This window comes from Syzygium oleosum, unplaced genomic scaffold, assembly GCF_021117445.2.
Source record: "Syzygium oleosum isolate NSW1041296 unplaced genomic scaffold, Sole_v2.1 Sole_v2.22, whole genome shotgun sequence".
NCBI lineage: Eukaryota > Viridiplantae > Streptophyta > Magnoliopsida > Myrtales > Myrtaceae > Syzygium > Syzygium oleosum.
The window spans coordinates 3,639,659-3,703,389 of record NW_026607506.1 but is presented as its reverse complement, the minus strand read 5'-3'; the positions used below and the strand labels follow the sequence as shown (position 1 = coordinate 3,703,389).

General features: G+C 39.9%; 7 protein-coding genes across 11 annotated transcripts; all 7 read left to right on the top strand.

The window, feature by feature from the left end:
* The first annotated feature begins 5,076 nt into the window (after nucleotides 1-5,076).
* Nucleotides 5,077-8,427, top strand: LOC115670103 (G2/mitotic-specific cyclin-2). Its single transcript, XM_030591305.2, has 12 exons — nucleotides 5,077-5,236; nucleotides 5,489-5,552; nucleotides 5,706-5,838; nucleotides 6,021-6,077; nucleotides 6,169-6,214; nucleotides 6,310-6,462; nucleotides 6,546-6,671; nucleotides 7,062-7,151; nucleotides 7,245-7,466; nucleotides 7,556-7,654; nucleotides 7,751-7,929; nucleotides 8,041-8,427. The coding sequence occupies exons 2-12, from the start codon at nucleotides 5,498-5,500 to the stop codon at nucleotides 8,183-8,185; spliced, it is 1,305 nt and encodes a 434-aa protein (XP_030447165.1). The 5' UTR covers nucleotides 5,077-5,236; nucleotides 5,489-5,497; the 3' UTR covers nucleotides 8,186-8,427.
* A 4,990-nt stretch (nucleotides 8,428-13,417) lies between these two features.
* Nucleotides 13,418-37,281, top strand: LOC115670102 (BTB/POZ domain-containing protein At2g30600). 3 transcript variants are annotated; one of them, XM_056321397.1, is made up of 13 exons: nucleotides 13,418-13,658; nucleotides 14,167-14,973; nucleotides 15,439-15,765; nucleotides 16,365-16,595; nucleotides 16,954-17,115; nucleotides 17,648-17,860; nucleotides 17,942-17,989; nucleotides 18,142-18,200; nucleotides 19,513-19,639; nucleotides 19,723-19,797; nucleotides 19,884-19,964; nucleotides 20,724-20,792; nucleotides 21,037-21,516. In XM_056321397.1, the coding sequence occupies exons 2-13, from the start codon at nucleotides 14,176-14,178 to the stop codon at nucleotides 21,253-21,255; spliced, it is 2,409 nt and encodes an 802-aa protein (XP_056177372.1). In that variant the 5' UTR covers nucleotides 13,418-13,658; nucleotides 14,167-14,175; the 3' UTR covers nucleotides 21,256-21,516. The 3 variants fall into 3 exon arrangements, with proteins under 3 accessions (XP_056177372.1, XP_030447163.1, XP_056177373.1); XM_030591303.2 differs by having other exon boundaries at nucleotides 14,130-14,973; XM_056321398.1 differs by lacking the exons at nucleotides 13,418-13,658; nucleotides 21,037-21,516 and adding an exon at nucleotides 37,209-37,281 and having other exon boundaries at nucleotides 13,683-14,973.
* LOC115666790 (putative N6-adenosine-methyltransferase MT-A70-like) lies at nucleotides 27,656-28,636 on the top strand. The gene is made up of 2 exons (XM_030588448.2): nucleotides 27,656-27,834; nucleotides 28,160-28,636. The coding sequence occupies exons 1-2, from the start codon at nucleotides 27,728-27,730 to the stop codon at nucleotides 28,407-28,409; spliced, it is 357 nt and encodes a 118-aa protein (XP_030444308.1). The 5' UTR covers nucleotides 27,656-27,727; the 3' UTR covers nucleotides 28,410-28,636.
* On the top strand, nucleotides 37,217-38,146 carry LOC115670104 (uncharacterized). The gene has a single exon (XM_030591307.2). The coding sequence runs from the start codon at nucleotides 37,217-37,219 to the stop codon at nucleotides 37,910-37,912; it is 696 nt and encodes a 231-aa protein (XP_030447167.1). The 3' UTR covers nucleotides 37,913-38,146.
* Nucleotides 38,147-42,315: 4,169 nt separating this feature from the next.
* LOC115669817 (1,4-alpha-glucan-branching enzyme 1, chloroplastic/amyloplastic-like) lies at nucleotides 42,316-51,961 on the top strand. 3 transcript variants are annotated; one of them, XM_056321150.1, is made up of 14 exons: nucleotides 42,316-42,634; nucleotides 43,861-43,980; nucleotides 44,224-44,434; nucleotides 44,690-44,759; nucleotides 44,849-45,118; nucleotides 45,365-46,271; nucleotides 46,404-46,520; nucleotides 46,784-46,846; nucleotides 48,465-48,572; nucleotides 48,974-49,075; nucleotides 49,401-49,468; nucleotides 49,594-49,675; nucleotides 50,916-51,032; nucleotides 51,566-51,961. In XM_056321150.1, the coding sequence occupies exons 1-14, from the start codon at nucleotides 42,557-42,559 to the stop codon at nucleotides 51,788-51,790; spliced, it is 2,538 nt and encodes an 845-aa protein (XP_056177125.1). In that variant the 5' UTR covers nucleotides 42,316-42,556; the 3' UTR covers nucleotides 51,791-51,961. The 3 variants fall into 3 exon arrangements, with proteins under 3 accessions (XP_056177125.1, XP_056177126.1, XP_030446812.1); XM_056321151.1 differs by lacking the exon at nucleotides 42,316-42,634 and adding an exon at nucleotides 43,636-43,671; XM_030590952.2 differs by lacking the exon at nucleotides 42,316-42,634 and having other exon boundaries at nucleotides 43,863-43,980; nucleotides 44,228-44,434.
* A 1,270-nt stretch (nucleotides 51,962-53,231) lies between these two features.
* On the top strand, nucleotides 53,232-56,109 carry LOC115670105 (dolichol-phosphate mannosyltransferase subunit 1). The gene is made up of 8 exons (XM_030591308.2): nucleotides 53,232-53,487; nucleotides 53,862-53,961; nucleotides 54,064-54,097; nucleotides 54,175-54,251; nucleotides 54,780-54,805; nucleotides 54,897-55,061; nucleotides 55,171-55,285; nucleotides 55,688-56,109. Exons 1-8 carry the CDS (start codon nucleotides 53,375-53,377, stop codon nucleotides 55,790-55,792), a joined length of 735 nt encoding a protein of 244 aa, XP_030447168.1. The 5' UTR covers nucleotides 53,232-53,374; the 3' UTR covers nucleotides 55,793-56,109.
* Nucleotides 56,110-57,839: 1,730 nt separating this feature from the next.
* Nucleotides 57,840-60,762, top strand: LOC115669974 (butanoate--CoA ligase AAE1). Its single transcript, XM_030591143.2, has 2 exons — nucleotides 57,840-58,164; nucleotides 59,118-60,762. Exons 1-2 carry the CDS (start codon nucleotides 57,949-57,951, stop codon nucleotides 60,588-60,590), a joined length of 1,689 nt encoding a protein of 562 aa, XP_030447003.1. The 5' UTR covers nucleotides 57,840-57,948; the 3' UTR covers nucleotides 60,591-60,762.
* The last annotated feature ends 2,969 nt before the right edge of the window (nucleotides 60,763-63,731 follow it).

Genomic DNA, 63,731 nt, shown 5'->3' with positions numbered 1-63,731 from the left:
CGGTAATTAACAATTGGAAGAATGAATGGAAAAAAAGTATCGATTTAGTACTAAACCTGTTGTACAAATGCCAATTTTCAGTTCCGAACTTTTCAATTGCCACTGTAATCTTTAACGTTCGCGTGAAATTTCAATGTAGCCATTTCGGTCAATTATTGTTGGAAATCGATGACATGGCAATTCACGTAGGACGTTGTTTCGAGTCAAGTTGTCCACATTAGTGTGCACGTAGGCTGGCAGGCAGCGATTGGACGCCACGTCATCGATTTCGAGCGGCAGTTGACTAGAAGGACTACATTGAAATTTTGCTCAAAGATTTAGGATTACACTGGCAAAATTAAAAAAGTTTAAATCGAATGGTATCCGTACAATAAATTTAAGACTGACTTAGCAATTAACCCGAGAACGAATAATTTTTCAAATAATTGACTAATTAGAAGAAGATGAAAAAAATTGGCTAATAACCTCAAAAACTATTTTAATTGACCAACACAAAAAATCTAGATGTGTAGCTTTCAAGATCCATATTGAGTCACAAGTGCGTGTGTATGTGTGTGTTTTTACACCTTTGTCAATGCAACTAAAAGGATCTTGAGAGGCAATGCCATTGACATTATGATTGTTTTAATTGAGAACATTAAGAGTGAGTATTGGGTCCGGTTCAATATGAGAAAGAAACCAAACCGGTTCAGTTTTTGGTTCCACAAACCTAGAACCGGTTCTAAAGTCGAAACCGCCAGTTCTACCCTGGGAACAATCTAAACCGGTTCAATCGGTTCGATTCTCAAGTTGAGCTGGTTTTAAAGCTTCTTTTTGGAAAAAAAAAATGCCTTTTGTAACCAACATATGTGTTTGTAGTGAAATAGTGCAAATTTTATTTTTTATTATAAAAAAAAATATTTTTGTACAAAATAAAAAAAGTGAGCCGATTCCTAGTTCCAAATTTGGAACCGGAAGTCATAGGTTCAGTTCCTGATCTAGGCTCGAGAGAGATTCACTTGAAACCGATTGCCCCTAACGAATATTAGATCAAAATAATACCCAATGGGTTGCTGAGTTTGTTTGGTTCGGATTTTTTATTCCTCCACGTTAAGTAAGATTGTGTCCAATAAAGAAATAAGCTAAATAGAATTTGAGACAAATTTGAGATAATACTTAATTAGTACTTCAAATTTGAGATTCCGTAACAGGTGCTTCAAAAGTCAAAACCTCATCGACAAAATCATATTCCTCAAGTTTTTTGTGGTATGAACTCAATTAACAATTTGAGTGTGCCGATTTATTTTGTTCTTCTTCCAATGTTTTTTTTTTAATATGACAAGCTCATCCATGAATAATCGACCGTACTTAAACATTCAAATGCAACAATTAATTAGAATACTGTCATATATGTTCCCTCAGCAGGAAAAAAATAAACAAAGAAATTGCAAAACGAGCATATGATTAATCTCCATTCTCTGTCTTGTCCCCAAAAGAAAATCTCAATTGTCAGTTTGACCATGGTCAGATCCTTGAAGACTGGACTCCTCGTTAAACTACGTATTCACGGACCGGCCTTGTAATAAAAATCTCCGGGATTTCGAGGGGAAAATATAAAAGAAGAAACGTAGACCTTCGTTCACATACCGTATGCATCACGGACATGCGTATAAATATACTTAGGGCAATGGAATTTTTCAACCAAAACTGTAGATACCTTCTTCGCCATTTGTTGTTACGCACGAGTACGTTAACGACATAGTGACCGATCAATTGAAATCTAAGGATGTTTTAGAGCCCATGAAACTACCTTTAAAGAGTGGTTGAATGCTTGACCTTTGGGTGTCTCTAAGTGAACACGATGGTGCATCGCACGAATGATCCTAGTAGACTTCGTTTGCAAATAATCTTGTTTTTCGTATACGAGATCCGCTGCAACATTTCGATCACATAAAACTTTCTCGTGTGCACAGAGAAGGAAATCCTTGCGCAAATTGGCAAGAGCTTTCATTTCTATGCTACTTGGTGATCATGTCACAATTTTCGACCCAATTTGAACATTAAAAGAATAAATAATTGATCCTCAAATGATGTTACACAATTTTTCTTATTACTGTACATAATCAAAAGTCCTTATAATGACTGATTATACACCCTATTTTTGTTGCGCACTCTGATCCAGATCCGTAAAGAGATTTTTTGAAGCGCTAATATGGATGTCCCTTAACTTTGAATTTGACCAATCTGTAAAATATTTTGGGGTAAGTCCTTTAAGAGATTTTTCTATTCATTTATGTGTATTGAAGTTAGTAGAATTATCTTAGCAATTGATTTTTCTCAATTATGGCATCTCTGGATACTATGAAAATCAATAAATTCTATGTTCTTATAAGGTTTGCAGAGTTCATAAACCAGTTGGAAAATTAGATGAGCAAGGAGAAGAAGAGTTTACGTACTAGGAGAAGAAGATACGTAACACTGTTTGATGTAATTAGAAAAATAATAAATCCGAGAAAGCGACAACAAAATAAACAGGAGGTGAGGTACGGCTAACCGAATCTCCTTAAGGTAATCAGTTCCTGCAAACGGTGCTAAGCAGCTTCACGAACTATACCTCCCAAGATATAACACCTTAAACCCGTTTAAATTAGCACTATGCAAACAGGACTCTGTCAAACACTTCTTGAAACCAGCACACTTAGAGAAAATTAAATAGAGGACATGTAGGTGTTTTTGAACATTACTTGGAATGAAGAATTTCAACTCTATTTAAAGAGTTTTAGAATTCATGTACAGAAACGATACATGAACTAAAAATTAAATAGATACATGAATTAAATAGATACGTAAATTAAGTAGATATACGAATCTAAGAAATACATGAACTCGAGAGATAAATGAATTAATGAGATACTTGAACGGAAGAGACGTATCTCGTTTTGTTCACATTCGTTGATCCATTAACCCACCATAAATACAACAAAACCTTCAAGCATTTTCATCAATTCTAACTTGTGTTGCCCTTTTTAACCCTTTAAAAGATTTAATTGCCCTCCACAATTTCACAAACTTGTTTATTATCATGGTTTCGAAAACTCGTTTTCTAGAACTTTTTCTAACTTAACGAGTTCAATGACTGAGTCGTAATTTGTTGAAGTTATCAAATATTTCCGTCAAACTATTTATCATTTTAATATCCTAAATAGTTTTAGTAAATGAAGAAATTTCAAGATGACACAGAGTAGAAGTTTGTGCACCGCACAATGTTATTTTGAGCTAATATAAGGCGTTTTGGTCGCTCTTTAACAAAAAAAAAAAAGGACATTTATTTGGCATTCTATAACATGGGTGAAATCGAGTCAGAGCCGATACAATGCTAGGCTCAAGCTGGACTTAGACTCTTAAACTAGAAACTCAAAACTCGACTTGAACTCGATCGAGTACTTCTTTTCCTACTCAAACTCGACTCGATACAAAACTTAACATACTGAAGCTCGACTCGGTTCAATATCACACTAGCACTGTTTGTTTGTATTTCAAATACTGGTAATCGTGAACACGCTACGTGGGTGCCCGGATGGGTGAGTGAAGGAAGAAAATGACTAATCATGCAAGTGAGCGGATGAAGTGAGGAAGTTAATGAGGATGTGTTCCTTATGTCTTGCTTTGTCTTTCTATATTCAATGTAAGAGTATATAAGAGACAAAATCCACTTTTGGCCTTAATATAGATTTAATGGTAAAGGCAATTACGTTGTTTAACTTTATATATAGCCAAAATAGAATATATATATATATATTTGAAATACTCGATCAGACTCACAAGTCGCTTGAGTCAAGTATCTTTAGGCTCAAACTTGGCTCGACAAGCTACTTAAGCTAAAAAAAAAAAAAATTTGAGCTGATCTCAAATAGGCGCGATTCGAGCATGAATAACTGATGAGTAGCTTCAATCGCTTGCAATATTTTAAATAGACCGGGCGAAAATGCAATATAAATTATTATTTTTTTCACATAAACCATGTGATTGTAATCTTGAATTCACACTTACCATATATGTCAAATTGCAACATTGGAAGCATTTGCTAGCAAGATAAACTTATGTTTCCATTCTTCACACGCCATTAATTTGTATATGCCATTAAGCACGTGATTTTAAGGCAATAAAAGAACAACATTTTCTAGCGTAATTTTTCCGTTCATCAAAATACAATTTATTCGTATATCTTTTCCTTTAACATCATGTCGATGGAACGAACGAACGAACAAAACCGTAATTTTTCTACCCGTGATGTCAAATTCGATTGTCAGGATGCAAGATAAAATGACACATTAGCGCTGATACATAATTACTAACCTAAGTGCAAGTTAGGCGCTTCAAAAGCAAGAGGAGCCTCAGAACCCAAAACAGCTCATGAACGCTCAATCCACACGCCCGTATCATTGCGATCGTCAACGCCCAATCGAAGACCGCCACGTACCCCTAAGAAGGCCTTGTAACTCACCAACTTTTGCTCCCGAAGATCATCAGCCAGCATCACCACCATCATTAAATGAAAGCCGCGTCCAAAAAGAAAAAAGAAAAAATAAAAATTTGTGGGACGCGCAGCATTAAAAAATGCTAAACACCCCGTATCTCATATCTCATCTCATCCTTTAATAAATTCGACCAAAAAAAATATATATCACCCTTTAATTCAACCCAAAAAAGTGAAATTGAGATAAATAAAAATAAGCAAAAAAATAAAAAATAAAAGGAAATCGTCAAGCTAATTCGTTTTTGAAAAGCACATGCGGAGAGAGGTAGCCGTTGGAAAGGGGAAGGGGGGCACAAGGGATCGGGAAGGAACGCGACCATTCCCCACCCCATCGAGATCGAATCGGACGGCTCCCGCTCACTAGCCGTTGCGTTTAAAGTTTCCTCCGTAGAGAGAAGAGGAGAGAGAGAGAGAGAGGAACAATCATGTGCGGACATATATCCGCGGTTTGCGTCTCTATTTCGCCTGCGCAGTTTCACTCCCTCACTCACTCTCTCTCCTCCTCTTCCTCCTCCTTTCCCCCAATTCAGAAGAAGACTGTCTACTGATTGAGAGAGAGAGAGACAGAGAGATAGAGGGAGAGAGGGTACTCAAAATTTGATGGAGGGTTTCGTGGATCTCTCTCGCTGCTGCTGATCTCCGGAGGCTGGGCTTTGTTCGTCTTCGGCTTCGGCTTCGGCTCGGAAGGAGTGAAACGGGGAAGATCGCGATTTTCCGAAGGTGGGTGGGTGGGTGGGGGGTGTGTGTTTCTGTGCGCTCGCGCTCTGATCTCGATTCTTTGATGCGCCTCCGTGCTCAACTGATCTTCGATTCTTTGATGCGCCCCCCGTGCGTTCTTTTTTGGGGGGAGTTCGATTTCAAATTCGCGTCCTTTTTTTTTTTACGGGTTTTCTTTCTTGGGTCTCGTCGATTGGGGGTATTGCTTGAACATTGAGTGACGGTGATCGGTGGTGGGTCTTGTTTTGTGGGTAGGCGGAAAGGATGGCCGGATCGGACGAGAACAACCCGGGCGCGGTCGGAGGTGCGCTCGTTCGAGGTACGTGATCCGACGATGGGCGATCTCCAATTTCGCGGCTTTCTTTCTTGGGTGTTCGAATTTTTTTTATTTTTATTTTTGTTGGAATTTTGGGGTAGTCTTTAGAACCCTAACGTGATTTTTTGTTGGTTTATGGGGGGATGGGATCGACAGACGGCTTGCGGGTCGGGGCGGGCAAGATTGTCGCGGGGAATGGTCAGCAGAGACGAGCTCTGGGCAACATCAACAGCAACATCATTGGGGCTCCTCCTTATCCGTGCGCAATCAACAAGAGGGTCTTGTCCGAGTAATTCTTTGGAACCCTAATTCTTGAACTGTGGCTCTGTTTTACTCTTTAGGCTTCCGGAATATAATATCGCCGCAGTAAAGATTATTAACATAGCTAAGAGTTCTTTGATGATCCATGATGCTTCTGTTATCCCACACATTCGAAGTCTTACTTGTTTTTTATTTATGTACCGCATTCAGAAAAAATGTCAATTCTGAAAACGACCTTCCCAGTGGTGCGCATCGGCCGATTACTAGGTTAGTATCTGACTTTTCGATGATTCTTTTGGTTTATAGGCTTGAGAACTTGTCATTTGATTTAAGCTTTCATAAATTGCTATTTGTTTAGGCAGTTTGCTGCTCAGATGGCTTACAAGCAGCAACTTAGACCTGAGGTATACCCTTTCTGTGGTTTGTAAAGTCTAGTCTGTTGTTGTTTTGTGTGATGATGCCTTGTTTTTAGAGAGGCTCACGATTAAAGAATTAACAGGATAACAAGAAGACGATCCAATCAGTCTCAAATCCCAGCAAATATGAAGATTGTGCCATCTTAGATGCAGATGACGACAAGATGGCTGATGACTTTCCGGTGCCGATGTTTGTGCAGCACACTGAAGCAATGTTGGAAGAAATTGATCGGATGGTATGGAGATGTTGTCATTGTCTAACAGATTAGCATTGATTTAATACTAGAAAGACCGCAACTACAACTTGTACTTGCTGCAGGAGGAGGTTGAGATGGAAGATGTAGCTGAAGAACCTGTCACGGACATTGACAGCTGTGATAAGGAGAACCAGTTGGCTGTTGCTGAGTACATTGATGACCTATACAAGTTCTATAAGAAAGCCGAGGTGATAAAATCGTTTCACTTCGCACTTAGATGTGTAGGCTTTATGATTGAGGTGGATTATCACTTTTGTTGCTCTGGTATATAATAGTTGTCTGCTTGACATATACAAACTATAAGAAAGCTGAGGTGATAAATTCCTTTTAATTCTCACTTAGATGTATAGACTTTACGATTGAGACAAATTATGAATTTTCTTTCTCTGGTATATGGTTGTTTTCTGCTTCAAATGTAGGAAACGAAAAAACGATCGAAAGAAATTGCCATTTGCATAATTGCTAGTGGATGATGCTGGGTCACTGCAGGTGTAAAGTGTAGAGTGATGCGTATAAGTTAGGACAATATCAAATATTCTGACTTTTGGCGCATCATTGTCTGGTTTCTTATCATGTAGGCTTCCAGTTGTGTTCCCCCGAACTACATGGATCAGCAGCAGGATATTAATGAGCGGATGAGAGGTATACTAATTGACTGGCTGATTGAGGTGAGTCAAAGTGCTTACATGCTCTTAAAATGGTAAGAGTTGGAGTATTAGCTGGTATGGATGAAGCAACTTACTGATAATTATAAGTAACAGGTTCATTACAAGTTTGAATTGATGGATGAGACCTTGTATCTTACGGTCAATCTCATCGATAGATTCTTAGCTGTCCAACCTGTAGTGAAGAAAAAACTCCAGCTGGTAGGGGTAACGGCCATGCTTCTGGCATGCAAATACGAAGAAGTCTCAGTTCCAGTTGTGGAGGATCTCATTCTAATTTCAGACAAAGCTTATAGCAGGAAAGAAGTTTTGGAAATGGTACATCGAATTAAATAATCTATAAAATCTATTCTGAATAACATTAAGTGGGTGACCTTAACTGATGGTGAATTTCAATTTACCTGCAGGAGAGGCTGATGGTGAATACTTTGCACTTCAACATGTCAGTGCCCACTCCTTATGTTTTCATGAGGAGGTTTCTTAAAGCTGCTCAATCTGACAAGAAGGTTTATAATGAATTCATGTTTGTTGAATTTGAGCTGCATTATCGACATCGTTCTCTTGTATAACTGATTTTAATAAGAAATTTATACTTTGCCCAGCTCGAGCTCCTGTCATTCTTCATCATCGAGCTTTCCCTGGTTGAATATGAGATGCTGAAGTTCCCACCCTCTTTATTAGCTGCTTCTGCAATCTACACTGCTCAGTGTACAATAGCCGGAACCAAACGGTGGAGTACGACATGCGAATGGCACACCAGCTACCCAGAAGCACAGCTCCTGTAAGCGACACTCTGTTCCTTCCTTCTTCCACACCTAGAGATGGCTTCCGTTTGTTCAGCTTATTATTTTAAGCAATTTGTGATAATTGGGGGGGTTCTGCATTCTTGTAGGGAATGCGCCAGATTGATGGTCACTTTCCATCAGAGGGCTGGATCGGGGAAGCTCACTGGTGTGCACCGAAAGTATAGCACATCCAAGTTTGGTCATGCCGCGAGAACTGAGCCCGCTAACTTCCTCTTAAACTTCCTTTTGTAATAGGGTTGCGTGGTCGCGTACTTTACCTAAATCAAACATCAAAAAACTGACTTTTGGGGCCAGGGTGGGGGGCTTAAAAAAGTATAGCAACATAAGTTGCCCTGGGAGTATTCCTTATATCCCTTGAACATATGTGATGCTGATCCATTTGAGCGTTTTATCTGAACCTGACAGTGTATAGCCGTTGTTTGTTGACACTGTTCCTTAGTTGCATTTATTCATCGATTTTCATTTGTTGTCAATGAATGATGGTTTTGCTAGTGGCTTAACATCCGTTGAAAATATAGCAACATAAGTTGCCTTGGGAGTGTTCCTTATATCCCTTGAACATATGTGATGCTGATCCATTTGAGCGCTTTATCTGAACCTGACAGTGTATAGCCGTTGTTTGTTGACACTGTTCCTTAGTTGGATTTATTCATCGATTTTCATTTGTTGTTAATGAATGATGGTTTTGCTAGTGGCTTAATATCCCTTGAACTTATTTTATGCTGATTCATTTCAGCATTTTAATGAATGACAGTGTATAGCCGTGTATAGCTGTTGTTTGTTGACACTGTACCTTAGTTGCATTTATTCCTCGATTTTCATTTACTGTCAATGATGATGGTTTTGCTAGTGGTTTAGCATCCCTTGAACCTATCCTATGCTGATTCATTTCAGCATTTTATCTGAACCAGTAGATAGCTGTTGTTTGTTCACACTGTTCCTTAGTTGCATTTATTCATTGACTTTCATTTGTTGTCAATGATGATGGATTTGCTAGTGGCTCAACATACCGCTGGTCTTCGTTCTTTACAATGCCACTTTGTGTTCCTTGGTTTGTTCACAAAGATGATTGGATGAATCTAGTTAAACCATTAACTAGATGATGATACTTGATATGAGCTATGAACACATGTCATGCCTGATTCCTTTCAGTGCTGAACAGTGTCAACAGACAGCAGCTGTACACTGTCCTCGTTCTTTATATACCGCTTTCTGTTCCTTGGTTTGTTCACAAAGATGTTTGGGTGAATCTAGTTAAACTGTTAACTAGACGTTGACACTTGAGCTCTTATGAGCTATGAACATATGTCATGCCTGATTCCTTTCAGTGCTGAACAGTGTGTCAACAGACAACAGCGATGATAGATTTGGACCTGCACTCTTCGATCTTTGAATACTGCTTTCTGTTTATTGGTTCTTTTCACCCCGAACTTGAGTTCCCTTGAGGCTTTTCACCAGCATACATAGATAGATATACATGCATGGTACATACATACATGTTCATAAAATGGATGCGCATGCAAGTGCCTGCTGGTACATACACGATATGGCATGGTCTATCACAGAGAAGGATCTTGTCTTACCGAGAAAAGTTCCGACTCCGAGCAGATGACGTTCTTTCATCAGGGCATTCATCACTATTAATTTGGGAAAAGGAACAACCATTGAATGCGCATGCAAGTGCCTGCTGGTACATACATTTCAAAGGCTGTTTCTTATTTCGATAAGCAACAGCTGTTCAAGAATGTTAAGACTCAGTACTGTAGAACAACAACCTGCTGCTGCATAAACGATGACTATGCTATCTCATGGTCATGACAAAATGCTGATCGTCCTGGGGAAAATTCTTGAAAAGGGCATATTATCCAGGTATATTGATGGCTGAGACTTTTTCAAAGAATTGAAGAAACCAGTTGAACAAGGACATTATGAATTTCACAAAGTCCGAACTGTCATGCTCCTAAATATGAACCTAAACCATCTCCTTCGGGGGAAAAAATGCAATGCTGAGCATAAACTACCTATGTTGTGAAAAAGGACGATGCTCTTCGATAAGAGTAAGCTGTACACATCAAAGTTCATTGGCAAGAATTTGAAAGGCCTAAAAAAAGTTAATATAAAGTTTTAGGAAGGAAGGACACTAAAAGTGCCAAAAGTTGTGTAAGATGCTCACTCTAGTGCCTCAAGTTTTTTTTTAATCACTTAAGTGCAAACTTCGATATGGGTGGGTAGAAATCCGACGTGACCATATTTTATTAATTTCTCGAACCTAGTGCCTAGTCATCATTAATGATTGTGTCATGCAAATGATTGGTTACATCAATTATTTCAAAACCCTTGGATCTAGGATGGATAATGTGACTCTCCTAATTGACTTACTCGAGATATTGTCTATTTGAGCTCATTCTATGCTGACCCTAATTAATATTTCCTTTTGACTTGAGGTCACTCATCTTCGTAGTACTTTCACATGAGTAACTTCACATTGAAGATCCAATGCTAAAGAATATTGTTAAATCAAAAAGCATATCCCTTGAGTTAATTCCAGTTTTATATATATATAACCTTAAACGATCTCTCCATGTTCAATGTGCAAATTTTCATTCCTTCCCTTTTCGGCATTCTTGAAACTTGCCAAGAACCGCTTCTTGTTTGGGTTCTCTTGCCTTGGCAATCACTTCCTACCCTTATCAAACCGCGTCGTTATAAGCCCGCTAGCTTCCATGGGGTTCGTCTCCAAATCAAGAAAATTGTCCAAAAAGTCCTAAATTTATTGTGCGGCGAACAATTCAATCCTAAACCTTCTATTTAGTCCTAAATCTTTTGTCGATTTATTAATTTAGTCTTAAACCTTTTAACGATTTGTCATAGTCATTCCGATTAATTTTGGCCTGATATAGCTAACGCTGATGGACAACCAGCGTTGACGTAGACAATTTTTGCCTTTTTTAAAATTTTCTTTCTTTTTTCCTTATCTTTTCTTTTCCTGTTCTTTTTTTATTTATTTTATTTTTCCCTTTTTCCCTCTAACATTGCCGGGTCGTCGAGCCTCGAGAGGGCCTTGACATCCTCGCCGGCCACAGCCGAGGGCGAGGGTTGCTCTTACCAGGGGCCAAGGAGGACGGACCTCGCCAGGCCAGGTGATGGGAGCCTAGTAGATGGAAAAAGTGAAAAAAGAAAAAGGAAAAAAAGAAAATTTTAGAAAATTACAAAAATTGTCCACATTAATGTCGGTCGTGCCACGTTGGACGGTTGACGTCAACTAGATCGCCACGTTAGCAATTTTCGGACAAAATTGATCGAATAACTAAATTGGTAAATTTGTTAAAAAGTTTAGGACTAAATTGGTAAATCATCAAAATGTTTAGGACTAAATTGGTACAATTGAAAGGCTTATAACTAAATTTTAAAATCGTCAAACGATCTGGGACTGAATTGGCATAATTATAAAGTTTATGACTGAATTGGCCACCGTATAGTAGATTTAGGGCTTTTTGGACAATTTTCCCTCCCTGAATCACACACTACGGAGAGGCTCTCGCTCTAATACTATATTGCGACACTCTTTAATTAACTCACTAAAGACATTTTCTTACTTTTGGCATTTTTTATATTGAGTCTCATAATTTTGTCATTTGGCACAGTAAATATTTTTCCAAAAGGACATCCATCCCGATAATGCTTTTATCCAGCACGCTTAAATTTAAATTTAGAGTTCCATTGTTAAACATGTTAAAAAAAAGTCACGTCGGACTACTGATGTGCCATGTTAGTAAGCTTGGCTGAGCGATGGTCGGAAGGACTCAGTTGCACTCTATTCAAAATGCTTTGGACTTGATTTGTGTAGGATTTGACTGACCTATATGTTTAGGACTTTTTAAATTTCTCTTTTGAAAATTAATAAACTTTTAATGGATCCATAATCTGTTAGCTGATAATATAACCCAATGTGACGTGCCACCTAGGTGGTTGACCTAGTAGTAGAGGGGTTGCATTTCTTCCACAAGATCACATGCTCGACCATATCATTAGCAAAGTGGACTGCCCATCTCGCGATATCTAGTTACAATATATCTCGTGTGGAGAGACTTCTTGACTACTTGCATCTTGGTGGGGGCTACGGTGATGCGGAGTTGTTACAGCTCTAATTGAACAATTCCTAGACAAATGCAAGACCCTTATGGTTAACCACACATTCATCTAATGATTTAGTCTTTCTGAATAAGTTTAAATTTTTTCGGGCCCCATTTGTCTTCCTAATCAAATATGTGCCCGTTTAGTATTAGACAAAAAGATCAGACTAAGCGTAATGGGGAGTGTTAAAATATTTAAATAATAAATCATACATTCATTTTATAGCTTAAACTTTTGGAACTGTTAGTAATGATCTCTTACATAGAATGTAAGTCGTCAAATCTTTTTGATCTTCATTTGTCTTTTCAATGGGATAATGACACAAACAGTCTATGAACTTTGGTTTAGTGTGCAATTTGATCCCTGCATTTTTAATTTGTTCAATATAGTCCCTAAACTTTAGCCTAATGTTCAATATAATTCATGAACTTTTAATTTATTTAATGTAGTTTCTAAATTTTTAATTTGTTCAATGTAATTCCTGAATTTTTAATACATATTCAATTTAATCTCTTAATTATATAAAAATATATAATATAATTTTTAAATTTTAATTAATAGAAAGATTACGTTAAACATTTTACCTTCCCAGATCGTGCCAATTCTCACCGTCCACATCCGTCCACGAAAGCCAGAAAAAAAGTCAGACCGGCTCATGATTACCACAAAACCTCCAAAGAAATATCTCCAACTTGCTCCCATCATTAGCTGGCATCCTAATCCCCTATCAACTACGCGCCAAAAATTTCATTATCAATCATAAAATAAAATCTAAATAAATTTTGATGATTAAATTATTGATGTCCGATCCTAAATATGGAATTTTCACTCTTTTAATTTTTCACCTTCTTTTCTACGAGTTCTTGCACATCCAACTCGACCATCATTTAATACCGGTAATTTAATAATTCCTTCAAAACATGCGAATGATAACATGCAAATTGTCCATACTCTATTCGTAATTATTCAATCTAATTTTATTCATTTTAAATCTTTCGTGAGAAATCAAAGACATAATTTTTTAGATAAGTATAATAGAAATCCTAAAACTCGTCACAAAAATATAATTGAATCCTAAAACTTATTATTAAAGTGTAATTTTACAACTTGTTATAAAAAAGCAATCGAATTCAAAAATTTTCAAAATATACAATCAATGAAAAGGCTTGATTGGACAAATTTGATAAATTTTAAAATTTGATCACACATTTTAAAAATTTTAAGACTCAATTATATTTTCACGATAAATTTTAAGATCTAATTACACATTCGTGATAAGTTTTTGTACTTCTAATATAATTATCACCTAATTTTTGGCGCAATTGCTACGAGGCTCACTGAATTGCAGTGTAGCCAAGCCTTTTTCAGTTTATTTTGCTGTGACCAATCGCGTCAATTCGAAACCCCCCCCGATGCGATTTTCCATTTCTTCTCCTCCGCGATCATCTCCTCCCTCGATCGATTCCGATCGCCGCCGCTCCGCCGTCCGCCGCCGCAGTTGACCCCGATCGGAGCATCCGTGCCACCGGCGAAACGTGCGGTCATATTCGAGCGGGCGGGAGCCAGCCAGGTGAGGCAAACCTGTGCCGCGAGTTTTTGTAGCGATGGTGGTGGAGTTTCCAAGCGGACGATGATTTGATGCGCGTGATGGTTTCGATTGCGCGTGTTTTTTTGTCCGTTTGTTTTGTTTTGCGAGTTTTGTCGTCTTTGTCGAGGATTTTTTTCGGTCCGGATGGGGTTGTTGGACGAGGATGTGGTGGTGGAGGAGGACGACTTGGTACCAAGCATCCCTGTTGCGTTTGACGGTTCCGCTCCTGGATTTGGATCTTTTTCTAGTGTCGAGTGGAGTGGCATCTAGTGGCTTCCGGACCACACCCGACAGCGATGTTGTGAACTGAAATATCTTGTGGGAGTTTGTGGTGAATGAATGGATGATCAATTAATGCTAGCATTGTCCTGTTATAAATCATAGTTTCTTGGGTTTTCTTAGTTGCTCGGGAGTTATATACGTGTTTTGTTTTTCGGGTTTTGTTCGAGGAAGGGTGGAGTTTGTGAAGAGTTAAAAGGTGCTCTTTCAGGGAGGAGAGATGGCGGAGAAGGAGAAGAAGTTCCTCAGAGTCGCGCCCTTCGAGTGTGCTTGGAGCGAGGATTTGATGTTCCGGGAAGCCGGGAGGGGTTGTGTTGCTTTCGAAGCTTTCGCCCGCAACGATGTGACCGTGGTGTTCCGGGAGAACGTCGGCAGCCAGCACTACCATTACAAGAGAGATAACTGTCCTCACTATACCGTGATTCTTGGCAGTCACCGGAACCGCCGTTTCAAAATCGAGGTGGATGGGAAAACCGCGGTCGATGAGGCGGGTGTTGCCCTTTGCAGCTCTTCGGCATTTCAGAGCTACTGGATCAGCATATATGACGGGTTGATCAGCGTTGGCCAGGGTCGATACCCTTTTCAGAATCTGGTTTTCCAGTGGTTGGACACCAACCCGAATTGCAGTGTTCGGTATGTTGGGCTGAGCAGCTGGGACAAGCATGTTGGATATAGGAATGTCAGTGTCTTGCCGTTAACACAGAATCCTATTTCAATCTGGAAGCAGATGGATTGGAGTGAGCACAAAGGGGAGGAGGGGAAAGATGATGTGGAAATGGGAGAAGAATGTTCAGATTATGAGAATTGGGGACTAGAAAATTTTCTGGAGAGCTGGGAACTGTCTGATGTGTATTTCATCGTTGGAGAGGATAAAAGGCCTGTCCCTGCTCACCGGGTCATCTTGGGTATCTGTGGTAACTTCAATTTTTGTTCGTCGAGTGATGTTATTCGTCTCCAAGATGTTGAATATCCTGTCCTACATTCTCTTCTTCAGTATGTGTACTCCGGACATACGCAGGTATAATTGCTACCAAATCCACCTAAACGCATTAACTTCCAATATTACGTCTCGCGTTCTCCGGTAAATATGATCTGGCATGATGTCCAGCGAGTAAAGAAGTTTGACTTGGCATGTTAAAATCATTGTGGTCGATAATTAATGAAACAGGATGTAGTGGTGCATCCCCTTCAGGCAGAGAGTGTTCCTAAGCAGGACGGACTTCGCTAGTCACTAGGGTTACTATCATGTGTCAGGGAACTCTTTTGAGATTGCACGGTTTTAGTTTAAAAAACTCCTGTCCAGTTGGGCATCTTCATATTGGAATATTTTTGCCTTGTGGATGTGAATCCTTGGAATTATTTCTCTTTTTTTTTTCTCATTTTTGCATGATTAGTAGGGCCAATAGAGCTTTCAAATTAGACATATTTATGGAATTTTTAGCTTTACCAGATAACTAAAATTAATTCTTGCGGATGGATTCAGGCTGCAGAGTCTGAGCTTGGTTCTCTGATGGCATTAGCCTTACAATTTGAGGTGATGCCCTTGGTTAAGCAGTGTCAGGAAATGATCGGTCGTTTTAAGTTGAATAAAAATTTGTTTCACTCTGGTAAGAACGTGGAGTTATCGTATCCAAGCTCAAGGCCCCATTCTACGGTTTTCCCCTTTGGGCTCCCAGTCAACATACAGAAGCTCAAACAGTTGCCTATAACTGGTGAACATAGCGATGTTAAAATCTACATCGACTGTAATGGTCTAGCTGCTCAGGCACATAAAGTTATTCTTAGTTTGTGGAGCATCCCATTTGCAAAGGTGAGAAAAACTCTTATGCCTTTCTTCCTCTTTAATTTCTTTCTTCTTTTGTCAGTCTTACTTAAGTTCTAAAATCCATTGAGTTCTATGATGAGAACAAGCTTTATCTTTTCATATGAAGGAAAGTTATTCTGTATCATTTATTGGGAGAAGAATGTGTTATTAGATAAAAGTTCTCCTGTTGACTACAACAGTTGTCAAGTTGATATGTCTGTCTTAGATTTCTTTATAACTGCCTACAGTGTTCGCTTAATTGAATGCTTCTACAGTTTGGTCACCATTGAAATGTGTCATGTCGGTCGACTATGAGGGTGGGTACGAATATCGAAATGAAGAAAAGCGAGCTCATGTGAGTTAGAGTGGTTAAGTTGTCATAGGAAAAAGAGCTGCTGTGCAGAAATGTGTATAGTAATGCTGGCAACTCATTGTATCATGAATGGATGAAAAAGAATGTTTAACGTACTCCTTTGTCTGAAGTGAAGGAAAATGTTGATTGTTTAATAAATACCCTTTAGTTTTGAGTCTAGTTTAATGTTAGGGATGAGTCGAAATTTTATCCTGCGCTTCAATAAGATGTAACAGAGATTTGCTGTTGACAGATGTTCACCAATGGAATGGCTGAGAGCATTTCCTCAGAGATTTGCTTGAAGGATGTATCATCAGAAGCATTCAGTCATATGGTCAGCTTCATGTATAGTGGCGAAATTAATATGGAAGATGGTCCAAATTCTGGGAACTTATTACTCCAACTGCTTTTACTGGCTGATCAGTTTGGAGTCACCCTACTTCATCAGGAGTGCTGCAAATTACTTTTAGAATGCCTCTCTGAGGTAGCTTGTCAATCTTTATCTAGTCGTATAGTTCTGTTGGTCTGTTTGTTAAATTAATTATTTCGTTTGTCACAGTTATTGCATGCTACGTATTGATTTGAATTTGAAAGAACGGGGAAGTGACTTGCGGGTATCAGGCTCTGTAAAGAAAAGAAGAGATCCCTATGTTGATTGAATTATAAGATATTAATACCTCTCATGTACATATTATCTGCAGGGATGGAGTTCTCCTATTGGAAGATGGTCATACATCAAGAGTTTTACTATTATGCACAAGTTTAATGGACGAGGAAGCAGACAATTTTGGCTCTGTAATAGGGCTGTAGCTATTTAATCTAACTATTGAACTTTGTTGCAGGACTCAATATGTCCCATCCTCCAAGCTGTTTCAATGATTCCATCTTGTAAGCTTATTGAAGAAACAAGCAAGAGAAATTTCGCAACACACTTCGATTATTTTACAACAGCGAGCATGGACTTTATCTTGTTAGACGACACAACGTTTAGCCATATTATTCAGGTCAGTGCAGCTTTCTGGATGGTTGTCCCCATCAATGTGCAACTCCTCCGCTTGTTTAACATCTGATAAACAAAGAAAGTAGACATTTTAGGCAAATAGTACTTCATGAGGTGATAGAGATCAACATGAAGAGAAATGCGTGGAAGATATGTGATAACAATGTGGATTGTATAGTCTGTGCTTAACTACCTAACTACCTACCGAGAAACAAGGTTACGAGTCAGTTCTTTTTGGTAATTCATGAGTAGTCTGGTGGAAGGTAACTTCAACACTTTCTTTGTCACCCACTGCCCTCATGATACTAGAGTTAATAGTTCAGCAGCGGTCATCAATGTAATACATTTACTTGACATAATAAAGTTTTAGTGGTCATCAATGATGGATATAGGTGACAAATTGCTTCTTCTTGTGGATTTAGATTGGACAAGTAGCCAATTTTCTCTGAGAAGCTTTGGGGCCATAAAATATCCTCTTTTGCTTGTGTTTGTCTGATAAAGTTGAATGTCTCTAACTAAGGGAATGCATCTTGCAGCATCCAGACTTGACTGTGACATCTGAAGAGAGGGTTCTCAATGCAATATTAATGTGGTGCATGAAGGCAAAGAACTTACTTGGTTGGGAAGCGGTGGACGAGCTTATGAACCCTTTAACACCTGAAGTCATTTTTGCTGACAGGCTTCACTTACTTAATGATTTGTTGCCCTTTGTGCGATTTGCCTTGTTACCACATGCATTGCTTAAGAAGGTAGACTTGGAGATTTAGTCGCTGTCCACTCTCAATGTGAGAACCTCATTTTGACACAATGCTTTCATGATTGTATTGCAGTTGAAGATGAGCAACCTCAGCAAACACATTCCTGTTCTTGACATTCTTGTAAGTGATTCATTCAATTTGTTAGTGTTTTTTTTGGGGAAGAAAGCATGACCTTCATGCTATGAAATGGACGTGCCATTGTCTCTACCACTTAATGAATTTCCTTTCATATAATTCCTTCTCTCTTTTTCTAAATGCTCTTAATGATGTAGGTCACGGAGGTCCTCAGCCATACAGAAATGGGGTTGACAAATATAGGGACTGACAAAAGGTAATAGTCATCAAATTGCTGTACCATTGGTTTAGATCACTTTTTGCAAGAAAGTATCAGAAGAGTTCAAATGTGAAGGCGCTTCAGCTTATTGCTGAGAAGGATAGGAAAAAAATGGAAACTTCATGTCAACTAATGTTTTTGTAATGACCATGTGTCCAATTTACTGAAGTCAGTAAGGTGCTTGTCTTAGGATGAGAAACTCTGGTTAGCTATATCCGTTTGCTCAAGTTGTGGCATCTTGCGAGCGCTTTCGTCCTTGGGAGGAAAGTGTCTCTTATGTTCATATTCTGGGTAGAATTGCTTTGTTAATTCTATAAGCCAACATACCAAGGAATTCACTTCTAGATTGGTGCAATACTACTTGGTGTTTGTGCTTCCCGTCATTTGAGGATTGCGTTGATATCTTGCAAAAGGTTCCTTAGAGTGGTGTTGGCATGGTTTCACCTTTGTCATCTCCATTCATTGTCGGAGCACTTGATGGACAAAACCCATTTCATGCTTGTTAAATCTAATTCGGAGATGTGATGTAGGCATGGTTTTCACCCTGGTCATCTCCATTCAATGTTGGAGCACTTGATGGACAAAGCACATATTTATCTCTGTTAAAGCTATGCACTTGCTTGATTCTGTATAAATAAAATGTTCCTCATTTACTACATGCCGTCCAACAACAGAATATCACTAGTGTAAAACCCGTGCTATGCACGGCTAGATTTTTGCATTCCTAATTTGTTTTTCTTTAAACCTGGGTTTTTTTTTAGTTTGATGATGTAAAACCTTCTAAATCTTCTAATGATTTTTTGTTCTAAAGAAAATTGCTCCAATTTTTTTTTTCTCTGAAATGGGTGCATGTGCACGAAGCATTACACACATGCCGACAGGCACATGTCTATTTGCATTTTTAAGTAGAAACAAAATTGATTTAGTTGAATTTAGTTAATTAGATGGGTTGTGCAAATGATTGGTGCTATACATGATTTAGAATGTTTTTTTCTTTATAAGCAATTTTTTACCGTCTCCCACCTTAAATAAATATTTTTAAGCTTTCTATAAGACCTTAAATATATGCTTCTTTTAGTTTTCTTTTATTTGGTATGGTTTGTAATTTTTTTAAATCTTTTAAAGGAGCCCTTACATAAAATAAAAACAACAAAAGACATATCAAAATTTACCTAACCATCGAATGTGTGGACTATGAACACTTGTGAGTTATGATACTCTCCCTCTCCACGAGTCAATCCGTTGGTCAATGTATACATTTTCATGTATTAAGATTTCCCACTAAAATAGAATTCTTCTAATTTGTCAGATTCCAACATAGGCGATCGAGTTTTAAGGAGCTCCAATACATATGTGATGGTGACAGCAATGGGGTTATGTACTTTGCGGGCACGTCATATGGGGAACATCAGTGGGTTAATCCTGTCATTGCAAAGGTGAATTGCCTAATGCCTCAGTTTTCTCTCCACCAGATAGATCACTTTCTAAAAATTGCTTATGTTCGTGTCAAATATTGCAGAGGATTTCTATTACCGCTAGTAGCCCCTTTTCGAGATATACGGATCCAAAAGTTTTGATCTCAAGAACTTTTCAGGTTCTTTTTTTTCTTATTGGTCAGTTTGTCTGAAACTTCAATAATATTAGTTTATTTAAATATCTAAAATTAGCTTTGTTCTGTAGGGTACATCTTTTACTGGGCCTCGGATAGAAGATGGTCATAACTGCTCATGGTGGATGGTAGACATTGGCGAAGATCATCAGGTTATACTAGTATCTTTTATCTTGTATAGATTTTATACTTTAAGCATGTTGCCAGGGTCTGGTTCTTATATAAGCTTTAGATATTAGAGCAAGAGGACTCTAGCTTGATGGTTGACAGAAAAGAGTGATTCATTTTGAGGCTCAATATGTAGTAGCAACTAATTGTATGAATAATCAAGTTGGAGTTGATTCCCGTTCGAGAACGTGTTTTTAGGACAGGGTGGGCGCATGGAGATTTCATTGATTAGTTGCATCACTGTGTAATTTGAGCTCAAAGAAAATGAATCTATGGTTCCTAATGGAATAGGTAATAAAGCAACTTTGCCACCTACTAATTGGTGTAATTGTTCAAAATTCTGAGCAATGGAACTTGCAGTCTATGTCAATCACGGACACCAGTTCTACTATCGGAGACCTTTTCTTGATTGTTTTTTGTGCTTCTAAACTATAGTAAAATTGGCACACACTGATGTATTTGCCAGAGAAAGAAAGGGGAGAGAGAGAGAAGTGGTAATTGAAAGTGAGGAAGTGGGGAAGAAGTTAATAACTAAGTGCTTGTTGCATAATTATCTCAATATCCTTTGAATTAAGGTGTGAGTACCATGATAAGCGAAATCAGTGAATGGTCATTTGATCCATTTATTTTAGCAAAATTTATCATCAAAAAACGCCTCCAATACTAATAGCTAAGAAAATAATCAGGGAATTCTTTGACAGTTTGTGGTATTAATCCTAAATTTGATTATTTTCCTGACGCAGCTAATGTGCAACTACTACACCCTCAGACAGGATGGCTCAAGGGCTTACATGAGGTTCTGGAAGCTTCAGGTAAGGATTATAACTCCCAATTATATCAGGCATCGTGCATGCATATAGCAGGAATGACATACTGGTTGCATCTTGTCTGGGCCTTATGCTGTAGTTGAAGTCAAGGCTCCTTACTTTTGCTTCTGATCTTGATATTGGCATCCTCGAACCATCCATCCATTTATGTTGAAACAAATTGCCACCTGTTGCATTAAGATGAGAAATTAGTAAAACAGAACAAAAATCATTTTATGACAAATTCCAGGGCTCTGCGGATGGGAACTTGTGGACAGACTTGAGAGTACATGATAACGATCAGACCATCTGCAAGCCTGGGCAGTTTGCATCGTGGCCCATAACTGGCCCAAATGCTCTCCTTCCTTTTAGATACTTTAGGTTTGTTTTGACTGGTCCCACGACCGATGCATCGAACCCCTGGAACTTCTGCATTTGCTTCTTGGAGCTCTATGGCTATTTTCGCTGAAGCAGCAGGGACGATGTGTCTGCAGGCGTCTTTCTTGTAGATGTTGTACAGAGTTTTAGATAATGAATAAACCCATGGGCAAGGTTCCGGGCTTGTATAATCTGTCCACCGGGGCATAGCCTCATCTCACACGAAATTGAGTTGTTTCATCATGTCATTCTCGCTATATGTTTGTACAAATTTTAATCAAGAGAGAGGGAGACATCTTGAACATCAGTAAAGTAAAACAGATGGACAGCTTTTACCTTGTGTTCCCATCAAGAGGTTGTGATTGCCAGTCCATGTCATTTTTGTTTTGTTTCTTTTGGCGTGCACTCCATTGGTTTCAACAAGTTTAAAAGTGAGAACTATCAGACAAGTGATCAATATAGTTGGAGCTCATTACTGGTTGCCGTGGCATCAGAATTCACCTCCCTGAGAACGTGTCTGCCCAATGAATTATAAAAATTGCATGCTCAGGGAAATATTATATTGGAAATGATTCATTGAGCTCTCCAATACTTGTTTTCGTACCTTTAGGCCAACCTAACAAGCAGCAAAAATGGTCGCCATTGTCACCATAGTTGATCTCCTTGCAACAAAATTGAAATGACTCTTGTTTGTTATCACGTACGATTTTTCCTTCTTTTGTCTTATTTAAGACCATCTGAATTTGATTAGCGAGGAAATTCAGAGAGAAATCAAGAGTAAACTGGACTTCGTTGCTTGGGATGAAATCGAAAAGAGCAAAGAGAAAGGTAGCCTGGGTCTTGTCAAAGCTCAACCTACAAATGAGGCTCTGCTCGTTAGGCTGCTATGGAGACTTTAGAAATGGTTGTGCTAGTAACATCATAGGAAAGGGTTTAAGGAAATTCCTTTTGTCTACATATGCGTTTCTTGCCAAGAACTTCCTTGATTGTGGAGTTCTGCTTGTGAAAATCTTCTCTTATATCCATATATGTTGTCTCTTACCATTAACTTCTTCGAGGAGAATAGCTACCCGGTTCTTATCACTAGCATCTGTCTGCAAGAAACGTTTGCTCTTAGAGGTGTATCCGCAATGGTGGCAAATGCTGCAGCTTCCGTTGTATGGTCCTACTTTGTTCCTTTGCCCATAGAGGCAAATTGTTCTTTGGAAGCTTTTGTAATGGATGCATGAGCTTAGAGAAATCTTCGGAGCAAAACCCCTTAGGTTGTTGACAATATCAAGGAGTTGCTGCATTTACTTATAAGAAAGGTTCTCATCAGAAAATGGTTATAATTCCTTAGCAATGTGTTCACCGGGGCGGTATGATCCATTTTTCTAGTGCATGCCCGGAAAAATCAACTTCATTTTGAGACTTTTTTTTAACTGGGAAAACATGATTTCATACTATAGCACGAGATTTGCAAATTGGTTTCGGTATTATGCAGTAAGATTCTTTGTGTGGGCCGAATGGTAGGACATCGGCTGTGTAGAAAAAGCATTGGTCGTGATGGGTTGGAAAATTTTTGCACATGGCTTTTTGAAATAACGACGGGCAGTCTTGAGACCGCAAGGGAGAACAGTCCATTAAAAATGTCAGTTCGGGATGCAGATGCCTGTTTTCAATCTTTCCTCTGGATGGACTCCAAGTTGACAAAATCCTGCCTCCGATCCAATTTGTTGTACACCTTCGCGCGGGAAAGACTTGGAAATAAGGCCTTTCAGTTGGCAGAAGAAACTTGCCAACTTGTAGAAACTGAAAGTGGCTGATAATTATTGACAAGCCTCATCTTTCTTCTAGTCTCAGCTTTTTCGTTGACGTAGAAAGCTGAACATGCCCGCGGGGACCTTGATGGTTCGATTACTCCTTGTTGGACTAATTGACCGCACTTTTTGAGCAACCTGTGCATGCTATGGATTCATCCCAGAATGACTCGCTTTTGTGAGATTGATGACTTCATTCTTCTTGAAAGGAAAAAGAATGAAGAATTCAGAGTTTTTCCACAATGGATTGGGCCATTCCTAGAGGAATTCAGTATGGGACTCAAGCACAAACACCCGTTAGAGTTTGAGCATTTGGGTCGAGCTCGCGTAGCTGGACGAGATAAGATGTTCGGACATGACTGTTTTCAATTGTCCTTTATAACGAATTCCACTGGACAATATCACGAGCTTAGGTACTTTGGTTCAGCGACCCCAACTAATAACAATATCTCGATCAGGTGATGGAGAACCGAAGTTTTTGGTAGTGAAGGAGCACCGGGAGAAATGCTGAATTTTAATGGGTTTCCTCCTTAGGCGATATCGATGAAGTATTTGGTGAATGGTTCCCGGGAATGATCCTGGAAGAATATTTGGATCAAGGATAAAATCACTGGCTCCAGAGATTGGGTTGTCATATTTTGGACAGGAAAATTTGTACTGGAACATGGGGGGCTAACTGGATACTTTGGATTTTTGGGATATGGACTTCTGGAGAGAAGCAAAATATACCCCCATCAGGATCATCACTGGTCTGGGGCAGGGTTTGGATGGCACGTATGGTTTTTGAGGTTGGCTCGTCTTCTAGGAAGAAGATAGACTGAAGATCATCTTCGACACCTGACTTCTTCTCGATTGTCTGAACCATACGCATGCCTCTTTACTGGGCATGCGAGCAGTTCTTGGCAAAGTGTCGCTTCCGGCACTAATGGTTCACTTATCAGATTTTTGCTTTCCTGGGCGTTTCTTCTTTCGAGGGACTTTCCATCTGCTGCTTCTTCTGGGAGTTTGGTACCGGAACTTCCTGTAATGCTTCTTTTTCTTGCTGCAAAAGTCGCAAGAGGATTCTTTGTGAGAGCACTTACTCGGGAAAATTACCAAAAAAGTCCTAAACCTTTTGCAATTGTGCCAATTCAGTCCTAAACCTTTTTTTTTTGCCATTTCAGTCTTAAACCTTTTACAATTGTGCCAATTCAGTCCATTCGGCTACTTTTGGCCGGCCGGCGCTGTCGTGGATGTCGGCCGGCGCTAGATCTGGGCGAGGCCTCGCCGTCGTCCATGGCTGGCGAGCTCGGCCTCGCCGGCGAGCCTCCCGGCCAGGGGAAAGAAGGAAAAAAAAAAAATATATATATATATATATATATATATTAAAATAATGCCACGTCAGCCGCCCGGCGTCCATGTCAGCGCCAGCCAGCCAAAAGTGGCCGGATGGACTGAATTGGCACAATTGTAAAAGGTTTAGGACTGAAATGGCCAAAAAAAAAAGTTTAGGACTGAATTGGTACAATTTCAAAAAGTTTAGGACTTTTTTGGTAATTTTCCCGCACTTGCTCTGTAGGGCTTGGTTGACTCCATCTAGTTATCTGTTGCCATGAAGTTAGTCCTTAGCTATCATTCCGCGATAGCAAATCTCTTCAATGGCAATATGAATCTCTTGCTGGATCTCGACACAGGTGTCATCCACGACCTCTCTGGTTTTGGCGTAGAAGGATCTTCCCGATTGTCGTCTGTTGCGGGGATGGAGGATAGAAATGCAGGCTCTAAACTCCAGTCGGCTCCATCTAAATGCTTAAAAACATCTGCTTGAAATGGCGATCAAGATCCTCCCTCGAGAAAGTTCTCTTCTTTTGATCTCCTTCAAGTCTCTGGGGGTTGCCGATGACGATGGAGGATTCCGTGGTTAAACTCCTGCCGAACAATGAAAGACATTCAGGTTCCGTTTCTTTTGCGAAAAAATGAATGAATTGAAAAATATTTCCTTAAAAATAACCGTTTGTGTTGTTTGAAATAATTAGCTAATAAGAAATGTTGTTATTATTGATCACAATTTATGTCTAAATATTTTCGTTGATAATGAAAATATTTTTCGTTCATTCATTTTTGTAAGTGATTCAGGTGATCATTTTTTGGAAAATGTTTTCCACATTATTCATTTTTCCCGAAACAAACGCGCCTTCGGTCTTGTTTAGAAATGGATTCCCACCAAATCTCGAAGGCTTTCGGTGAGTCTGCTGAAATATTAGGAAATAAAACGATTATCTTCCAAGTCTTGTTTGCCTATATCTATCAATGATTTGAAAAAAAAATAATTAGGAAGAAAAGAAATAATGTGAATAATTATTCAAACAATCCTAGTTGACTGATGATTTTGCTCATCATGTCTATTTTTAATAGCTAAACGTACAACTTACTCTAACGATAGTTACAATGTTCTTTTGTAATTCTAATATTTTAAAAAGCCCACGCCTTTCCCTGATTTTATCATGTTACACATTGTCGAATTAGTAGAAATACTTCTTACGCCCTGCTTGCATATATCTAACTATAATTTGAGTAAATAATTTGAAAGAAGAAATGAAACAACTTGAGTAAAAGAATATGAACAATTAATTTATCTTAGCGAAAAAATGTGCAATTACTTAAGGGAAAATTTCAAAAAAGGACCCAAAGTGGGGTCATTTTCCTAAAAGAGGGTCCAAAGTGGACGTAGTGCCAAATAAGGACCTGAAGTGCCCAATCAGTCTCAAATTGGGGCCCGAAGTTCCCAATCAGTCTCAAGTTGGGGCCTGGCTTCGCCAGCCGGTCAAATGCTCACCGGCCGGCGAGCAAGTTACTGTTCCGGCGAGGGCAGTTTTGTCCAAATAAAATCTGAATCAAAGGAAAAGGCAATTTTATAAAAGCAAAACTTGCGTTTTTCTTTTTCCAACCCCAACCCACTTCTGATAAAAAGAAAACCCTCAATCCACTCTGATGAACGAAAGGGATGACCTGAAAGACTGAGGCGGTGGGTGACCGGCGGTGCGTGACCGGTCGGCGGCGTGCGATCGGCGGCGGGGGCAGCGACGTGTGACCGGGCGATCGTGTCTTTCCTTCACCCATCTTCTACAGCTACAAGAATTGATCCTCCGTTCGTGCTCGCATTCGAAGGGTTGACGGTGAAGTTCCCCGCCTCCGCGACATTCTCTGCGATTTTGCGCTTACCAAATTTGCTCTGGGTTCCTCTTTCGGCTCATGAATGTTTCGATTCGGACAAAATCCGTAAGCGTCGAACGTGCGTACGAAGATTCCTGATCTCGTCTCCATCCCGGAGATGCTATTTTGCGGCGTGTTCCTAAGTTCGCTGGACATGTCGAAATGGTAAAGTGCGCGCATATTCATTGTTAATCTCTGGCGTCCAAGAACAACGATTCAGTCTGCAATGCGGACTGGCTTTTGTTTTGGAGCGATCTGCTGAATCGGTGTGTTAGGTCGGAGGTGGAAGATGTGTTCTGTCGCTTTACTGATGTTGTGGGAACAGATGAAATTGGAGAATTGAAGCAAATCTACCTGTATCTGAATAAATGTCGTTGTTTTCTCTCTTTGAAGTTGGAAGAAGGCTCTCTGGCACAAACAATCTCTTGAACATGGATTACCTCTTTGGGGTGGCATGAAAATAGGGATTAGAGGATGCACCTCAGCGGAGAACCTCTCCTACGATTCACACAAAGCGTTCGTGTCTTTCGTTGGGTGAATCCGTCGAGGTTAGTTTTCCAAATTGGAGCTCTGATTTGAAATCCTAATTTTTCTAATCTTCAAATTTCGTTTGTTTCTCAGTTCCTAAATTGGTTCAACTTGTCTTTCCTCCGTCCAAAAGAAGGCGATTGCAATATTTGAAGTAACATGTTGACAAGGCGTGGGCATGTCGTGGAATACTACGTAATGTGAGCGACGACGGTGAGTTGATTATTTATAGTGCATTTTCTGATTGTAAAGGAATAAGCCGTGGTCTCTTCACGTCCTCCGTGGTCCATACTTTTCAATTTTTTTACTGTTTTCATGAACCCACTATCTCATGTTTTATCGTTTATTGCATGAACCCCATTCTTAAATTGTGGAAGTAGACTACAATTTCTCTATGCTAGATTTCACGCAAAGCCCATTCTTAAATTTTGCGAGAAAAGGTGGGTCGCAATTGAAGGAATACTGTTTATCACTCGCTAAAGAAGATTGCAGACGCCAATCTGAGTCCTTTATATCGTGTGAAAAGGTACTCAACAGATTGTGTGTGGCGGTTGTTTGTTAAGTAATTGTATTGCAAATACTCTGGTTGCTGGATTCATTCTCTGTGGCTAGGCTGTGTGCAGTGGACTTTTGTAATTTTGTCAGTTTTTTAAGGAGCTGATGGTGTCATTTGGCTTCTAAGTGTTTCTTATGTGGGAGTGCAGCACATTCACACTTTGATATTTTTACTTCCCTTTTTGCCGGTAGTAATTCCACAATGGAAGTCTTAAACAAGCAAACAGCTTCTAAGTAATAACTAGAAGGTACCAAACCCCCAGGCGAGGCGAGGTTAGTGAATAACACACACTAATTCTTGTAACTCGATCCAAACTGCGTGAAATCTGTTTTTTTTGTCTTCGGGTTTGGAGCACTTTTATGATCTTAAAATGGTGAATGTCTTTATATATACCTGAAGATGCTGGTGCAACCTAACTTGTGCACCGCAGAAGCCACATCTCTCGAGTTTTTCAAATATTATAGAACGTAGATTGTCCGTTGTAATTTATGCTAACGAAAGCACTGTTTTTGCAGATGTTTCGAATGCTGGAGAGGATTAGTCCGAGGACAAGAAAATTAGAGTTGTTTGCTCGCATGCACAACACTCATGCAGGGTATTGTTATTCAATTTACTGTCCTTTATTTTTGAAAATAAGAATAAGCTGCCGAAGAAAAGTGAAACTTGCATATTCCTCTTATGGACAATGGACGGTAGAAGAGTCTAGGCATTTTGGACCACTGTATATATCTGATGAACAAACAATTTCATAATGATTAATAAGTGGGTAATGCATGTGTTTTGCCCATAACCTTAGGATTGTCACTCTTCCAAGGTGAAGGCCCTCTTGTCATGTATATTGATTAATTTTTACCAAAAGAATCTCATCCTGGTATTATCGTTGCCTTGAGGTCTCTTTTGATGGTTCGTGTCATTTTCAGGTGGTTGTCACTTGGTAATCAGTTGAGCGGCGCACGATTAGTAGAAGAAGGGCTGCAAGCAAGATTTAAGCAGGCTTACCCTGATGTCGAGGTGCAACCGGCGTCTCCTCCAAGGGCTTCGGTGATGGAAGTTGACTCGGCTGCTGCTCATATTATGAGTCTGTTTGCAGCAGCGGACCCCAAGTCTGCTTCCGCGCAGTTTTCAGAACCTGCAGTTTCTGGAGCTATGGAGGTCGATATAGTGAGCTAGAATGGCGCCATCCGGTGGAGTGATGAAGTAATTAAACATCAGTTTGACTATTTGCAATGTTACTGCCTTTTGGGTGTTGGCCATTTGTTCCTTGTAATTGTCGATTGGATTCAACAATTTCGGCCGCAGATGTCCTTGGATTATTCTGTACAATGATGTCAAAGCGAGACAATAAGATCGATGGGGAATTCCCGCCAGATGTTGTCACTGATGCATCCTGATGTGCTGGTTTTTGGCTGACTGGTTTTTGTTGGTATATCTATAGTTAAAGCCTTGATGTAATTTGTCAGAGTAAGATTATGATATATTATTAGCGTCATGTGTAAACTGTACTGCTTTAATATTCTTTTATAAAGTGTAGGATGTCAATTTTAACTGTTTTCTGCATTGAATTCATATGGACTTGAAGAATATCATTTGCTTTCGAGGATTAATTTCTTGGACAGCAAGAAGCTGGCTAGACAGGGTAATGCTTGAGTAGGATTTAAGATGAACTTACACTGAGTTTTTTGGCGTTCTGCTTCCATGTGAAAAGAGGATGAAATCACGCATAGCTCACTATTTTAGTCAAGAACTATATTTACAGTGCATTGTGACCCTCAAGGCCTCTTCATTTAGCATTCTTACTCGAAAGCTTTTGGAACTTTTGATTTTTTGATGTGGGTGCAAATTCAGTTTTGCTTGTCTTGTAGTCCATTTACTTGCAACCGCACATTCAGAAGATTTATATCACTAGATTCAAAAAATTGTACACCAAGGTCTGTCATGTTAGCGGAGCAATGAGTTGGCAAAGAAAAGTCAGCGTCTTGCACTAATCCTAAGTTCAACATTGGAACTTGCTATCCACTAAGGAACACTCCTGAAAGAGGATCAAAGTAAAGGGACATGAAAGTTCTGTTTTTCACATTCATAGCAAGCAAAAGAAAATATGGTGAAGAGTAGTGGTGGATTGCATGACATTGAAAGAATCATGGAGGAGCGAGCAAGTTGTGGTGGATATTCGAAAAATGTGCCTTCATTCCACACAAAAATGTGCCTTCATGTAAGAGATTATAACCACTCATTGCAGGATCATGCCAATGCGACACACATTACTAAACTATGAGATATAAGTAACCAACTGCTTTAATAAGGAGGCAAGACCCAGTTGCTTACAAGTAATGTGGAAATTTCCAAACTGGATCGACTGAATATACCTTATAATAAAACAGTTGGCCAATGACTCATGAAGAAAGAGACCAGAAGAAAAAAGGAGACTTTAAAGGTTCAACTTCATGAGTAATCTTCCTTTCATTGATGTCGAAGTCAATATGTCTTATACAATAGCAAAAGTACGTGTATACGCGTACATCTAGCAAGCATTCCTCCTCCACTGAGTGAGCATTCCTCCTCCACTGAGTGACTCAGTGGTAAACCTTCAAGTCCGTTCCCTTGCTCCAGAAAGACGAAAGTGAGAAACACAATCCTGGTGCTGTAAAATTTCAAATGGTATAGAAGTAAGTTACGCGAAAAAAATATCGTTACGCAACAGGAAAACTGACCTTCATGTAGCAAATCACTTGCACTAAAGTTACCACCTGCAAGAATGATCCTGCAAAAAACCTGTAAATAAGCATCATATCTTTAGTGTCTTGTGGGCTGTGTAAATGTTTATTTCACCAGATAATCATATATGTATAGTCATACAAAGTGCTGTTCCAACTTTCCAAGCCATCAGGACATACTTTTTCTCCGTTATGCAAGCCATATGCACAGATAAGTTCCTGCAACTACTTTAAGATAGTATTGGCTTTGAAAAGTTCCTGCAATACAGACAGTATTGCAACTACTTTAATATAGTATTGGCAATATAATTCAAATGCATAACAAAGAATCATTCATAACAAAGCTACTCACCTCCCCTACAAAAACCAGCAACCCCAATTGTAAATGCACATTTACCTTTCACAGCTTCAACTATTCGCTTTGAACCTTCATATCCTTTATCATGCCAAAAAAGAGAAACATCCCAATTTTCTAAACACAGTAGACCTATACATTGAGATGCTTCCAAAATGGACTCATTCAGACCCATCCATGTCAACTACTAGTAAAAGAAAAAAGAATTTGTGTTGTTGGTCTTGCATATCTCAAAAAATTGCTCGTCTTCACATCCTCCTTTTTACCTACAGTTGAATAAAAAATAAATAATTAGTCAAAACAAAGTCGAGCACAAGTAAGAACACTTTTATGACAAAGTCAAGCATAGATGAATACTTGCATCTTCTCTCTTCCGATAGATGATGTTGAGCTTGAAATGTTGTTAAAAAATGACGCAAGCAGTTCAACTGTCTCACTTTGTGATGTTGGGGCTGAGGGAGTGCTTTCTACCACATATTGTGAGCATGAGGCGGATGTAGAAGTTGTTAGGGCTGATGATGTTGCTGCTATTGTCGTTGTTGATGCTATTAATTGATTCTTGCAATGATACCTGTTATGGCCTAACCCACCACATTTTCCACAAGTGATTGTGGTGTTCTGTCTCTTCAACTTTATTCCCACAGGCTCTCGCACAACTTTCTTCTTCCTTGTCTTTAAATTGCTATCAGCAACTTCATTCACCGACTTTGTTCTTTGTTTCTTCTTTCTACCAACTTGCTTGGGCACATCTGGTGGGAGTAAATGCTCTCTAGCAGGCCATGTATCCTTGGAATCTACAGCATGCACAACATGGCTATAAGTTTGCCTAAATTTTTCCATACTGAAACACGTGTGAACCCATTTTTCAGGTTGTTCCCTCAGGTATACAAGAGCTGCCACAGCATGACAACAAGGGATTCCACTAATGTCCCATCTTCTACAGCTACAAGTTTTGTGTCTGATGTTAACAACTCTTTTGTCTCCATATGGCCCACTCAATTCAAACTCATCCTCCCCATTCCATGCAGGAATCCATGATGCTGAATACTTTTTTTGAAGATCCAATATCTCTTGGATCTTAGGACAAATCACACTAGAGTACTTAGCCAATCCATCCCTTTGCTTATGAATCCTCTCCATGAGTTGCATTCTTATAGCTTCAAGCAATGTGATTATAGGCTTGTCTCTGGCGTCAATGATGCTCTTGTTGAAACTTTCACACCAGTTATTCAAGGAAGCGTCGCATTTTGATCCTGTCCTGAAGTGGGACTTGATCCATTGCACCGGTGGTCTCTGGGACAACCAATCATAAGCTTTTCCATCAACTGCCTTAAGCTCTTCCATTGCCAAGTCAAAATCACATACCCTAGTGGCCATGGCAGCCTTCCAAACCAAAATTTTAAGTTCTAGTCCTTTGTGATGCAGCCTGAAGTTCTCGTAAAGATGCCTCAAGCAAAATCTATTTTCTGCTTCAGGCATTACATTTGCTAGTGCTTGCACCAATCCCTTTTGCTTGTCACACAAAAAGGTCCAGTACTTTGAATTTGCAGGGTCTGTAATTCCCAAATCTTCGGCAATCATACTAATAAACCAGTGCCATGTCTTGTATGTTTCTTGTCCAACGACTGCCCATGCAAATGGATACATCTGATCATTTCCATCTATGCCAACAGCCGCTAGAAGTATGCCCTTGTAGCCAGATGACAAGTGGCAACCATCAAACCCTACAAAGTGCCTACATCCTTCTAGAAAACCCCTCCTCAATGCATCCAGACATATGTAGACTCCTCTAAACTTGAATTGGTCCTGACATTGCTCACTCTTGATTACACAGGTGGATCCTGGGTTGGAATCAAGAAGTGCTTGGCAATAACTTCTAATCATCCGAAATTGCTCATCTTCATTCCCTGTAATCATACTCATTGCTATAGCCGTAGCTTTGTAGACCATTGTCTTGGACAGCTTCAAAACATTCTCTGACTCCATTGCTTTCTTCAGTGAAGCACCCGGCCATGTTGGATTATTCCTCAACCTATCACAATACTTGTTTGCCAACCATTTAGAGCTTACTTGAGGAACATATAGTGCTCTATTACATGTATGCACGGGGTTAAAGGTTTTAACTTGTAAAGTATGCTCCCTCTGCACTTTGGAAGCATATATGAGCCAATCACAACCGTCGGAACACACTACTCTTAACTTCTTAGGTGTATTCTTAGTGAACCTCACCCGTCTCCCATTTTTTATGGCATGATTCCTAACTGCTTCTCTAAACTCTTTAGCATTGTTAAAGTACATCCCCAACTTGAAGACAAGATTCTCCATATCAACCTCAGCATTGTACTCAGGATGTGTATACTCAACTTGACTACTCATATTCAGGAAATCTACATTATCAGATAATGTATCTACATGCAAACTAGTCTCTCCAACCTCCATACCCCTCCCCATTGAACCTTCACCCCCAATACATCGTACATTTCTTCTGTATAATTCATCAAGATCAATAATGTCAAATCCATCTTCTTCAATGCCATCAACACACCTACTATCAGACATGGTATAGTTCACTTCTTCACACCCCTCGCCTGGTGCAAAATGGAAGCAAAAACAATCAATACGTTTCCAAATCCGTATATAAATTAAACAGAATCACACCAAGTTAAATCTATACACAAAGGAAACACAATTTGCAATCACAACATATTCAAAAGAACCCGTCCGTAACGTATAAGTAGGGAAAAAAAAGCCTTATATAAAGCAGTGTAAGGAAGAAAATTGTTATCATTTGCAACATTTGGAAACGACTTTGATGGAAAACTTTAAATCCGATAATGAAACCGGTCCATAAATTGAAAATTTTATTTAAGACTGGTCCATAAATTAGACCACGATTACAAATTGCTCCGAGTGGAATACTCGCAGCTAGCATTCCAAATAGAGCATGTCTACTCCGCATGAAGCAAACCCAATACATCTTTTCACATAATTTATGAGAAGCCACACATATTATCAAGACAAATTAAATCGTGGTTTAATAAAAAAATGGACCAATTTAGGAAACTGACATCCATGGAAACAAATTTAGGAAGGGACAAAACAAACTCTCACAAAATTTTCTTTAGCGAGTGATAAACAGTATTCCTTCAATTGCGACCCACCTTTTCTCGCAAAATTTAAGAATGGGCTTTGCGTGAAATCTAGCATAGAGAAATTGTAGTCTACTTCCACAATTTAAGAATGGGGTTCATGCAATAAACGATAAAACATGAGATAGTGGGTTCATGAAAACAGTAAAAAAATTGAAAAGTATGGACCACGGAGGACGTGAAGGGACCACGGCTTATTCCTTTACAATCAGAAAATGCACTATAAATAATCAACTCACTGTCGTCGCTACTGTTACTGTAGTATTCCACGACATGCCCACGCCTTGTCAACATGTTACTTCAAATATTGCAATCGCCTTCTTTTGGACGGAGGAAAGACAAGTTGAACCAATTTAGGAACTGAGAAACAAAAGAAATTTGAAGATTAGAAAAATTAGGATTTCAAATCAGAGCTCCAATTTGGAAAACTAACCTCGACGGATTCACCCAACGAAAGACACGAACGCTTTGTGTGAATCGTAGGAGAGGTTCTCCGCTGAGGTGCATCCTCTAATCCCTATTTTCATGCCACCCCAAAGAGGTAATCCATGTTCAAGAGATTGTTTGTGCCAGAGAGCCTTCTTCCAACTTCAAAGAGAGAAAACAACGACATTTATTCAGATACAGGTAAATTTGCTTCAATTCTCCAATTTCATCTGTTCCCACAACATCAGTAAAGCGACAGAACACATCTTCCACCTCCGACCTAACACACCGATTCAGCAGATCGCTCCAAAACAAAAGCCAGTCCGCATTGCAGACTGAATCGTTGTTCTTGGACGGCAGAGATTAACAATGAATATGCGCGCACTTTACCATTTCGACATGTCCAGCGAACTTAGGAGCACGCCGCAAAATAGCATCTCCGGGATGGAGACGAGATCAGGAATCTTCGTACGCACGTTCGACACTTACGGATTTTGTCCGAATTGAAACATTCATGAGCCGAAAGAGGAACCCAGAGCAAATTTGGTAAGTGCAAAATCGCAGAGAATGTCGTGGAGGCGGGGAACTTCACCGTCAACCCTTCGAATGCGAGCACGAACGGAGGATCAATTCTTGTAGCTGTAGAAGATGGGTGAAGGAAAGACACGATCGCCCGGTCACACGTCGCTGCCCCCGCCGCCGATCGCACGCCGCCGACCGGTCACGCACCGCCGGTCACCCACCGCCTCAGTCTTTCAGGTCATCCCTTTCGTTCATTAGAGTGGATTGAGGATTTTCTTTTTATCAGAAGTGGGTTGGGGTTGGAAAAAGAAAAACGCAAGTTTTGTTTTTATAAAATTGCCTTTTCCTTTGATTCAGATTTTATTTGGACAAAACTGCCCTCGCCGGAACAGTAACTTGCTCGCCGGCCGGTGAGCATTTGACCGGCCGGCAAAGCCAGGCCCCAACTTGAGACTGATTGGGAACTTCGGGTCCCAATTTGAGACTGATTAGGCACTTCAGGCCCTTATTTGGCACTACGTCCACTTTGGACCATCTTTTGGGAAAATGACCCCACTTTGGGTCCTTTTTTGAAATTTTCCCATTACTTAATGACCACCTCTTTCTGTAATCAGCTTATGTTTTTCAAAAGTGAATGGTAAGAGTAGCTATTAAACTAGACTCGACGAGCAAAGATCATTGAGTCAAGTTGACTACTAACGAGTAACGATCGCTACAATGTTCTTTTGTAATTTAATATCTGCAAAAACCTACATTTATCCCGTCATTATGGTACGTTTAGTTAACACTGTCAAATTAATGGAGACACTTCACGAGTCTCGTTCACATAGAGTTAATTCGAAAAATCAATTAGGATAACAATATAAAAAAAAATATAAGATGGTGTGGATAATTACTTCAAAAAAATCTTAATATAACTATAACCTTAATAAATCTATTTTATGAGCCTTGTTTGTATATATATCTGTCTATCATTTGAAAATATTAATTTGGAGGAGCAAATCAAGCAATTTTAGCAGAGAAAATTGTACAGTTAATTGGTAATTAATTAATCATCTGTCTTCACTAGGCAACTTAAATATGAAATAACATTGTTGTTAAGGGTTAATACCGTGAAAAATACCCAACTGGTACGCCTATGATAAATTTATCTCAAACTAATTTTTGACCACAAAATTTGAAACTGGTGACAAATTTACCACAAATCAATTTTTGACCATAAAAAATCAAATCAGTACACTTGCGACAAATTTACCCCCGTTATATTGGATTAATATCACAAAAAATCGTAAATTGATTAATCAGTGACAAGCAGAAGGTATAACCGTAAACCAGTACACTCGTCAACTATCACATGTCATCCAATTTAGTAATTTAACGGTAAAATTTAAGATAAATTAATGGAGGGTAAATTTGTTATAGGTATATCGGTTCGAAGTTTTTTATGGTGAAAAAATTAATTTAAAGTAAATTTATCGTGTTATTTTTTGTAGTATTAACCCTTTTACTCAGACCAGCCTCCACTCCAGCCTCTTCAAAACCAGACCATCGCTCTCTACCAGACTTGCTCCGCAGCGCGCGCCGCCGCCGCCGCCACCTCGCAGCGACGCCACGCCACTCCCGGACCTCGCGCAGACCCCTGCCGTCGTCGTTTGACCTCAGGTGCCCTTGCCTTTGTGCTGTGAAACTTGGCGAATTGTGTCAGAACAGGGATAATTCTAGAAAAAGAATTGATCGAAGAATTGTTCCCGAAATCTTGCCTCCGATGGGGCGGCCGCCGTCGCCCCGCGCAAGGGCCCCGCCGCCCAGCCCGGGGCGGCGGCGGAGTAATCTCCGCCGCTGGGGGGGGGCGGGGGACTTGTTCACCGTCCCCGTGCCGATCCATAATCCCATGTTGCTTGAATACTCGGTGATAATATACCTTACTAGGGCCGTGTAGAATTCCCAGACACCCGAAACGCCCGACGAAAACCCTAGTCATTGATCTTCGCCATTGCCTTCATCTCTGCTGTGGCTAGTCATTGGCAGTTGAACCTCTCTGCTGAGGACTGATGATTTGCTGCTGCTCGGATTAAGTTTTGAGCAAGGACATTGATAAGCAAGGCTTTGAGGCTTGAGAATTATGTCGAAAGCTGGATGTAGTTTGAGCTAATTCTGAATTCCTTATGCCACGCTTTGTCGATGTGTTCTTTCGGCTATGTTTTGGCGGTTTGTTTCGTTTACTGAATCGATGATTGAAAACAATGTCACATGGTCAGTTTAGGTCGTAGATTTCATCACTTTGTAATGGATTGATGAAGGGTTTTCTTGCCAGGATCTTTGTTGAACAGTAACTCATGTCTGCACTTTCTCTAATTAGCTTTTCTATCACAGGGTTTCGGTCTAACGTTGCACTTTTTCCCACCTCCGGGCAGTGGCCAATGCATTGACATCTGTGATTTTTAATTTCTCCGTTATTTTTCGTTCTATTTGGTCTCCTCTATCTCATCGCCTTTGCTTCAATTTTCAGTGCTCTTATTCAAGTAGCCGTGCTTTTGTGGCTAATGGCCAATGGCGCTTTTGAGCTTGAGATTAATGTCCTCTGTCTTTTTCCCCCTTTGCTGTTCCATTTTTTGATCGAAGCTATAAGCAACTCTTTTCACGGTCACTGACATACGCGTTGCGATGGGAGGAAGCTATTTTCTTGTCTGGTTAAGACTTAACAATTTCGATAATGTATTGAACTTATACGTGTTCTCTCTCTCTCTCTCTCTCTCTCTCTCTCTCTCTCTCTCTCTCTCTCTCTCTCTCTCTCTCTCTTCAGTGACAGCTATGAGCAAAAGGAAGCGACCAGACTCGAAAGTTCCTGCTCTGTCCATGACCGAACAAGAGAAGATCCTCTACAATCTAATCCTGAGCAAGCAAGACTTGGGCATCTGGTCGAGGGACATAAAGCGGGAGACTAGCCTCCCCGGCAACGTCGTTGACAAGTCTCTCAAGTCCCTCCGCAGCAAAGGCCTGATCAAGGAGGTTGCCACTGTCCAGTCCAAGGGGCGAAAGCACTTCCTTGCCTCCGAGTTTGAGCCCTCCTCAGAGATCACTGGTGGGAAGTGGTACAATGAGGGGAGCCTCGATACCGAGTTCATCAACTTCCTCAAGGACCAGTGCCTGAAGCACATCCGGAATCTAAAGATTGCGACAGTGGACACAGTCACGGACGCCGTTCGGAGGTCTAGGGTCCTGAAGGTAGACTACTCTAGTCAGGATATTGGGGACATCGTCAGGGCATTGGTTTTGGACAATGACGTGATCGAAATGAGGAGCAATGGACTGGGGGAGTTTGCTTCCATCCCGACTGGTAGGATGTGTTATAAGTGTAGGAGGTCACCTGATGCCACGAAGAAATTGAGAGTTGGGGCGATGGCTTCGATACCTTGCGGGGTGTGCCCACAGATAGCCCATTGTATGCCCGGAGGCATCATTTCTCCGATGACTTGCGAGTACTATAGTAAGTGGTTGGATTTTTGAGCGATGACCTTCTCTGGATGTGTTGGTTGGCATAAGATATATCAGTGTTCTTCTATTCGAAAGTCTTTGTCACTTGTAGATAATTTATTTGTGTGGCTTGTTAGCAAACCTTTGCATTGCAGCCCTGTAAATACCTGCTAGTTTCTGATATAGATGTAGAAATATTATTACTTTCTTATGTCATCTAAATACTACTTGTTATTTTGACTGACTTGTAAGTGCTTTTTTCTTTAATTGTAAACTCCATATATATAAACACACACACACACACACACAGAAAAGATGTGGAAGTGTGTCAATTGGAAGAAAAGAAAACCGTCGATCATCTGTCAAAGAAGTTGAACTTGCTCTCTGTTCAATCATAATTACGAGTACAAGGTAATTGTTCATAATTACAAGTACAAGTTAGTTGTTTCAAAGGAATAGAATTGCTATGACCATTAGATTGTCTTTTGATACTGCTTGATGTTTATGCGGTTGTTTTATCTTGAAGATTGGCCTGGTTTTTTTAGTGTTGATCAAGGTACCTGATGTGTGAGATGAAACGTAAACGCAATTATCGTCGTCCAAATGTGATACAAGAGCTTACGATTGTCTTTTTTCAGTGAAGAGAGTCCTAGGATGTTAGTACCCAACCGATGATGATAATGGTCCTGTTTTTGGCACTCCGTCCATAAGATAAAGAAATTAAAGAAGCCAAAGCTAAGACTCTGCGATTGTATAGAGATATGACTTTGATGATGAACAATCTAATGGTTAACTGTCAAAGGTCTTTCATATCCATCTCCATGTGGTCATGTTCTGGGACCTCTCATTAGTTGGCAATTGACAAGCTTGGTTCTTTTGGAGTTTCATCTTGGAGCATTGGTAGCACATTACTTTTATTTACTTTGTCGGAGGTCCGATGAACTCATAGTCGGATTTTATTCTTTCTTTTCTTTTTGGCCGGATAATTTCACTCATAGACTTACCATTAGATGAAGAAGAATATGCTGTAAAGAGAATGCTGAGATACTGTTGGCTTGAGATTGGCTAGGACTGAAAGGAGAATCGGTACACTCTGTAAGCTAATAGTTTGAGTTCATTGACAAACGAGCAGGAGAGAGCTTTTGAAACCTGAGCTGTTCTGAAATTTGATACCGTTGATATTGTCCTAAAAAAACAGGATACTCCCATCCAATGTCAACTACCCGGCCCAAATAAGCAAGCCTCTATCGTATCACGTTTGGACGACAATATACCGCATTTCCGTTTTCATTTCACACGTTGAGCTATCTCGATCGACACTGAAAACCGGGCATTCTTCAAGATGAAACATCCACACAAATATTAATCAGTATCAAATACCATGGCCATAGCGGTTCTTTTCCTTTGAACAACTCAATTGTATCAGCAATTATGAAATGCTACCTTGTATGAGTAACTATGAACGAACGGACAGCAAGTTCAACTTTTTTCCCTGACCAACGGTATTCTTTTCTTTCGATTGACACACTTGCACATCTTAGTAGCTTACAATTGAAGAAAAGCACCTTCACAAAGCAGTCAAAATAACCAGCGGCATTTGGCTGTATGAGCTGTAAAGATTAAGTATCTTAGCCTGTATTTTTGCAGTGGTTTGCTAACAGGCCATTTGAATAAATAATCTTCAAGAGATAAAAGCCTTGTCAGATTGAAGAATATTGATTTGGCCTATGCCAAACAACACATTTTGTCCAATGAAGAAGGACATCACTCAAAAACCCAACCGTTTACTTTAATACTTGCACTTGGAATAACGATGCCGCTAGGTGTACAATTGGCTATTCCCAGGCACACCCCACTAGGTATATAATCCATCGCCCCACTCGCGTTTCCTTTGCGACATCGGGCGAACCCCTAAACTTATAACACATCCTAATGGTAGGAACGAAAGCAAACTCCGTAAGTCCATTGCTCCTCATTATCAAATAACTGTCCAAACCAATGCCCTCAGTATATCCCCAGTCTGCCGGCTCGAGTAGTCATCCTTCAAGATTGGGACAATGTCCGCGACCGTGTACATCCTCGTAATCTTTATATTTCAAATGAGCTTTAGGCACTGGTGAACTCGGTGTCGAGGCTCCCCTGTTCATACAACTTCTCGCCGGTGGTCTTCAGGGAGGTCTCGAACTCGGGTGCACGGAAGTGCTTCCGCCCCTTGAACTAGACATTGACCATTTACTCGATCAGGCCTTCGATGAGGAGGAAATTTGGACGGAGCGGTTCGCGCAAGTGAGAGAGGAGAGGGGTAGAGAGAATCGATGACAATTGCGCAACCTCAAATGGAGATCGGGCTCAGCTATGCGACTGGAACCTTGTGATGTCGAAGGCAACGCCCGGAGCATGCGACAAGTCGATTTGGAGAGAAATAAATTCTAAGCGATCACAATTGAACAATTGAAATCTTTTTATTGAAGGATTATATAAGTGTTTAAGTCAATTTCCTTCACACTCTCAACGCGTTTGTTGCTCTACACGGGTAGGGTGTTTCCGTTAAGGGAAAATGACACAAATAGTCCATGAACTTTGACCCAATGTGCAATTTGGTCCCTGAACTTTTAATTTATTCAATGTAGTCCCTGAACTTTAGCCTGATATTCAATTTGGTCCCTGAACTTTTAATTTATTCAATGTGGTCCCTGAACTTTTAGTATGTGTTCAATTTAGTCCCTGAACTATTTGAAAATGTTCAATGTAGTCCTTCTATTAATTCAAGTGCAAGGACTACATTGAACATTTTCATATAGTTCAGGGACTAAATTGAACATGTGCTAAAAGTTCAGGGACCACATTGAACGGATTAAAAGTTCAAGGACCAAATTGAATATTAGGCTAAAGTTCAGGGACTACATTGAACAAATTAAAAGTTCAGGGACCAAATTGCACATTGGGTCAAAGTTCAGGGGTTGTTTGTGTCATTATCCCTAAAAAAAACAAACAAAACCATGAATGACCCACCAGAGAAATGACATATTAATCTTTTCATTTGTATCATTTGAATTATTTTCCTGTGATGCATTATCCTTTAATAATATACATCATCTCGTTTTTATTTTTTTTTTAAATTTTATTTATCAATCATATTTTTTGAATCGATCAACAATTTAGAAGTACATAATGAGTAGTCATTTTTTGTTACTTGATCTTTTTATATTGAAATTCCCTTTTTTACTGAGCCTTTCCTTCTTCTTCTCAAGGTAATCTTATTTAGTGCTTTTAGAGTGACTATATTTATGAAATTTGAAGAAACTATCAGTACTTAATCTTATTATGTAGATTCATATTTTATTTTATCTTGTTATTACTCTATAAGTCAATTTAGTTTCCCCTCTTTTCATAGCGATTGAGGTTAAAAAGAGAGATTCTTTTAAATAAAATAATACTTACAATTCTCTTTTAACTTTTAAAAGTCATGTTCGTCGTACTTGCTAAAGGAAAAAATAACAGTGGGTTAGCGATAGTAACAAAATGAGTTCGTCAGGGTTTTGTGCCACGGTTGGCAGTTTCACGACAAACGTGTGCTCGCTCCAAAGTTCAAGGAGTCTTGTGTAATTATCCTAAACATTGAGTCAAAACTTTCACTCAGAAAAAAAAAAAATCTCATTTTTGGACACCAAACATGCATTTAGAAACTCAAAAAGAAAAAAGACAAGCCGAAAACTATTTTCAAAATAAAAACGCTTTCAAAGCCCTTGAATTGAATGTATTATCCCCAGTTCAATCATCTTATTTTGGACAGCTGCCTTATCTTTATATTTAAATTCATTTATTTAAAGGAAAATGAATAATTAAAATGTATTTTTTTAAAAATAATCACTTATATTACTTGCAATAATTAGATAATAAAAAAATATTCTTATTTTCGATAAAAAATTATATCAAAATAATTTCGTGGAAGATGAAATTTTTTTTCGTTCTTTCATTTTGTAAATGATATAAGTAATTATTTCTAGATAGTTCAGTTTTTGTAAAACAAACTGGCCGAAGTCCGATCGATGTTTTGAAAATTGACTTATAATCTGTATTGGGGAATGCTTTACGAGTACTCTCCGCACGGCACAAGTAAGGCGATGCTTCAAATAATTCAAGTTTGAGATATTCGACCAACCCAAAAAAACAAAAAAAAAGGTTTGAGATTACAATAATTTAATTTTTATACGCCGGCACACGTGGCAGGGCCAGCCACCGGTGATGTACAATCGCACCACCAGCGTCCCCCTGTCCAATCAGGCGCCGCCGCGTGCGGCGATCAGCAGGCGAATTCCGCAAGATCGCACGGCCCAGCCACGTGCGAGGCGTCGATACGGCGGGGGGGGGTGCTTTGCTTCCTCCCTCGGTTTATTCATTCAAGAGATTCACGCGGGGGGGGAAAGGAATAAGAGCCGACGGCTACGGATCGGTGATGTGGACGGTGGGGGCCCGCCAATCACAAGCGTGGGTCCCGCCCCCGTGGGTCCCCGCTACGTGTCTCTCGTTGGGGGTGTCCTGTCCTTTGACGGGACTTCGCGAGCTGACAGCTCTCGCTCTCGGACAGAGAGCATAAAGCCAGGAAGATATCGGAGCAATGACTAGAGAGAGAGAAAGAGAGAGAGAGAGAGAGAGAGAGAGAGAGAGAGAAGAGAAATGTACGGTTCTTGCGGCTTTGCTTCGGTTCCCGCTGTCGGCTCTTCGCCGGCTTCCTCGAGGACGCAGTGCGCGCAGGTGATGCTCTTCTGTTCAGGCTGAAGTGCTGTGCTGTTTAACTTGACTTAACTCCTGCAGTCGGGATGGGATTTGTCGCAGGCGATGGCTTCAATCTGTGCCTTTTCTCTATTCTTTTTTCTTCTTCCTTTGTGGGGTTGGCGTGGTAGAGGTGTGCGATCGTGACCTTTCTTTATGGAGTCGTGTGTGTGTATGTGTGGACTGGGGGTATTTCCATCTGGGTCGATCTATGTGCTGCCTGACTCGAGCTGGGAGCTCGACTTACTAAAGCCTTGTTCCAGAGATTGGGGTCTGACTCTGAGAGGCTTGTTCTAAGGAAGAAGCAGTTGTTTTTGCCAGTTTTTTTTTTGAGGTGGCCACACCTTACATGTGTTCGGATTGTGCTGGCTGGACTCTATTAATAGGTTCGAGCGTTTTTGGTTGTTTCGGTGTTCCTTTGATGATCGTATTGGCCGGTGGGATTGTCCGTCCTTAAGCATTTGAAAAAAGGATGCCATGTCAATGGGGTTGGATGGAAAGATCACGTGGACAAAGTGCTTGAGGCATCGAATCGGCATCTTGCTTGTTCTGCGGAACTGAAACTGTCGGAGAAACCCCATTCGTTATCGTCATATGCACTAATTCTCGTGGCGCTTATACTAACAAGTCGGGAACTTTTTGGAGGGAGGGAGTCGTCGTAACACAATAATGGTACCTCATGTGGAGCCTGCAATCAATCCATCCAAATGCACTTTATGATTAAAATATGGACCTTTTAAACGAGGGTTGTCAAGTTGGTTAAGATCCAATATTAGACTTCGCCTTTAGGAAGGGTCGTCATGAATTCGGGTCCCGGTGATGAAAATTACCTTTGGAGTCGGATTTTAAAAAGTCGAAGGGATTGTTGAGTCGGTGAAGACGTAGTACCAGACTGTGTCTTAGGTGACGTGGTCATTAAGCTCTGTCCCAGCGAAAACAATTTCCCTAGGAGGCACCCTCAGGGCCTGCTGACTCAGTAATTATACGGTCCCAGTCGGATGGGTGGTACTCATGATCCGGTGAGATAGTTGAGTGCTTTAAGAGGTCCAAACATCTAACGTCACATAACAAATTGATACTAATGTCTCTTCTTAAGTATTTTGTGTTTTGAAGGTTGTATTTTTCATGATTCCATTTGTTATTTGGCAGTGTCTTATCAATCTGATATTTGTAATGTAAGCTCACATTTATTTTTGGATCTGTGACAGACCTCCAGAAATAGCAGGACAATTGCCAACCAGCAATTTGTCGGAGTTGTCAGCCAGTCTTCTCAATTAGTTAGGTGCCACAAGCTCCATTTTTCATCACGAGTCCAGAGACATGGAAGGGTATGCATGTTTGAAAGAGGAAGCACAGTTTTGCCTTTTGAATGTTCTATGGACTATAACAAACACGTAAATCAACTATTTATTTCCATGAAAAGATGACTCTAAGAAGCTTTTTCTAGAGCATGGGACTCCAGGGATTGGTGAGGACGCGATGTTTAATGCCCTGGTCACGTAGCACATTTGCTTTCATGTTTCTTGCAGTCCTGATGAGTAGTGACATAATGCAATTTCTTTCTCATTCAGGCAGACCATAATCCCAAAATTTCAGCTTTACTAACAGATGACAGCTCAACAATGACTCCAATAGAGGATGACATTGAAAGGATTGGCATCCTAAATGTTGATCCAGGCTTGGAACCATTCAGAGATCACTTTAAATATAGGATGAAAAGATATGTGGATCAAAAAAAGCTCTTTGAAAAGCATGAGGGTGGTCTCGAAGAATTTGCAAAAGGTGATGTGCGCAGTTGATGATTGTACTTGTACCTCGTCAAGTGTCCTATTCTTACTATGGCAAAAACAATAACCAGTTTTTGGTAATTCGACTTCTGACTGCTACTGTGTGGATTATCCTGGAAATGCTTGAACAAACTAAACCAATGCCAAATATGCTTTGTCAAACGGCATTAAACAAATGTAATGTGTCATTGAACTTATGACTGCCTTCCCTCATGTTCGAAAGCTTTTGTCCTCGCCTTATTCATCATAGGTTATTTAAGTTTTGGATTCAATCGCGAAGATGGTGATATAGTGTACCACGAGTGGGCACCTGCTGCTCAGTAAGTCTTAATGTTTTTGCTAGTTTCTCGAGGATAATGTGTTCTATCAATAGATTTCTCTGGAATGAAGTTATTTTCGTCTGATGTAGGGAAGCGCAACTGATAGGAGATTTCAATGGATGGGATGGCTCTGATCACAACATGGAAAAGAATCAATTTGGTGTGTGGACTATCAGAGTTCCTGATAAAAACGGAGTACCAGCAATCCCTCACAAATCAAGGGTCAAATTTCGTTTCAAGCATGGTAATGGAGTTTGGGTGGATCGGATACCTGCTTGGATTAAATATGCGATTGTGGACCCTTCCAGATTTGCAGCACCATATGACGGCGTTTATTGGGACCCGCCACCCTCGGAAAGGTGACAATGTGGCATACATTCGTGCTTTTCCTAGAGATCAAAAAATAATATTAAGCTAGCTCAGATTCCTTGCATTTTTAAGGCTTTTCAATATGGCATAGCTTGTTTGACCAAAATATATATATAGGCATAGCTTCCACCATCTTTTTCTGAGATTCCTGAAGAAAGTGTGCATTGTGATTTGTATTCTTGGACATAATGCTGCAGACATGATAAGTTGTCGACTAGGCTTCTTTTACTTTTCAGGTATCAATTCAAGTACCCCCGTCCTCCAAAACCAGATGCCCCACGAATATATGAGGCTCATGTTGGAATGAGTAGCTCCGAGCCTCGTGTTAATTCATACAGAGAATTTGCTGATGATGTTTTACCTCGAATTCAGGCTAACAACTACAATACCGTCCAGTTGATGGCTGTAATGGAGCATTCATACTATGCATCATTTGGCTATCACGTCACCAATTTTTTTGCCGTAAGCAGTAGATCTGGAACACCCGAAGACCTAAAATATCTTATCGATAAAGCTCATAGCTTAGGCTTGCGGGTGTTGATGGATGTTGTTCACAGCCATGCAAGTAATAATGTCACTGATGGACTCAATGGATTTGACGTTGGCCAAAGCTCACAAGAGTCATACTTCCATACAGGAGATCGTGGCTATCATAAGTCGTGGGATAGCAGACTATTTAACTATGCCAACTGGGAAGTTCTTCGGTTCCTGCTATCCAACTTGAGGTGGTGGCTTGAAGAGTATCAATTTGATGGATTTCGGTTTGATGGAGTGACTTCAATGTTGTATCATCACCATGGGATCGATGTGGCATTTGCTGGAAATTATGGCGAATACTTCAGTGAGGCAACAGATGTTGATGCTGTTGTCTACCTAATGCTAGCCAATTGCCTGATCCATACTATTTTGCCTGATGCAAATGTTATTGCTGAAGATGTATCTGGTATGCCTGGACTTGGCCGACCTGTCTCTGAAGGCGGAGTAGGTTTCGACTACCGCTTGGCAATGGCCATCCCTGACAGGTGGATTGATTACTTGAAGAACAAGAAAGATGAAGAATGGTCTATGAAAGAAATATCAGGGAGTTTGACGAATAGAAGATATAGTGAAAAGTGCATATCATATGCTGAGAGTCATGACCAGGCATGAGTGCTCCTTTTCTTGATCTGTTCCTCAATAGCAATTTGCTTTGCCATCTGCTTTGAATCTAATCCGTAATTGGTAGGACTTTCTTCATTGCATATGAAATACTCTTCTACCTCTTGAATTTTTCAGGCCATAGTTGGTGACAAGACAATTGCATTTCTCTTGATGGATAAAGAGATGTACTCTGGTATGTCTTGTTTAACGGATGCATCTCCTTCTATTGAGCGGGGGCTTGCGCTTCACAAGGTCTGTCTAAATTGTATCCTAGTGATGATTAACAATCAGGTTCTTTTAGTATCCCAGCTTGATGTGGCTGGCACCGGTGTTTTGATTTGAATATTTATCTTGAGACCAATGAAGGTTAAAAATAAGATTGAGTTTTCTCTTAATATATGTTGTACTATTATGTTTTGGTCCCACCAAAATGATAACAGCAGTCAATTTCACAGTATTAAACATTCAGACTGCTTTCGTGGCTGTTGATAACGTTTGTTATTTTGTTCTTTCAGATGATTCATTTTATCACAATGGCATTAGGGGGTGAAGGCTACCTGAATTTTATGGGAAATGAGGTTAGTTCTCTGGCTGCTTCCTAAATATTTATTCATTGCGAACCCTAACCTTCTTATATCCATAGAATCAAGCTTACACATTTTTTATTAATTCAAATTTTGCTGAAGAAATAGAAGGAAGAAAGAGTCTGCTAGAAAGTAAATTCAAGAGCCACGACAAAGACTAAGCGACAAATGTTCCAAGTCCACTTTATTTATGTGGGCTTAAGAGTAAACCTCTATCCTTTGCAAAAAGTTCTTTCTAGACACATATAGGATGAATTTCGAGCTAAAAGCTTTGGAGCTCAAAAGCATTTCGTATAGAGGATAGGGGGAAAGGAAAATTTAAAAATCAAATTCAAGACCTAATGGTGGACTTCTAGGTCAATCCCTTATGCCCTAAATTGAGCTGAGATTGTATGATAACATTCTCTTTCTTTTTTTTTTCTTTAAGTATTTTATGTTGCCTGTCTACTGGGTTGGGGTTTGTTTGCACCTTATATGCATGTCACCCTCCTTTCTCTTATGTTGCGTTTGGTACGACGATATGGAATCATATGAGAAAATGAAATGAGAAACGAATGGAATAGAATGATATGAAGATGGAATGATGATTCAATAATCTTAGTTTGGTTTTATACGGGAATGGTATGGAGTCAAAATTCTTCTATTTGATTGTAACGGAGTGGAATGGATGCGGGTTTTAATATTCAAGTTTTATAATGTAATTGCATTTTCTGAAATTTAGAATTTTGTTATAGTGGAGTATAATTATTACTGAATTATAAAATGATTTACCTAACATCTTAAACATGATAAGACCATATACATTAAAACGACATCATTAAATTCTTTACTATAATTAAAATAATATCATGTATTATTTTATTCAAGGTCACGTTTATAGAATATTAGTATAAATTCTAATAAACTAAATAATTCCCAAAAACAATAAAAATAACAGTAACCATAATTATAAATATGTTCGATTATCCGTAATTGGTTTACCGGGGGCTTCATGTCTTATGTAAAGAAGCAAAATGGAAAGGATGCTAATGGCATGATAAAGCAAATATTGGGATATGAGATGGAAAACAATCTTTTTCCCTCGATTTTTGAGCCAAGGATCATCAATTTATTGGTGTGGTAGCAGAATGCAGATTCCTGCAAAGTGCAAGAATCCAGAATCTGCGGGAATGGGCAATTCAATTCCAAGTAGAGGTACCAAATGGAGGAATTGAGGTTGCTTACGGAATTAACATTCCTTTCCTAGATGACTACCATGTACCAAACATGAGATAATCACTTGAGTTTTTGGGTGGTATGCCTAATATTATACCAGAGCCGAGTTTTGATTTCTTTGCGCCCGATTTACTGTTAAATGCTGCTTCATCTGTATTATTCTGTGTGTCAATTCCATGTGCCATCATCTGTCCGGTTTGCATTGAGAGGGCATGTTGAATTAGCCACATCGCTTATTTACAATGTTTGTCTAGACTTATATACACGTGACCCTCCTCGACCTAAAAGCTTATGCCTTCTAGTAAAAAATTGCTAACAGTATTAATTTCTCTTTTTGGGTTGATGTTGGTTTTTAAGTGTTCACATTCCCTAAGTTCTCTCTTACTGTTTCTGACAGTTTGGCCATCCAGAGTGGATCGACTTCCCAAGAGAAGGCAATAATTGGAGTTATGACAAATGCAGACGCCAGTGGAACTTAGTGGATACAGATCACCTGAGATTTAAGGTTTGAGGTCTTATTTCTTTGTTCTTGGGTGCTTGCACTATCACTGGCAGTTTCTTTGACCAAAGTTATGGAAGTTCATCGTTACATTCGCACTTCTACCATTAAAAATTGCTTTTATACGCATGATTGCATGTCGTATTAGTCATTTGTACTTGATGATTTCAAAAAACTAAAGCTAGTTCTTAAGTGTTTTCTTATGCTGGTTTTGAATACTGAGATGGACATTTGCTGCAAAATACATTGAGAAATGCCACAACTGAGAATAATGCTCATTCTGTCTATGACATAAGAGCTGTATACGATACTCTCATTTAATGTTATGTATTACGTCATAACCATTTGTGCTTTCTGTCTATAAATTCTGACATGTCCTTGCTTTCTTTTTCTTGGTACTTTTCTAGTTCATGAATGCATTTGACCGGGCAATGAATTTGCTGGATGAAAAATTCTCGATTCTTGCATCCACAAAGCAGATTGTCAGCAGCACAAACGAGGAAGATAAGGTATATAAGAATTCAGAAAGATATAAATTCATTTTACCCTTAATATTGGTGGAAGTAATATTTTGTTGATTCTCAATTTGATCCACTGAGATCAGAGGTCTATGGAGCAGAATATCTTCCTTGAAAGTGCTTAATTTTAAGAGCAACTTTTAGGATGATGAGTTTAAAGGCATAGGAGTTGGTTGGGTGGAGGCAACCACACTTTTTTCTCTAGCCTGTTTTTGTATGCCTTGTCTATAATTACATTCTTAAAATGTTGCTCTAACTAATTCTTGTGAGTTCACATTGTTTTCTGAGTAGCAGTTATTGATTGTCCACTCGACAGGTTATTGTCTTTGAGCGTGGAGATTTGATTTTCGTTTTCAACTTCCATCCAGAGAATACATACGATGGGTATTTTATCTTTTCCCTCCTAGAATAATGTTGACTCTTTTTTCTGAGACGGTTTAAAGATGCTGCCCTTGTATATTGATTGCAATTTTGTAGCACATTCTAAATTAGTGAACTGGAATATTCAGGTATAAAGTCGGGTGTGACCTGCCGGGGAAGTATAGAGTTGCACTGGACAGTGATGCTTGGGATTTTGGTGGGCATGGAAGGGTATGGAATTTCTTTTCTTTTTCCAGATCTCAACTCCAGTTCTATAGCAGCTAGAAGTTTCGGGACCAATTGGGTCAGCTTGGAATGAGTCAAGCTTTTAAATCAGCAGTTGTGAACAGATATAGGCAACTTACATGTATTTAATTTTACCTCTTTTATTTTCTTAATTGGGGATTCATAAGTTGGGATTGACCATTGAAGTGCATGAAACAGAAGATGAAACATTGCCACACGCTTGGGGAAGGGGGTGTTTCTGTGAGAGGGCTGCATGAAGAAATCCAACTTGATATTAAGTGTAAAATTATTCTTAGCTTTTTCTCTGTGTGTTCCTGTTCTTTTGCTCATTTGCAGTCGCATATGATAGGAGCCACAATATGCTTTGCTTCGAATCTATATCTCATGATTCAAATATCTGAACGTTGCAAGTATCTAAGATGGATGTTATTATCTTCACATGTAGTAGTGGCAAAGAATAACTAAGTGGATGGTCGTTGGAAGATGTACTTGAGTATTAGGCTCACCTTTGCAATATTTTCTGAAGTATAATTAACAAAACACTTAAGTTACTCCAATAATATATGACTTGGTTCCTTTGGTAGTGCCTTTTAAATTAAAAAAATCGTAAATAAACACAAGAAGAAGATTTGTAGGTTTTCCTTTTTGGTGTATGAGTCGAAGAAAGTTGAAGGAATATATTTTGTAAATGTGGATCCTTGGATATAATTCACAGCATCAACTACTGGGAATCTGTCATTTGGCACTGTCTGCTCTGCACTCCCTACTTCTCTCGAGATAATTGCATTACTGCAACTTAAATTCTTAACTTAAGCAGCTAAAGCAATCAGAGGAATTACTCTGGGCTGTTGTTAATTCATTGCATGTGAAGTATTGTCAAATTCAGATGTAGACTGGTGGCAAGTATGGCCTACTAAAACGTGGGAGCACGTGGAATATTTAGATGTGTGGGTGAGACTGATGTAGTTATACATCTTCTGATTTAGTTTTGTGGTCTATGCTGTTCAGATTTCTATTTTGTAGTTAGTAATTGGTTATTTTGGTCTTCCAACATGGAAGATTGCATGCCCAAAACCTCCGTTAATTCCCATGGCCACAATCAATCTGGTTACTTCAAGATCTTTAATGATGTTAATCTGTTTGTTCTGCCCCACGCATGATGAGGCTGGGGCAATTCTCATTTTTTTTCCTTTTCCTGTGGACTTCTATGGCTTGCTTCGTACAGGTGGGGCATGGTATCGACCATTTCACCTGTCCTGAAGGAATACCTGGCGTGCCTGAAACAAACTTCAATAATCGTCCCAACTCATTCAAAGTACTGTCGCCGGCACGAACTTGTGTGGTATGTACAAACTATTTAAAGTTCGTTTTCTAATTCCGATTGTATAAATCTGTCATGTTCAGTGGCAGTACCTGGTCAACTTTCTTCTGAACTTCTCCAGAAAGAATTTTAAGCTGGGTGGAATATTGGTCATCGATGTCATGATTTAATCATTACAAGCAGCAGTAACCCATATATGTGAAGATGATTATGGACACGATCACTTGTCATGTAAGAAACCTTTAAAAGTGATCCGACCTAATTGGGATATCACAAATTCACTTTTTTTAATGAGGTAGTCGGTATTGAGATGGCATGGAGGCTTCTAATTTACTAAGTGCTAAGCTATTAGTCTGCCTTGACAATGAAGTGACTCTCCAGGTGGTAGGTATCTAGCAGGGAACAAACAGAAATTGTTTTTTTAATAAGGAATCGCATCATATATTCCATTTGTTTTTCGCTGAACCAGCAGTCATTGTTCTGCCATCACATAGACGATGCTATAAGCAGCCTTTGCTTATGTTTCGGCATAATGCTGGTTTGATGTTTTACAGGTTTATTATAGAGTTGATGAAAGTCTAGAAGACAGTGAGCTTGAAGAGAATGACCATGACACGGTTGAGGAGGTGGACGATACAGTTACAACTGATGTAGTGGCGACGCAAGCATATCTGGAGGCGTCAATGTCACCTCCATTAGAGGAGGAGGACGACGACATTGATCCAAAGGACGGGAGAGATTTAGAAGTGGATTTTGGAGAGGCGACATCAGATGATTGAGAGCGCAGTGCGTGCTGTCTTCTTGCAAATTTCGTATATTGTAAGTACCCTTCATAATCCACCGGCTTGCCGAGTGCAGTTCTTATGCGTGTAAATAAGCGGCCAACATCCTTTTCCTTTTGTCTTGGCAATGTACTGATGCGATATAAATGAATGCGTTTCATTTCATTTCGTCGATTCTTGATTTAAGCTTCGTCGAAAACCTGTCAAGGACATTCAAAGAAAATAGGCTCTGAGCGGAGCTTCATTGGTTTTTCCCGGGTATGATATTGTTTCCTAGAGGTTCCAGTCAAGGGTGATTTGGATCGTGGTGGGTTCCGGTGCGTGCTTCACCCATGTCCTGCATCTCAAAGTTCTCAAAGTTGGCGAACAACTACTTATTAGTGGAATAATCGGTAGCTACTTAAGGAAACTCCGATTCGATCTTCCCCCGAGAGGGATCGATCGCACTTCTTCTATTCAAGTTACTACGCCCTTCCTCGTCTCTAGGTGCATCCACCCTAAACATTTCCTCGTTCGAACTTCGCCCTTCACTTGTTGAAGTTAAAGATGGGTATTAAATTTGGAAGTATTTAAGCACTCAATGAACCCAATCAATTATGCATATAAATATAATTCAATTTTCTAACTTTAACCAATTTGCAAGGTAATAAATCAAAACTGTGCTAGAAACTTTAAAATATTGGTGAAATTTGGTATCATTCATTCAATCAACTTTGAACTTCATGAAACGTTCTGCATAATATGTTATCAACTATTATTTCATAGTCATTTCTCGAGTAATGCAGAATAACTGTCGTATCATCAGCATTTATATCACTAATTTTTATCAAAGATAATATTGAAAATTTCACCGGTTTAATGGCACAAGCTGTAACGGAGAGAAAACATGGTATTGGGCCGGACCCGGGCCATGGGCTGAACACCACAATGGCACAATTTGCCATTGCCACCCTGAAGGGATAATGATACAAATAGCCTTTGAACTTTAGTTCAACGTACAATGTGGTTCATGAATTTTTAATTTATTCAATGTGATCCTTGAATTTTAGTCTAATTTTCAATGTGGTTCCAAAATTTGTAATTTATTCAATGTATATGTTCAATTTAGTCCATGAACTATATGAAAATGTTTTCGATAAAAAAAAATTATACGATAATGTTCAATATTGCACTTAAGTAATACCACCAGAGATATGGCCAACATGTTCTAGCAATGCGTCTTGGGATCATCCTACAGGAACAACGTCAAACATTTTCATATAGTTCAGAGATTAGATTGAACATATACAAAAAAATCCAGAGACTACATTGAATAAATTAAGAATTCAGGGCCACATTGCATATTCGGTTAAAGATCAGGATCACATCAAACAAATTAAAAGTCCAGGACCATATTGCAAAACTTACAAAAACGACACCGCTTTCGGCAGAGCCGAAGAACCCGACGGCGGAGTCAAAACCGCACTCGAGACAGGGACCGATGATGATCTGAAGCATCTCCCCCTTTTCGGAGAAACCCGTGTTTTTGTCGCGAGAGAGGGATCGAAGCTCGAGGGTTTCCCATCGATCCCCCGCTCGTCAATGGAGGATGTCCGGCCGGGAGGAGTCGGCGACAAGTACAGCTTGATAGTGCCCACCTACAACGAGCGTCTCAACATCGCCCTCCTCGTTTACCTCGTCTTCAAGCACCTCCGGTAACGAAATTGCCCTTCCTTTCAATCCGGTCGTGTCGTGTTTTCTTTTCTTTTTCCGATCGGATTTTACGCTTAGCCGGAACTTGACGGCGGATCGAGGGCTCCGATCGTGTGTAGCTTGCTTTTGAGAAGTGAGAATGGCGATGCCTGATATTCTCTTCGCTTTCTGTATTGCCAAGTTACTTGCTCATTTGGTGTAATTGTAAGGCGCCGAGATAGGATTTGGACCATGAAATTCGGTTTTTGATATTGGCGACCGGGATTTTCAAGAAGTCACGAATTGTGTCGTTTTGGCAAAAAAAAAAAAAATGATGAGAATTCGTACTTGATTGTGATGATGACTGGTGTAGCATGTTCTGTCCTGCCTGATGCAGAGATGTTGATTTCGAGATTATCATCGTCGACGATGGAAGTCCGGACGGTACTCAGGATGTTGTTAAACAATTGCAGCAAGTGTATGGCGATGACCGGATTGTAAGTTTGACTTGGCGGATGAAAACATCAGCTTCGATTTGATTGGTTGTCTGTGCAGTTTGCTAATTTACTCCTCTAATTTCGGGTTGTTATTTGGTACAGCTTTTAAGAGCAAGACCTAGGAAGCTTGGTTTAGGTGAGTTGACAAGTCTATGAATATATTCCGAATTCATGTGTAGAAGGGATTTGGATCTGATGTAAGTTTAATTTCAGGAACGGCCTATATTCATGGTTTGAAGCATGTGTCTGGCAATTTTGTTGTGATCATGGATGCTGATTTATCTCACCATGTAAGTATGCGCAATCCATTTATATTGGTATTGCAAGTTCATTATGGCTGAAAATTTCATTGTGCTGTTTTTTCCATTGTGGGAGAGACATTGTTTTGTCCACAGAGAGCTGTGAATTTTGGATGGATCCCAATTTAAGGTAGATAGTACAATGCCTTTTCATACATCAACTTTAGCTCAAAGCTCTGGTTGGACACATACTTCCTGGCTCAAAGTTTGAGGGATTTCTTGTGGCATTTTCAGAGTTTTTATCATAATAACAGATGTCATGCAAAGACTAGGTAGATGTCTTGATTGTTGAAATATCATTATTCTTTTCCTTGTAATATCAATATGAGACCCATATGTGGGGTAATTGTTCCCAATTATACTTAGTGCCTCCGGGGCAGAGTGGGGTGATGAATTGCCTGAGTTTGGATCTCTTTGTTATTTTCTCTGTAAAGTGTCCTTCATTCATTTCACATTTCCTGTCCTTCCCTTCCTCCTTTCCCTTCCTGTCTCTCTGATCTGTTTGGTCTGGTTATGCAGCCGAAATATTTGCCGAGTTTCATCAAGTAAGGAACTTGCTCAAACTTTTTCATTGCTCTACCGATGCCTGTACTTTGGCAAATTCTCCTAAGTCTTTTTCTTCGCCATGTTTATTAGGAAACAGCACGAAACTGGTGCAAGCATAGTTACAGGGACTCGGTATGTTAAAGGTGGGGGTGTGCATGGATGGACTCTTATGCGTAAACTCACTAGCAGAGGAGCCAACGTGCTAGCTCAGACATTTCTATGGCCTGGAGTGTCTGATTTAACTGGATCTTTCCGGTAGGTGATTAGGAAAGTAGATGAAGTGGACTAAATTCTCATCCTTATTGTCAGCAAACAAAATTATATTGCATAATAATGGAACTAATAGTTTCTTTTTATTTCGAAGTCTTTATCGGAAATCAGTTCTTGAAGATCTTATTAACTCCTGCGTCAGCAAGGGGTATGTGTTCCAGATGGAGATGATTGTTCGGGCATCTAGAAAAGGATATCATATTGAAGAGGTATTTTGTACAGCTACCTTACTTCTTGGAACAACAAAATGAGGCTTTTTTTTTAGGGGAAAAAATGTGCCTCCTCTTGGAATATAAGCTAGCTGTCTGATCCACTACCTGCTATAAATAGAACCTGTTCTAGTAATTAATTTGAACGTTTCACTTTTCTCGACTTATACTCTTTGACGTTTGATGCATGCATTACTGACATCCCTTTTTTGTATTGTGGAAAATATCATCTTCATGCCTTCTCATCCTTGTCTCTTTTGCGTTATTGTTATGCATGGTTACTCTTTACAGCCGAAACTAAATCCAAATTGAGATATATCTGCGGAACTAATCAAGTAGATCGCATGGCACTATTTCATGTCTATATTACGTCTTCTGATTCGTGTTTTAATCAATCTGCAGGTTCCTATTACATTTGTTGACAGAGTATTTGGAAGTTCAAAGCTCGGGGGATCCGAAATCGTTGAATATCTAAAAGGCCTTGCATATCTATTGGTCACAACATGAATTTGAAGATCGTCTTCTTTAGCATCTTAGTTCACTAACATTCCATGATACGAATTAGTTAAGTTTATAGACGAGGTCTTGCAACAGTTGTTGCTTTATACTCTCTCCTGTTGCTTGGGTTTTTTCAAGGCGACCACATATATTTCAGATCGGTTACTCAACAGAAGCATGTCTTTATGGACTAAACATGATGATGAAATTGATGACTGTTGAAAGTTGTGGGCTTAACAATTGTTTTGGGTCCATGCATTATGAGCATTTATAGAGTACTAATTTTTCATTGCATCAACGACAGAGGAAGGGAAGATTACCAGCGCTGTTGCAGTCTACTTTTACCTTTTGTTCTCAGTGTTTTGTCCCCTGGCCATGGCTTAAACCAGAATAGTGAAAGATGCATGGAGAAAGAAACAGTTGGGTTATGCTCAGCAGTCGGCGGTGGATGGCTCATCATTCGTGTTACGCATCAAGTCTGTGCCTTTGCAGGTATAGCATTCTATCTTGAACCCATGGCTCTCTTCGTAGTCATTATATCATCATGGAGTGAGCTTATATCATCCGTGGTAACTTAAACATAACATGAAACGAGCAGGTTGAGCTTTGGATAAAGGATAGATGCTGGTGATGCATCGTGAAATAATGCGGTAAATTCTACTTTGCATATGAGCCACTTCACCCAATGCTCTTGGTACGGAAAGTAAGTTCCTGGATGTACAGTCTCAGGTGAATTCTTGCAAGATCACATGAACTGGACACCCACGCGATGCCAAATTAGCATCCCGATTGACTAAATATTCTTGCATTGTCGCAACTTTTATCAAGTTCATGAAATTAACGGTGCCGAATGTGGCCTTGGTACAGGTGCATAAGTATAACAATCAATGATATGGTTCATCCTAACTTACTTCATGAATTAACCAAGCAATGCCATTAATCTAATTAGTGATTGTCCATTAGTCTTGCGCAGTAGATCACTGTCTCGTACGAGATTCTCTGGCATGCATGTGCATACTTTAGATCCCCACCTTAAGCAACTGTCGTACATGGGAAACTGTCAGTTGAAACAGCGACAAAAGCAATGAATCGATTTCGACACTCCGGGGAAATTCAAGTACGAGAAGGACAGCCCGTGAATGTGCAATGTCATTAAATGGATTCAAAGTGTACTTGATTCAACTCATGTTTATGACTTTCTTTTATTTTCTCTCGCCCTTATTCGATCTCGTGCTTGTTCACTTCGTGCTCTTTTATTAGTTTGTGTTTGATTTTTTTCTGGCCTAATTCCAAAAATAATCACCAACTTCACATTCAGTGATAATTTTAATGTGAACTTTTTTTTATCTCATAAAAAATCATTAACTTTAAGATGAATTTCAAATCTAGATCTATTGATTTGAAATCGTTAATTGTCCAATGTGATTATTCTACCTCAGCAATAAATGCTAGTTGGACTTAAAGCAGTATTAATTGGAATCTTTTCTGGGCCACATATTGAATTTCTCCGACCAACTTTTATTGTATTATCGTTATATGAAGTTGTGGATCACCACCTGTGGAGAAATGCTATGGATGAGATCCGTGACCAACTTTTATTGTATTATCGTTATATGAAGTTGTGGACCACCACCTGTGGAGGAATGCTATGGATGAGATCCGTAAAGCTCACGACCAGAACCTTTTTATGAAACAAGCCCAAACTTCTAAATCTACATCGAATAGACATTAATCAGATGATCTCATTTAACATAATAGGCTCTAGTGATAAACGTTAATAAATTGATTTTGTTGGGAAATATAGTAAATGAGATTGTAAAGCCGTGTAACAATCTTCTCAAGCTTTGGTTAATGAGGCTAGATTCGGAACTCGAGTAACTCGAGTAAAAGTTTATGATTTTTATTGAGACAAAAAAAAGTTCGGATCAGAATTGTCCATCAAGGTAAAAGTTCATGATTTTTAATAATATGGATCGTGTCAAGTATATATATGAATACGAGTTGGGTCGGACACAGATCGCTAGAGGGTCGGACTATTTTCGATCCGACACACTCGTTCTCATTTCCACCTCCAAAATCCTCCCACCTTCTCGCGATCTCGTCCTCGCCTCTCCTCCATCATCGTCGTCTTCTTCTTCGTCTTCTGCTGCTTCCACGCCTCACCCATGGCGACCAAGAAGCAGATGGATGGCATGATCAGGTGCTCCGCGAACTACGCCCCCTTGACTCCCATCAGCTTCCTCGAGCGCTCGGCGGTGGTGTACCGGGACAGGCTCTCCGTCGTGTACGGGGACGTCAGCTACACGTGGGGGGAGACGCACCGCCGGTGCGTCAAGCTCGCCTCCGCCCTCGACGGGCTCGGCGTTTCCCGCGGCGATGTGGTGAGTCAACTCCGTTCCCGATCACTGGGTGAATGAACGTGAAGTGGGGTTCTCGAACGACCCGTTCTTGCTTTCGGTTTTCGATTCGTGTCTTTAGCGCGTCGACGGCGAGAGGCGACGATGGTGAACTGTGTTTTGGAACTCCGGTGATCGGATTGCTTCTCTTGCGCTTTGGATGTTGTTAGGAGTTTAGCGTTGACTGTTGGATTCTCAACTCCATTACAGTTATCATAACCGCCCGAAACTCGGATTCTCTGGCCTGTCTCCCGAGATGTCCTAATCACTGTTTCAGTTTTTGTTTCTCTTCATAAGTGTTGGAATTTTACTTCTTCCTTGTACTTTCCAAAATTACCTTCGGAAGGAAGAAAATGGTCAAAACTTCAGTATCTGATTTAAGCTGCTAAGATGCGTTTTCGTGGTGTATATCTTTGGATTCTAATAGTTCGGCTAATACGGAGATGATGGTCATTGAGTATCTCTCCCATTTTGGAATAGCCAATTATGTCACAAAATGGGGTTGCAACTCAAGTTATATTCGTGCAAGAATATGTTTTCTTCTTACATCTTGGATCAGATATGGGCCTCGTTGTGAGTTGAACAACTTACGGATTTATCATCAGTGATATTGATCTTGGATCTTGGTAAGGTTAGGGGTGAAGTCATGCGGTCTCATGCCAATGTCAATTATATCTATTCTTGGTTACTCCACACAGGTTCTTGTTAGATGTGCGTCTGCCTAATTTTCTGGTCCAGTTGGGACGACCCTTCTTACATGGCGTTGCGGGGAACTTAATTACAAAGATTCCTCATTGTTAAAATCCCCTGCTTTACTCATCTGTTTAGTAATTTTTTTATTTTATTTTTCGTTGTTTAGTCTTTTATAGATAGTGCACTTAGCCGATCACATTCAGAGATTCTCTTTTGCCTGCCTTAGCCTCGATCTACTTGAACAGGTTGCTGCTTTGGTGCCAAATATTCCAGCAATGTATGAGCTACATTTTGGTGTTCCAATGGCTGGGGCAGTTCTTTGTACACTGAATATCCGCCACGATTCAGCGATGGTATCCGTGCTGCTAAAGCATTCTGAGGCAAAAGTTGTTTTTGTGGACTGCCAGTTTCTTCATATTATGCTGGGAGCATTTGACATACTGTCAAAATCAATGATCAAGCTACCTTCTCTAATTATAATCCAAGACGGTCCTGAAATATCCTCCAATATCAGCTACACAAATGCCACTTCCCAGCGCATGGAATATGAACATCTCTTGGCATCTGGCAAACTTGATTTTAAGGTCAAGTGGCCAGAAGATGAATGGGATCCCATCTCTCTCAACTACACTTCGGGAACTACATCGAACCCAAAAGGCGTCATATACAGCCATAGAGGTGCTTATCTGAATTCTCTGGCAGCAGCTCTTCTGAATGAGATGAAATCAATGCCCATATATTTATGGTGCGTGCCCATGTTTCACTGCAACGGCTGGTGTCTCACATGGGCTATTGCAGCTCAGGGTGGGACAAACATTTGCTTGAGAAGTGTCAGTGCAGAAGGCATATTTGAAAATGTGGCTCGGCATAAGGTGACTCACATGGGCGGTGCTCCCACTATTCTGAACATGATCATCAATGCGCCAGCTAGCGAACGGAAGTCGCTGCCTGGAAAGGTCATGGTCATGACTGGCGGGGCCCCGCCACCTTCGGAGGTCCTTTTCAGGATGGAAGCGCTAGGATTTGGGGTAACGCACTCGTACGGCTTGACAGAAACTTATGGGCCGGGAACAGTCTGCACTTGGAAACCAGAATGGGATTCTCTCCCCCCTGATGCACGTGCTAAGATCAAGGCACGACAGGGACTGCACCACCTTGGCATGGAAGAAGTCGATGTCAAAGATCCTGTCACAATGAAAAGTGTACCGTCTGATGCTAAGGCCATGGGCGAGGTCATGTTCAGAGGCAACACCGTGATGATTGGATATTTGAAAGACACGAAAGCGACCGAGACTGCTTTTAAGGATGGGTGGTTCAGGAGTGGTGATTTGGGCGTGAAGCACCCTGACGGTTACATAGAACTAAAAGATCGCGCCAAGGATATCATTATTTCAGGGGGAGAGAATATAAGCACGATCGAGGTGGAATCCACCTTATTTGGTCATCCGGCTATACTTGAGGCAGCTGTCGTTGGCAGACCGGACGATTACTGGGGGGAAACTCCTTGTGCGTTCGTGAAGTTGAAGGATGGGTACAAGGTTACTGAGGAGGAAATAATCAAGTATTGCCGGGATAAACTGCCGCACTTTATGGCGCCCAAGGCTATTGTTTTCACCGATCTTCCGAAGACTTCAACTGGGAAGACGCAGAAATTCGTCCTTAGGGAGAAGGCCAAGGCCATGGGAAGCCTTACTAGAAAATTGGATAGCAAACTGTAAAGTATAATCTTCCTGTAACAGGTATTCTTGATTCTTGCTTCATTTTATTGTCGCAGGGAGCGGATATCTAGAACTAAGCAGTTGTTAGTTTGAGGGTGTTGTTCATCGATTGTCCTTGATGTGTACTGCAACCGTGCACAGGAGTTGTGTAAATCTCTCTAATTTCCTGTTCTGAGCTCTCTGTACATACTCCTCAATTCTTTCTTCTATTCGAGTGGATATTCGGCTACGATAGACCGGTGACATCATAACCATTGATCCTATGAGTCCCGTGTACCTCATGTATGGGGCTTATACAACGGACCCGGGTCGAGAGACAAGTATCTCCCTCCATTCGGGGTGCTTGAAGTCCTCGGTGGGTGACTGGTAACAAGACAATTTTCAAAAAAAGACAATCTCCAGAATCGTACCCACTCCTCTTTAGGACTAACCTTTTGTCTGCGAGAGAAAAATGTTGCCACACCTTGTCAGCACCGAACTGATCTCCAGTGTAGTGTTTGACAAATTGGGATGATGAGCTCTTTATGAGCAGATGAGCATGTCTTAGTTGTCCGCACACGGTTCCAATTTTACATGGCGTTTGTGAATCATTACTAATATTCTTGTTTTCATCGTTTTAGCCTTTGATATTGGTAAAAAACACAATCTCGCTCGTCAGAGAACTCGTGCAAAGTTCATCTCGCGTTCAGAATAACATAGTGAGTGCGAGCCAATGTTTCGCATTTCGTGTCTGTGACGCCTGGTCGTGTCGTCGATCGGTCGTCAATTTTTGTGCATGTGAAAATTTAAGTCTACCACCTCAACCACGAGCTTCAACGATTTCAGGTCTCAGTCATCTTCGTCGTCGTCGTGGTCGTTAGTAACTTCACGACACGATCGGAATTGCATCCTCACCAGGAACCCAAAGAAATGGAGCCGAAGCAGTGAACGCCGAGTGGCGACCATTGGCGCCGGAAACAGCAGTCTCCTCGAGTGCAAGCACGTGATTGAGAAGGCTTCGACCCCGCCGTCTTCGAGGCTCGTGATGCCATCGGCGGCTTCTGGTCGCAGACCACCAAGTCTGCCAAGCTCCAGACGCCTAGGCTGTTCTTCCAAGTTCTCCGACTTCGCGTGGCCAGCTTCGGTGACGGAGACCTTCCCCGACCGGGACCGGTAGCGGAGTACCTCGACTCCTAAGCAGATTGTTAGGGTTATGTCAGCCAAAATTTGGAACACTGTTCCGTGCCGGGTAAAATTCGTAAAAGCCGTGCTCACCATCAAACTTCGTTGAAACAAAAGCTTCACGTACAAAGTACCAACATTGATTTTATACTTCCGAAATTGCCAGTTGTTTTATTAAGGGGAAATACCACCAAAAAATTTAAAATAATCACTAATATTTTAACCTTTTTTTTATGTTATCAAAAATTTTAAACTTGTATCAATACGGTAAATAAACTCTTAATTATAGTTCCATCTAATACTACTGTTAAAATCTCACATGGCTACTTACGTAGACAATGACAGGCAAAAGCAGCTGATGTGATTTCGACATGGTTTTAGTCAAAGCCAAAACGACATCTATGGAGGGTATAATCATTTCTCTTTCGAGGCCACGTCAAATTATTTCCCTCCAAAAAGGCATTACTGTGGCTTCACCAAAGGCACCTCAGATTTATGGTAGCTTCGTTTGTCTGTCGTTGTCCATGTAAGCCGTCGTGTAACTAAGATTTCGTGACTTATTAACACGTTAAAAGCTTAACTTTTTATGTGAAATTACCAATCTTAGTTGAAGTGTTTTACCAACATTTATCTCTACTAACTAACTTTAACTTAGCAAATAGAATTTAAGTCATTTACCAAATTTTATATGATTATTTTAAAATATTGAAAAAAATTATAGAATGGAATTATAATAAACTTAATTTAGTCAAAATACTATTTAATAATCTACCAAATATTTTTCCACGACATTACAAGTTAGTTAGAGAATTCATTGAAAAAATTAGGTATTTAAATTTGTATAATTTGTTATGTTTATAATATGATTTTAAAATGGGTCAATTTTAATGTTCATAAAGAGATAGCCAATAATGTCCACAGATATAAATATACTCATCTACATTCAGTTTTTATATAACACAAGATGTTCCAATCGTGTGGCTCGACTAATCTCCATTGGTACACACCGCCCCATCCATGTATATCGGGTAAGGCTCTACCTATTGGGTGAGTGGATGAAATTGTGATTTGAACATATAATTTGGAAAATGAATTAGTTGGGCCTAAGTCAGGCTAGGCCCATTTTAAGAGTAGGCTTAAGCTTCGCTTGTTTCACGGAAAATGAATTATTTGGAAAATATTTTCCTAAAAATGCTCGCCTGTATCACTTTAAATAATTAGTCAAATGAAAAAATGATTTCATTATCAACAATAGTTTATATCTAAACATTTCGTTGATGATGAGAATGTTTTTTCTTCAATCATTTTTGGTGAGATATGAACGGCTAATTTTGGGAAAATGTTTTTAAAAATCATTCATTTACCGTGAAAGAAACGAAGCCTTTAAGTTTTCCGTTCTTGAGAAAGGAATTTTATATGGTAGACAGTATGTGTAACCCGTTTGTTACACAATTTACTTCCAACGTCACTAATATGAGTAGTTATAGTTTCATGGATCGACTAACTATCCAAATCAACAGCGATTAGTGTGAATTGTGTAAAGAAATTACACCGACCAATTAGACCGTAAGGGAATTATTGAAAGACCCCTTGGTAGTCGAAGTGCGCAGATTAATCTAAAGTTTTGAGTTTGATAGTTCTGTTGTCGAATCCGACAACGTCACCAAGTTTCAATAGATTAGGATCCTCCCAAGTCAGGCGGCAACGCTACCTCCTTAATTTACTATTACTGAGAAATTGATAAGTCAACGTATTGGAAAGTTGATTTGGTCCTCCTTTTCTGTTATTTCCTTGTCTCCTTTCCCAATTTTCCTCTTGATTCTGCCCCCCAATGCCGTCTAGAAAGAATTGAGTTGCTACCTACGACTGCTTGCGATAATGTCTCGTCTTTGCCATCACAAAGTTCTTGATATGTGCTACGCCACTTTCGAGCCTACAAAACAAGATGACCCACGGTGTTCGATCATTGTTTTATCTTTT

Excerpts from the sequence above, each read along its gene's own strand:
- LOC115670103 (XM_030591305.2), top strand. The coding sequence starts at position 5,498 with ATGGCCGGATCGGACGAGAACAACCCGGGCGCGGTCGGAGGTGCGCTC. Across the intron at positions 5,553-5,705 it reads CGGAGGTGCGCTCGTTCGAG|ACGGCTTGCGGGTCGGGGCG; the intron begins GTACGTGATCCG and ends TGGGATCGACAG. Across the intron at positions 6,215-6,309 it reads AGCAGCAACTTAGACCTGAG|GATAACAAGAAGACGATCCA; the intron begins GTATACCCTTTC and ends AAGAATTAACAG.
- LOC115670102 (XM_056321397.1), top strand. The coding sequence starts at position 14,176 with ATGGCGGAGAAGGAGAAGAAGTTCCTCAGAGTCGCGCCCTTCGAGTGT. Across the intron at positions 15,766-16,364 it reads GGAGCATCCCATTTGCAAAG|ATGTTCACCAATGGAATGGC; the intron begins GTGAGAAAAACT and ends TGCTGTTGACAG. Across the intron at positions 19,965-20,723 it reads ACATTGGCGAAGATCATCAG|CTAATGTGCAACTACTACAC; the intron begins GTTATACTAGTA and ends TTCCTGACGCAG.
- LOC115666790 (XM_030588448.2), top strand. The coding sequence starts at position 27,728 with ATGCTAACGAAAGCACTGTTTTTGCAGATGTTTCGAATGCTGGAGAGG. Across the intron at positions 27,835-28,159 it reads ATGCACAACACTCATGCAGG|GTGGTTGTCACTTGGTAATC; the intron begins GTATTGTTATTC and ends TGTCATTTTCAG.
- LOC115670104 (XM_030591307.2), top strand. The coding sequence starts at position 37,217 with ATGAGCAAAAGGAAGCGACCAGACTCGAAAGTTCCTGCTCTGTCCATG.
- LOC115669817 (XM_056321150.1), top strand. The coding sequence starts at position 42,557 with ATGTACGGTTCTTGCGGCTTTGCTTCGGTTCCCGCTGTCGGCTCTTCG. Across the intron at positions 44,760-44,848 it reads GAGTGGGCACCTGCTGCTCA|GGAAGCGCAACTGATAGGAG; the intron begins GTAAGTCTTAAT and ends CGTCTGATGTAG. Across the intron at positions 45,119-45,364 it reads GACCCGCCACCCTCGGAAAG|GTATCAATTCAAGTACCCCC; the intron begins GTGACAATGTGG and ends TTTACTTTTCAG.
- LOC115670105 (XM_030591308.2), top strand. The coding sequence starts at position 53,375 with ATGGAGGATGTCCGGCCGGGAGGAGTCGGCGACAAGTACAGCTTGATA. Across the intron at positions 53,962-54,063 it reads TGTATGGCGATGACCGGATT|CTTTTAAGAGCAAGACCTAG; the intron begins GTAAGTTTGACT and ends TATTTGGTACAG. Across the intron at positions 54,252-54,779 it reads ATGCTGATTTATCTCACCAT|CCGAAATATTTGCCGAGTTT; the intron begins GTAAGTATGCGC and ends CTGGTTATGCAG.
- LOC115669974 (XM_030591143.2), top strand. The coding sequence starts at position 57,949 with ATGGCGACCAAGAAGCAGATGGATGGCATGATCAGGTGCTCCGCGAAC. Across the intron at positions 58,165-59,117 it reads GCGTTTCCCGCGGCGATGTG|GTTGCTGCTTTGGTGCCAAA; the intron begins GTGAGTCAACTC and ends CTACTTGAACAG.